The sequence below is a fragment of the Mus musculus genome, chromosome Y (genome assembly GCF_000001635.26).
Source record: "Mus musculus strain C57BL/6J chromosome Y, GRCm38.p6 C57BL/6J".
In the NCBI taxonomy this organism is placed as follows: domain Eukaryota; kingdom Metazoa; phylum Chordata; class Mammalia; order Rodentia; family Muridae; genus Mus; species Mus musculus.
The window spans coordinates 41,448,979-41,521,067 of NC_000087.7; positions in this window are offsets into that span (position 1 = coordinate 41,448,979).

Here is a 72,089-nt window from a genome sequence, read left to right on the forward strand (position 1 = left end):
GGATTGTAAACAATGCTCAGGGTGTGTGTGTGAATTAAAGGGCACCATGTCTTTAGTGTTTAGATTAATTTCACATATAATTATGTCTATCTGTCATCTATATATGTATGTATGTATGTATGTATGAAGTAATTATTGAATGTATTTATGTAGATATATATGCAACTATTTCTCTATCGTCTACCTATCACTCTCTCTCTTTCTATTTCTCTCACCCTCTTTCTCTGTTTATCACTTATGCATGAATATATGCATGCATGTAGCTAGGTAGGTGTGGTAGTTTTAATGTAATTGGTTCCCATTTGCCCATAGGCTGTATTAGGATGAGAAACCTTGATGGACTAGGTGTTTCCTTGTTGGAGGAAGGGTGTCACTGGAGGAGGTGGGTGGTCTCACACATATTCAAGTTATGCCCAGTAGGGTTCTGTGTGTTTGCTGTCTCTCTGTCTTTCCAAGAGTAGCTGTGATAGAGTGTTCAATGATTCAAGGAGAAGATATTGGTTAGATGGCATATAAAGCAGACAAGACACATTTACATACATGGTAGAAGAAGCAAGCTTTAAGAAGCACAAACAATCACACACACAAACACACACACACACACACACACACACACACACATTTGTTGGACAGTACAAAGCTTCAACCACTTTCCATATATACACACATTTGGTGGATGGAACAAAGCACCAACTTTATTTTTCTCACACTGCTTATATATCTCTGCACAATCTTTCAATTAGTATAAAATTTATACTGGTTACTTTCTATTTTCTTCTAGTGAATAATTATGAGTATATATGAGGAAAAGCATCTTCTCACTATACTTTTATGATGAGCTATTTATAAATTATGTTTATAAATATCCAATATTATTCCCAAGAACCAACACACATTTCTAACTAAAAAACTTGTTATAGATAAACAAGTTGTAAGCAAGTAAGGTAATTTTTTTTCAGCCAGTTTCTCTTACAGGTAGACTGAAATTTGCTCTTATACAGAAAGGACTAGTTTTTATCTATCTCAAAAATTAATTTTTCAAAAATCTTAAAAGAATCACAAAACTAAACTTTTATATAAAAACCTATCATCTCTTTCTATTTTGAATCCTCAGGGTACACATCTGTTCATTAACCATATTTTTCTTAAATCATATCAGGAATCAGAGGGAGGAAATAGGTACAAGGAAATAATAATCATCTGAACACCAGCCTGACTTTGAAACAAAAAAGGCATTTTTTTTTAGTAATTCTTTCCAAGATCGTGGTTGAAGTATTAATCTGCATCAGCTGCAATCCTTGAGAAAGTTAGATCTAAATAACACTGTGGGTGGCAATGATATTGCCCAGTGATGGGCTGGAATCCTCCTTAAATTTTCATACAATCCATAGATTATGAGGGAAGTGATGTGAGGGCAGTAAGTAGAGAGAAACTCTACAACAGCATGAGTGGTAACAGACTGGTACCAGCTTTTAAGTTAAGAGTGGTAAGAGCTTTTAAGTGGTTCACCTCACCAAGAATCCATCAAAGCCCAGTATTTTGGAGGTAAAATGTACATGCCTGGGAGCCCCTCTGCCATGCTTAATATTCTAGTAAAATTAAAAATAATATTAATTTCTCATTTAATAGACCCTGCTTACAGTCCCCCCAAATTTTACTCCCCACGGTTCTTTTACTACCTCACATCCTCTCATTTTCAGTTCCTCCCCCTTTCAGTCATCACTCATCTAATACTTCTATTTCAAATATCTCTTCCTGCATTTCCTTATTCAACCCCATCTCCCTCCACCATGCCACCTGATCTTCTCCTTCTTGTACATCTTTGTCCACTAATAAAATTTATTCTATTTCCCCATACGATGGGCATCCATGTATGCACCCAAGTCCCTTCCTCTATACCTAACTTCACTGGATCTACAGATTGTAGACAGGCCATCACATATGTAATGTTGAATTTCTTAATGTTTCTATTGCTGTCACCAAAAACTGTAACCCAAGCACAAGTTGAGGAGGGTAGCACTTATTTGGTTTACACTTCTTCATTGCTATTCATCATCTGAAGACAGACAGAACAGGAACTGAAATGGGCCAGGAACCTAGAGGCAGGAGCTGATACAGAGACCATGGATGGGTGCTGCTGCCACGCACACCAGTCGAGTCAGCTTGACAGGCCTAGAGGCCTGGAAGTGCTCATGAGGCAAAGAGTTTCATGGAAGCTCACCTTCTGGAGTTTTGGAGTTCTCATTAACCCATATACTCATACCCTATTCCAGCGTTAGTCTGCTGTATGGATCCACATGCTCTCTTTTAGTGTTATCTTATTATAAGTGCTTTTAAAGATTGAATTCTGATATAGCTAAGCTTTCGCCAGTGATCCAATGTCCTAGAAAGTCCTTGAGCTGACCATGGGCTTGGAATTCAGTAAGAATGGTGCCTATTCAGTGACATTCAGAATTGCCTCTGGTATTATACTACCACTTTGAATAAAAGTTAAGTCACTGCCCTACACAGGAATTTATCATCATCTAGGAAGAAGGAAGTTTGAGAACTAAGGAGGAAGCAGAGTACATACTTAGAACTATAGATTGCTGAGTTCCACACATATACGCATATTTACAATGGCCTAAGGGGAAGGTGGACTATACAATAGACTAAAATAGGAACTATAGCAAGGGCATGAAGCCATTGACCCTGGCTTCTAAGATTAAGTGGATCTTTGGTGGAGCTCTTTTTGATCCCAGTTGTTAACAATGAATTGTATCCCAGGTGTTTCCTGCCAGACCTTCTGTGTTTGTATTCCTCCGTTTTCTGTAAGAATCCAGTAACCTCTTTGTAGCTTGCTTGTGTGTCACCCAACTTTCCTATTCTCTTCTGTATAAAAAGTTTGATGCTCAATTTGACACTTTACATTCAGATTCTACACAACCTCTCCTGTGTGTATCTGTTTATCATTTCATCCAACGCTTTGCCCACCTGTGACTAGAGATCCGTTCCACGCAGACAAAGGGGCCCAGAGTGTCTGCAGCATTCTGCTTAGTGGCTAGTTCCCCATGGTTTCATGCTTTCTCATAGAGAACTCAGAACCACAAGCACATTGATGGCAGTATCAACAATGGGCAGAAATACTTCCCAACAATCATTAATTAAGAAATTGCCCTGCAGTCTTGCCTGCACAGACCAATCTTATGGAGACATTTTCTCAATTGGGGTTCCCTACTCTCAGGGGACTTTACTTTGTGGCAAGTTGACAAAAAACTATCCAGCCCAGTCAATATCAACATATAAATCAACACATAGCATATTTATCTTCCTGGGACTGGGATACGTTATTCAGGTTATGTTTTTGTTTTTTGTTTTTTGTTTTTTTTCTGTTTCCATCCATTTCATAACAGTTGAGTAATGTTCCATTGTATAAATATAACATATATGTTATACATTCTTTAGTTTATGGACATGTAGGTTGTTTCCATTTGCAGATAATTATGAATCCAGCAGCAATTAATATGGTTGAGCAAGTGTGCTTCTAGGAGGAAGAAGCACTTTGAAAAACTTTCTGACCTATCAGGTGTCTGTTGTTATGTCCTCACCCATTTAATATCTGATTTTGCTAATTTGGATATTATCTTTTTTATTTTAGTTAACTTGGATAATAGTTTGTTGATCTTAGTAATCTTGTCAAAGAACCAATATTTGTTCCAAAATTTTATTTGTATTTTTCTTTCTATTTTATTTTTTTCCACCCTGAGTTTTACTATTTCCTGCCACCACTTCTTTTGGGTGTCATTTCTTCTTTGTGTTTGCGATCTTTAGGATGTGCTTTTAACGTGCTCATATAAGGTTTTGCTAATATTTTTTAACTCATTTTTATTACATATTTTTCTTCATTTACATTTCAAATGCTTTCCTGAAAGTTTCCTATACCTTCCCCTACCCTGTTTGCCAACTCACCCACTCCTGCTTCCTGGCCCTGGCATTCCCCTGTACTTGGGTATATTATCTTCACAAGACCAAGTGACTCTCCTCTCTTTGATGGCTGACTAGGCCATCCTCTGCCACATATGAAACTAGATACATAGTTCAGGGGGTTACTGGTTAGTTCATATTGTTGATCCTCCTTTAAGTTTGCAGACCCCTTTAGCTCCTTGGGTACTTTCTCTAGATTCCACATTAAGGGCCTTGTGTACCATCCAATAGATGACTGTGAGTATCCAATTCTGTATTTGCCAGGAACTGGCGTAGCCTCACAAGAGATAGCTATTCCAGGGTCCTGTCAAAAAAAAATTGCTGGCATATGCAATAATATCTTGGTTTGTTGGTGGTTGTCTATGTGATGCATCACCAAGTGGTGCAGTCTCTGGATGGTCCTTTCTTTTTTCTCAGCTCCAAACTGTCTCTTTAACTCCTTCCATGGGTATTTTGATCCCCATTATAAGAACCAATGAAGTATCCAGACTTTGGTCTTCCTTCATCTCGAGTTTCATGCGTTTTGCAAATTGTATCTTGAGTAGTCTGTTTGGGGGCTCATATCTGCTTATAAGTCAGTACATTTCATATGTGTTCTTTTCTGATTGGATTACCACACTCAGGAAGATATCCTCCAGATACATGCTTTTGCCTAAGAAATTCATAAGTTCATTGTTTATAACTGCTCCATTGTTTAAATGTACCAAAATTTCTGTATCCATTCTGTATCCATGTATTCTTTTGTTGAGCAACATCTGAGTTCTTTCGAGCAAATGGCTGTTATAAATAATGGCTGGTTACTGTGTTCAATTCTATGAAGGGGCAAAGTGTCCACAATTTGGTCTTCATTCTTCAGTTTCATGTGTTTTGCAAATTGTATCTTATATCTCGGGTATACTAAGTTTCTGGGCTAATATCCACTTATCAGTGTGTAAATATCATTTGAGTTCCTTTGTGTTTGTATTACCTCACTCAGGATGATGCCCTCCAGGTCCATCCATTTGCCTAGGAATTTCATAAATTCATTTTTTAATAGCTGAGTATTACTCCATTGTGTAAATGTATCACATTTTTTTGTATCCATTCAAATGTTGAGGGGCATCTGAGTTCTTTCCAGCCTCTGGCTATTATAAATAAGACTGCTATGAACATAGTGGAGCATGTGTCCTTCTTACCGGTTGGGACATCTTCTGGATATATGCCCATGAGAGGTATTGTGGGATCCTCTTGTAGTACCATGTCCAATTTTCTGAGGAACTGCCAGACTGTTATAGAGACAAAGTTTGTAGCTGAGACAAAAGATGGACTAATTAGGGACTGCCATTTCCAGAGATCCATCCCATAATTAGACTCCATACGATGACACCATTGCATACACTAGCAAGATTTTGCTGAAAAGACCTGGATATAGCTGTCTCTTGTGAGACAAGGCTGGGGCCTAGCAAATGCATAAGTAGATGCTCACAGTCAGCTATTGGATGGAGCACATGGGCCCCAATGGAAGAGCTAGAGAAAGTATCCAAAGAGCTAAAGAGATCTGCAACCCTGTTGGTCCAATAACATTATGAACAAGCCAGTACCCTGGAGCTCTTGACTCTAGCTGCATATGTATCAAAAGATGGCCTAGTAGGCCATTACTGGAAAGAGAGGCCCATTGGACATGCAAACTTTATATGCCACAGTACAGGGGAATGCCAGGGACAAAAAAATGGGAATGCGTGGGTAGGGAAGTGGGGGGGGGAGGTTATGGGGGACTTTCTAAATGTACATTCTAAATGTAATTGAGGAAAATACGTAATAATAAAAATATTAACAAAATAAATAAATAAGGCTGGTATGAACATTATAGAGAATGAATCCTTATTAAACATCGGAACATCTTCTGAGTATTTGCCCAGGAGAGGTGTTGGTGGATCTTCTGGGAGTACTATGTCAATTTTCTGAAGAACCACCAGACTGGTCCAGGTCCCTGCCAAGTGTATTCTGCAAAGGCCCCAGACATCCAGCCAATTTCCCGGCCAGAGGAAAGGGGGTCCGCCCAGTGCAGATGTGCTTTGCCTGAGCATCGGCAATAGACATCTTGGCTCTGGGATCCCGCCTGGTGTATTCTGCACAGGTGAGAGTACGGACTACAGAAACCAAAAGCTTCTTGGGGAGGCGGGAGCCACAGAGCTTCTAATGCAGCCCCCTTTTCGGGCCCCAGACAGCTGGCCACTGTCCCAGCCAGAAAAAAAGGGGTCCACTCGGTGCGGGAGCTCTTTGACTGAGCATCAGCAGCAGATATCTTGGTTCCGGGACCCAGCCGAGATTATTCTGCACAGATCCCAGACATCTGGCCACTTTCCCAGCCAAAGGAAAGGGGTCTGCCCAGTGCAGGAGTGCTTTGCCTGAGCATCAGCTGCAGACATCTTGGTTCCAGGACTCCTTCGAGAGTATTCTGGACATGTGAGAGTATAGAATACAGAAGCTAACACGTTCTGGGAAAGGCCAAAGCAACTCAGCTTCAGGACAGTTCATGTTTTGGGCCTTCGTCTTCTGCCAGGAGGGAGGTCTTAAGGCCATATATCTGTGCACCTTTCCCATGAGTGGAGAGCTTGACTGCAGAGAGTGCTCTGACCACTGAAACTCAGAGGAGAGATCTAGTCTCCCATGTCTGCTGATAGAGGCTAACAGAATCACTTGAAGAAAAAGCTATAACCAGAGACAACTATCACAACTAGCTCCAGAGATTTCTAGATGGTGAAAGGCAAATGTAAGAATTGTACTAACAGAAATCAAGACCACTCACCATCATCAGAACACAGCACTCCCACCCCACCTAGTCCTGGGTACCCCAACACAACCGAAAAGCTAGAACCGGATTTAAAAGCATATCTCATGATGATGGTAGAGGACATCAAGAAGGACTTTAATAATTCACTTAAAGAAATACAGGAGAACAATGCTAAAGAGTTACAAGTCCTTAAATAAAAACAGGAAAACACAACCAAACAGGTAGAAGTCCTTAAAGAAAAAGAGGAAAACACATCCGAACAGGTGATAGAAATGAACAAAACCATACTAGACCTAAAAAGGGAAGTAGACACAAGAAAGAAAACCCAAAGTGAGGCAATGCTGGAGATGGGAACCATAGGAAAGATATATGGAACCATAGATGCAAGCATCAGCAACAGAATACAAGAGATGGAAGAGAGAATGTCAGGTGTAGAAGATTCCATAGAGAATATCAGCACAACAATCAAAGAAAATGCAAAATGCAAAAGGATCCTAACTCAAAACATCCAGGAAACACAGGACATAATGAGAAGACCAAACCTACAGATAATAGAAGTTGATGAGAGTGAAGATTTTCAACTTAAAGGGGCGGCAAATATCTTTAACATAATTATAGAAGAAAACTTCCCAAACCTAAAGAAAGAGATGCCCATGAACATACAAGAAGCCTACAGAACTCCAAATAGACTGGACCTGAAAAGAAATTCCTCCCAACACATAATAATCAGAACAACACATTCACTAAAAAAAGATAGAACATTAAATGCAGTAAGGGAGAAGGGTCAAGTAACATAAATGCAGGCCTATCAGAATTACACCAGGCTTTTCACCAGAGACTATGAAAGCCAGAAGAGCCTGAACAGATGTTATACAGACACTAAGAGAACTCAAATTCCAGCCCAGGCTACTATACCTGGCCAAAATCTCAATAACCATAGATGGAGAAACCGATGTATTCTATTTCTCCTTCCCTGTGTAACTTGTTGACAACTTTATGAAGTATTATAACTATCTATCCTAAAATTTAACATTTTTTTGTTTCATATTATTAATCAGTAGTTTGAAATACATACTTATTATGGCACTACCCAATGCAGATAGAAAATATTCATAATTATTATTTTTAAACAATATTGTGTATTTATGTTTAGGTAGGCATGAAATTATTAAGACAAAGTATTCTCTCCTCGTTCTAAAATCAGTTCTAGGTAACAGTAAAATAGTTCCTATGATCTAGAAGTAAACACAGAAAAATAGACAACAGGAATATATTACTTTAAACCTAGATGATATATATGTTCACAGTATATTTCAAATGAGTCACTAATCTTGTTGTCAGGGATCACAGATGTGTAATATGCTTGATTACTTTCTCTGCTAGTAGCATAAACAGAACTTTCTGCCACTATATAACAGCAAGCCCTAAGAATTAAATTTCAAGATTGGTTATAACTTTATTTATTCATGTTCTATTACTCGAGTATGTGGTTTCTTCAAAAAGTGTTGTAGTATCAAATTTTGGACTGTAACCAAGAGAAATGCCACTAAACTGTAATATTTTAAATAAACTTCCTAAATTGTGGCATTCCGTAAGGGGATAACAGACATAATCCTATCCTCATGCTTACCTACACTTGTAAGCTCTAATGTTTCCTCCTCCTATTATGTTGCATGTGTTCTGTCATTCCCTCCTTCCATAAAGGCTTCATCCTTTCTTCCATGCCATGTGCCACTTTGGGGTTCCTTATCTCCACAGATACTCCAAGTTAAACATAAAATCTAAAAGTTGAAGCTAGACCAAATGTGATTACAGACACGTAGCATTTCTCTTTATAGGCCTGAGTTAACACATTTACTATATAGTATTTTCAAGTTCCATATACTCTCTAGCAAATCTAGTTACAGCTGATTGCATCTCCTAGCTATTTTGAAAACAAAAGCAACAAAAATGACTGAGCAAGTATCTCTAGATAACCATGCTATCTTTTCTACACTCAAGTGTGATATAGGCGAGTCACCAGTTAGTTCTATTTTTAGATATTTTTAGTAAATTTTACACTGATTTTATCCTGGATGTACCAACTTAAACACCCACCAGCAGTAGAGCTTACTTTATTCCCACATCGCTAATGCTTCTTGTCTTTTGTTTTCCTGTTTGTACTCATTCTTCAAGGGATGAGCTAGAACTAAGTTTGGAGAAAAAAAGAGCACCAGAAAATTTTTGTGGGAGCCATAGCTAGTGTTGAAAGGAGTAATGTAATAAACAAAATTGTTTCCTCGAGGTGAGAATCCACCAAGCTAATCCTGCAACTTGTACAAAGAACTGTACTAAGGATTTGTCTGTTTATAGCAGAAAAACAACATATCAAATTTATGAAAAAGTATTCAAGGAAGCAGGCAGGTTCTATCTAAAGCAGGCAAAAGAACTTGGCAAAATCCACCTTGTAGTTCTTTCGTCAGATTAATGAAGGATACAGAAGTAAAAGAGCCATGGAGTCTTCCTGCGTGGTTATGAAAAGACACTGAGGGCATCCAGGTTGCAGCGAAGTCCCTGAATAGATGCCTAGAGAGGCTTTTTGTGAAGGTATGAAAGGGAAGCCTATATTGTGATGTAAGAAGGTCCACAGTTTTGGGATATCTCTCAAAGTAAGCCACACACAAAGAATGGAAGCAGCCCAAGACAGAGAAATATATTGTAGTCATGAAACTAGATAGGAAGTGCTATTTAAGCCACAATATACATAAATTTAGGATTTGGGGTTTGTGAAGCTAGATTTGATCTTGATTTTTCCAGTATTTCCTGTTTATGTTTCTTTTCCTCTTATTTTGAATGAGAATGTATAATCATGTCAGTGTATTTGAAAGTAAACAATGCTTTGAATTTGATTTTATATGGTGTTACAATTAAGAAATTGTAATCTATTCTAAAAGATAAAATATGATTGTAGTTGTATATGGAATTTTATCTCATGTTAAGCATGATTATGCCCTGGAAATTCATATACTTTATTTCCAGTTGTATATTGGATATTGGATACTATGCTAGGCATAACTATTGCTTTCCTTGGGAAATTAATATAAGGAGATATGATTGTATGTCTTATTGACAAGAGGTATACTTATGATGGCTAGTCTTGGTTGTAACCCTGATAATATTAGGAATTCCCTAAAACTCTGAGAATTTGGGGCACCTGTGATGAATTTTTTTTCCTGATTTGATTATGTGAAATAGGAAGACCAACCCCAAATGTAGATCGTTTGTTCTGTTGTAGAAACAACTTTAAAATATAAATTTCATTGATGTTAGTTTTTTAATAAAAGTGTGTAGCTAGGACTAAATTCTAGTAACAATCAAGATAGTTTTTATGATCCTACACTGTTTCTGTCTTTTATTACAGTGTTTCCTGAACACTGAGGTGGAGATTTGATGGTGACCTCCCTTGTAGGACTGAATGTTAGAAGGTCCCTAAGGCTTTGCATATTATCTGGCTGCAAGTCTCTGTGTTTGTTTCCATCTGCTGCATGAGGATACTTCTGTGATGATGAATGAGCAATATACAGACCTGTGAGTATAGCAAAATGTCAACAGGAGTCATTTAACTGCTATACTCCTTTAGTAGAATAGTAGTATTTGGTCTTTCTCTAGATCCCTGGCATTTCTAGTTTCAGGTTCTTGGCCATTCAAGCATTGTTGAGTATGGATTCCACTTAATGATATCTATGATTGTATAAGCTTGGCACAGGGAATGGCACTATTAGGAGTTGTGGTCTTGGAGTAGGTGTGTCACTATAGGTGTGGGCTTAATACCTTCATCTTAGCTGTGAGGAAGTCAGTCTTCCACTAGCAGCCTTACAGATGAAGATTTAGAACTCTCAGCTGTGTCAACTCTATGCCTGCTTGGATGCTGCCACGTCCCACCTTGATGATAATGGACTGAACATCTGAACCTGTAAGCTAGCTCCAATTAAATGTTGTCCTTTATAAGGCTTGCCTTGGTCTTAGTGCCTGTTCAGTGCAGTAAAACACTAAGACAGCATCTTTAGAGCCTCTTTGTCTAAGAAAGTTAACTTTGGGTATTTTGTTTGTTTGCTTTCCTATCATACAGGTTCTTTGTGTATATTATGTTTTCTGGTTTGGGGTTTTGATTAGATAGAGTATTTGAATTTGTGTTTCTGTATCTATATATGTTTGAGTGTGTGTGTATGTGTGTGTGTGTGTGTGTGTGTGTGTGTGTGTGTGTGCATTTGTTTATTTTCTTTGGTTGTTTTGTCCTATTCAGTTAGTTTGGTTTATTTCATTAGTATTCTTTAGATAACTATTTGTTTCCTAAAAAGTGACAGACAGTAGTAATCTGGATTAGAGGAAAAGTGGGAAAGAACTAGAAGGAGTAACTGTTAGGGGAAACTGTAAAAAGATAATACATCCTAAATATAGCTTCCCCTCCCTCCTCTTCTTGAAGTCCTTCCCAGGAGCTCACCTTCCCCACATCCATTCCTCCTCTCTTTCTCTTCAGAAAAGGAGAGACCTCCCATTGATATAAAACTGCCTTGTCATATCAAATTACAGACTAGGAACATCCTCTCCTATTAAAGCTAGAAGAGGCAGCTCAATCAGCTGAAAATGTCTCAAAGAGACAGGCAACAGAGACAGGGAGAGACTGTTCTCACATTGTTAAGATTTCCACATGAATCCCAAGCTACATAAATTTTACATATATGCCAAGGGTCAAGGTCATTCTCATGAATGCTACCTTGTTGGCTCAGTGTTTGTGTGGCCCCAAGAACTCAGGTAAGTTGATTCTGTGAATTTTCTTGTGGTTTCCTTGACCTCCTTGACTACAGTAAACCTTTTTCCTTTTTCACAGATCCCCTAGAGTCAAATGAAATTTTGGCTGTGGTTCTTGCATATGCCTCCATCAATTGCTAGTTGAAGTCTTTCTCATGAAAATTATGCTAGGCTCCTATTTGCCAGTATAGCAGAACATTGTTAACAATATCAAGGATGTGCTCTATTTCTTGGAATATGTCTCAAGCTTGTCCAGTCATTGGTTTGCCATTCCCTCAATATTTGTTCTAACTTTACCCCTGCACATCTTGTAGGCAGGAGAAATTGGAGGATGAAGTTTTTATAGTAGGACTGGTGTCCCATTCCCTCCATTGAAAATCTTATCTGGGTACAGGAGATGGACATTTCAGGCTTCATATTACCCATTGCAAATAGGGTTAGTTTTTGTTACCCTCAATTCACTGTCTTAGATTCTGAGGAATTTCTATTTCTGTAGGTTTCTAGCTCATTCCAGAGATGAATTCCCCCAATTCAGTTGTCTCTTCCAGTACACCCTACCTCAATTCTTTCCCCAATATGATCCTTCTGGTTTGCATCCAAACACCAACTCTTGTCCAGTGCTATTCCCATGTCCAATGAAAATGCCTAGTTTATATTCCCATCTCAGTGAGATATTATTTTTGGCACCTTTGGATTACAACATGGTTATCCTTTATAATCAGTACCAACTTATATGTGAATATGTACAATGTTTGCCTATGTGGGTCTAGGTTACCTCACTCAGGGTGATATTTTCTTGTGCCATCCATTTTTTGTACAAATTTCAAATTGTCTGTGTTTTTAATAGCTGTGAAGTATTCCACTGTGTAAGTATATCACATTTTCTTTATTCTTTTTTTGATCGAGGGATATCTAGGTTGTTTCCAGTTTCTGGCTATTATGAATAATGTCTCTATGAACATAATTGAGTATGTACTCTTATGGGGGTAGGATAGAGTTTCCTTTTGGTATATACCTAGGAGTGTTATAGCTATTTTTTGTTTTGTTTTTTTGGGTTTTGTTTTTTTTTTGTTTTGTTTTGTTTTTTTGTTTTTGTTTTTTTTTTGTTTTGTTTTGTTTTGTTTTGTTTTGTTTTGATTTTTGTTTTTGTTTTTTTTTTTTTGATACAACTACTCCCAATTTTCTGAGACGCCAAAAAATTTATTTCCAAAGTTGTTGTACAAGTTTAAATAGTACCAGCAATGAAGGAGTCTTCCATTTCTTCCACAATCTCAACATAATGTGCTGTCCTTCCTTGACTTTTTGGATAACTTTGATTTGGAAGTCGATTTTGTTTGATATTAGAATGGCTACTCCAGCTTTTTTCTTCAGACCATTTGCTTGGAAAATTATTTTCCAGCCTTTTACTCTGATGTGGTGTCTGTCTTTGTCCCTGAGGCAGAATGTGCTGTCATTTAAGTCTTAGATGTTAACGATTCTGATGTCTGTAAGATAAAATCTCAGAGTCATATCATTTTTCATTTACCTTATGACTAAGGATAATGAACATTTCTTTAAGTGCTTCTCAGCCATTAGATTCCTCTATCAAGAATTCTTTGCTTAGCACTGTTCCCAATTTCTAATGTATTATTTGCTTTTTTGATATTTAATTTGTTGAGTTCTTTATATATTTTGGATATCAACATTCTGTCAGATATAGAGTTGGTTAAACCATTCTATAAGCTGACATATTGTTCTATTGACAGTGCCCCATGCCTTACAAAATATTTTCAGTTTAATGAGGTTTCATTTATTAATTGTTGATCTCAGTGGCTGAACTACTAGAGTTTTGTTTTGGAAGTCATCTCCTGTGCCAAAGATTTCAAGGTTATTCTCCACTTCCTCTTTTATCAGATTTAGTATATCAGGGTTTCTTGATCAGATCTTTGATTCATTTAGACTTGACTTTTGTGAAGGGTAATAGATATGGATCTACTTGTAGTATTCTACAAGCAGATATCCAATACTACCAGCATCATTTGTTGAAAATGTTTCATCTATTCCATTGTATAGTTTTGGCGTCTTGTTAAAATCAAGTGTTCATAAGTATGGATTCACTTCTGTGTCTTCACATCAATTTATTGATCAACCTATCTGTATTTATGCCAATACCATGCAATCTTTATCGCTTCTTCTCTGTAGTACAGTTTGAAACCGGGGGTAGGGAACTGGGGGAAGCCAACAGAAAGTTCTATATTCCAGGAAACAAGAGGATCACAGGACCCTACGGGGATGACATTAGGTGAAATCCCCAACAAAGGGGAGAGAGTATCTGTAGAAACCATATCCAGAGGTTAGGAATTTGGTCTGGTTGAAAGATGGGTGCCCTACCATTTTCAAAAATTTTAACCCAGAATTGTTCATGTTGAAATGAAATACAGGGACAAAGAGTGGAGCAGAGTCTGAAGGAAAAGTCATACAGCGACTGCCCCACATGGTGATATATCCTATATGCAGCCACCAAGCCCAGGCACTATTGCAGATGCCAACAAATGCTTGCTGAGAGGAGCCTGATATAGATGTTTCCTGAGAGACTTTGCCAAATCCTTACCGACACAGATGTGGATGCTTGCAGTCAACCATCAGAATGAACTTTGGGACCCCAATGTAGAAGTTAGGGGAAGGACTGAAGGAGCTGAAGAGGTTTGCAATATCATAGGAAAAACAACAATATCAACCAACCAGACTCCTCAGAGCTCCCAGGAACAAAAGCTCCAACCAACATGGAGGGACCCATGGCTCCAGCTGCACATGTAGCCGAGGATGGCCTTATCTGGCATCAATAGGAAGAGAGACTGTTTTTAGGAAGTATTCTGTTTATTTTCAGTTAATTTTGCATCATGTCACTTATGTATACTACTGTATCTGAATAGCAATAGTTTGACTTTTTCATTTTCAATTTGTATACCTTGATCTTCTTCCTTTCCTTATTGTTGTTGCTAAAACCTCAGGTACTATACAGAATAGATACAGAGAATATATAATTTTACCATATTATTCCTTTTTAGGGAATATTTTTTTTCACTACATTTAATTTGATATTGGGTGTCAGCTTTCAATGTATTGGCTTTATTATGTTCAAACATGTTAAACATCTCTTTAAGAATTTATCATCAAGGAGTGTTGGATTTTGTTGGAGTCTTCTTCAACATTGACTATGATAATTTTGCGGTATGTTTTCCTTTTAGTTTGCTTACATGGTAGATTACAGTGAAAGAGTTTGGTATGTTGATCCATCCCTGGATATGTAAAATGAACTCTACTTCAGGATAGGGGTGATATTTTTCATATATCTTTGAATTCTGTTTACAAGTATTTTATTGAGTATTTTTAAATCGATGTTTATAAGGGCAATTGGTCCGAAATTCTCCTTCTGTTTTAATCTAGTGAAATATTTTGTGTATCAGTATTAGCACTTTTTTGAAAGTATGGTATAATCCTGCTCTAAAACCATCTGACATTGTCTGGTTTTGTTTGGGAGATATAAAATGACAGGTTATATTTCCTTTGTCTATAGAACAATTCAAGTTGATCTTGATTCAGCTTTACCAAATTGTATCTATTGAGAAAATTGTCCTTTTTATTTTTTCTATTTTGGTTTTCCATGTTTCTGGAGTACAGGTTTTTGATGTGAAACCGAATGATCTCGGTGTCTGTTGTTATGTCTTCCTCTTCATTTCAAATTTTGTTAATTTGTATGCTTTCGCTCTCTTTCTTTTAGTTGGTTTTGAAAAAAGTTTTGTCCATCCTGATGATTTCCTCAAAGAACCAAATATTTGTTGCCTGATTCTTTGTCTTGTTCTCTTTGATTTTTTAATTGTTTTGAGTTTGATTATTACCTGCTGTCTATTTATCTTTGGTGGCTGTGCTTCTATTTGAACCAGAGCTTTCTGACATGCTGTTAATTGGTGAGTATGCAATCTCTACAATTTCTTATTAAGACACTCATAACTATGAACATTCATCTGTTTTCATTGTACCCCATTTACTTGGAATATTGTGCAATTCATTGAATTCTAGAAAATCTTTAATTCCTCTTTTCTTTTTAAATTTCCTTCTATTTGCCCTGATGGTTGAAAGCTGATGGCTTCTGGAAGCTTAAAACTTTCTGGCTTATTTTGTGGTTAAATTTGCCCACCTTTGATGATTAATACCTGTGGTTTAATAGTGGAGTATTGAGTTAGGACAGAGTGCCTTCCCTGATCAGTGCTAAAAGTTCTTTAACCTTGTGTAGCCAGAGAAATTCACATTCACAAGAAAAAGTACTCACTTCAAAAGAAGGCTTTAGAGTTTATTTCTAGGAGAGAGAGAAAAGGGGGAACCTATTTCCTATTGTATTCAATTCTTTCACTTTCTCAGGATACATGATCATATGGTATTCCAAGCTTCTATTTTATAAAAGGTACTAGCAAGTTCACAACATTAATACAAGTCAATAAATCAAATAAGGAATGTCAGGAAGAATGTTACCTGCAAGTCCATTGTGATTGGTTATTAATTATATATTCATTAGCTGCTAGTAACTCCACACGTTCATACAAGTTTTAACTAAATTTTATGTCAAGGGGGTCAATCATCTGCCTAGTGTCTCATTCATTTTGAATTTTTACAGATAAATCTAGTCAATATTTTATCTTTTGTCTTTGAACGTCCTAGAAATTGTTCATATTAAGTTTGTGAAAATACTTTTCAGATAATGCATTCACATCTATCATAGAAGGAATAGTTTCTCTGATTATAAATTTGTTCTAAGCCTGCATTTTATCCTAATGCAATTAGTCTGTGACACAAGAAGTCTTACAGAACTTCAACTGCAGCTTTTCAATAAAGAGCTCAAAATTACTTATGTACATTTATTAATTCTATAAAATTATATAAAGTAGTAAGAAATCATTAATTTATTTACATAGCATTACTACAAGAGAGTACATGTTTGTTGATCTGCATCCAATAGGATGGGCTATATGCCAGGGAAAATTATACTCTAGAATACTTAGAGGAAAGATCGATGCCTCAAATGAAATGTATGAAGGCCTTGTAATTCAGAGATCCATCACATCTGCCCAAAATGTTGGACTATCTTCAGAAAGTCACTCATTACATTTTCTCTCTCCTAGCGACTTTTAAAATTCTTTATTGTGTCTATTTCTTAAACAGTTTATTCAATTACTTCACCTGTTTCATTGTGCATGCCTCTATTTCTTTAAGGGACTTCTGCAGTTCTTCTTTAAAGCCATCTACCATTTCCATAAAATTGGATTTAAGATCATTTTCTTGTGCTTCACCTATGATGGAACAGCCAGAGTGTTCTACAGTAAGGCATCTGTGGCTAAGTGCTGTCAGGTTTCCCAAATTGTTGTAGAGTGTGTTCTTAGATTGTACTCTAGCTACTTGAATTTTGAGATTATTATAGGTTTATATATTGATTTCTACATAAGTAATTGTCAGATGCATGGATTTTTGTTTTGTTTTGTTGATGTTTTTATTCCCTTGGTCTCTGTTTCCTCCAGGTTTTCTGGTCTTAATGCCTTGGGGTTCTAGTGACCAGGAAGTCTTCAGGTCCAGGAGGGTGTCTTTGCTGAGATTTTTGTGACTACTCTTTCTTCTGAGGTTTTGGGTGTCAACATTACCTCTGGGTTCCATAGGTAGGGCTTCCAAAAAAAAAAAAAAAAAAAAAAAAAAACCAGAGATCTTCAGCTCAATTTGTGAGAAGGAATATGGAGTCAGGTCATGGGTTGCACTTTATAGTTGTTCAAAATACTTGAAGGGGAGTTGGTGAGCCTAGAGCCTAGAGTGGAAAGTTACCAGGGGTGCCTGAAGTTGGTCTAGACTTTTTGTTTATAATTTCAGCAAACATCCATGTTAATCAAAGGGTGTGTAGAAATTATTGTGTGTAAAAAAATGCCACAGAACTTGAAAACTACACGATGAGAACTTATAAATTTGTCTTGTTACTTTATGAGTCTTCCAGTCTTATTTCTATTATTACAATAAAATGCTCTAAAGAAATCATCTTGGGGAGAAAGGCTTAATTTGGCTTTAAATTGGAATTTGCAATTTGTCACTTTTCATGTAATGAAAGTTACCTAGGCAGATGGTCACGTCTGCATTCAGAAGGATTGAGAAATGAGTACATCCTTGCATGTTCTTCTGATATAGCTACTTTTTTCATTCACAGAAGTGTCCACAGCCCAAATAAAAAATTGTGTCAACTATATTCAGGGTGGGAGTTCCTACATCAACTAATAATTAAGACAGTTCCTCACAAACGTATGTCAGTCTTTTTTGTTTGTTTGTTTGTTTTTGTTTTTTGGTTTTTGTTTTTGTTTTTGTTTTTGTTGATTTTGATTTTGTTTTTGTTTTTGTTTTCGTTTTCGTTTTCGTTTTCGTTTTCGTTTTCGTTTTCGTTTTCGTTTTCGTTTTCGTTTTCGTTTTCGTTTTCGTTTTCGTTTTCGTTTTCGTTTTCGTTTTCGTTTTCGTTTTCGTTTTCGTTTTCGTTTTCGTTTTCGTTTTCGTTTTCGTTTTCGTTTTCGTTTTCGTTTTCGTTTTCGTTTTCGTTTTCGTTTTCGTTTTCGTTTTCGTTTTCGTTTTCGTTTTCGTTTTCGTTTTCGTTTTCGTTTTTCAAGCCAGGGTTTCTCTGTATAGCCCTGGCTGTCCTGGACTTCCTTTTGTAGACCAGGCTGGCCTCGAACTCAGAAATCTGCCTGCCTCTGCCTTCCAAGTTATGGGATTAAATGTGTGCACCACCGTGTCTGGCCCATATGTCAGTCTTATACACACAATTTTGATTGCTTTATCAACTGATTCTAGTTTGTGTCAAGATGACAATTAAAAGTAAACACCACAACAGACAATAAAGAAACACATTAACAGATGATCTGAAAAACAAAATAAGTATGCTTTGGGGGTTTCTTTGGATGGGAATGATCTCATTTGGCTCAAATATTTGAGTACTTGATCCTATGTTAGTGTAAATTTTTAGGAATAATTAGTTGATATGACCTTGTTGAAGAAGTTGTGTAACTGTGGGTGGGATTTGAGATGTAAAAGCTTTTACCATTCCTGGTTAGATTACTCTGTCTGCCTTCAAATTGTTATCCCAATACCATGTGTGTCTACTTGCTGCTATGCTTTCCATTATGATGACCATGGATTCCAAGCCGCTGAAACCAAGAATAAACCCCTAATAAACTCTTTATTTGTAAGCTGTTTTTGCCACAGTGTCTTATTGTGACAACAGAAAAGTAATTAAAACACTCTAATTCACCTATTTTCTAGTTTATGAAATATGTCTTCTATAGTACAATGAGTTTCATAGATCAATACGGTAAATTGTACTACAACTTTATTAACTTTTCAATGGCAGTGATTCTTGTTTTTTTTTGTATTAATATTCATTTGAGAGCATCCAGAATACATAGGCAGAGTTCTGTAATATTTGTAAAATTTTATTACCTTTCTTTTATTAAGGTTTATGTCACAAATATGTCTTATACATGTTTTTAATATATAAATAATAATGAACTTATTAAAACTATTGAAATATCTATTACTTGATACAGTTATGGTATTTTATAATGACTTTAAAGAATATTGACAATTAACTCACTGTGTATGTATATGATAATATTAAGTATAACAAGTACAAAATTCATTACTTCTCCAGAACTTATTTTTTATTTTATTCAGTGTAACAATATTGTTATGTATAAATCATAATGGCATTTTTCTGTTTCCTGCTCCAATGATTTGCACTCCCTTATGAAAATAACTCACAGAATTTTTACATTTTGTTATGTTTTAAACAATGTAACAGTTGGGCCTCTTTCTAGCCTCTATGTGGTTAATCAACCTCCTTAAACTAACTTCTTTATGTTACTTTTGTTGCCCTGGAACCAGAGAACTGCCAAACTGGGTCACACTCTTCCAGCACCTTCTTCATTTATTTATTTATTTATTTATTTATTTATTTATTTATTTATTTATAATTATTTAATTAATTAATCTTGAATCTAGACACGTTGCTCCAGGTGTTTATCATCTGTGCTCGAGGTGTTTATCATCTGGTAGCATTGTTGGAATTGTTTATCTATACTATCTTATAAATAATGATATTTTGATTTCTTCCTTTCTAATTTGTATCTCCTTGATCCTCTTCAGTTGTCTTATTCCTCTAACTAGAATGTCAAGTACTCTATTAAATAGATTTGCAGAGACTGAACAGCCTTTCCTTGTTCCTGATTTTTGCTGAATTATTTTGAGTATTTCTCAATTTAATTTTTTTATAACGTATTTTCTTCAATTGCATTTCCAATGCTATGCCAAAAGCCTCCCCCCCCCACTCCCCTAACCACCCATTCCCATTTTTTGGCCCTGGCATTCCCCTGTGCTGGGGCATATAACGTTTGCCTGACCAATGGGCCTCTCTTTCCAGTGATGGCCGACTAGGTTATCTTTTGATACATATGCAGCTAGATTCAAGAGCTCTGGGGTACTGGTTAGTTCATAATGTTGTTCCTCCGATAGGGTTGCAGATCTCTTTAGCTCCTTGGATACTTTCTCTAGCTCCTCCATTGGGGGCCCTGTGATCCATCCAATAGTTGACTGTGAGCATCCACTTCTGTGTTTGCTAGGCCCCGGCCTAGTCTCACAAGGGACAGCTATATCACCATCCTTGCATCAAAGGCTTGCTAGTGTATGCAATGGTGTCATCGCTTGGAGGCTAATTATGGGATGGATACCTGGATATGGCAGTCTCTAGATGGACCATCCTTTTGTCTCAGCTCCAAACTTGGTCTATGTAACTCCTTACATGGGTGATTGTTTCCAATTATAAGAATGAGCAAAGTGTCCACACTTTGGTTTTTGTTCTTCTTCAGTTTCATATGTTTTACATATTGTACCTTATATCTCGCTATACTAAGTTTCTGGGTTAATATCCACTAATCAGTGAGTACATTTCATTTGAGTTCTTTTGTGATTGGGTTACCTCACTCAGATTGATGCCCTCCAGGTCCAACAATTTGCCTAGGACTTTTGTGAATTCATTCTTTTTAATAGCTGAGTAGTACTCCATTGTGTAAATGTATCAAATTTTTTGTATTCATTCCTCTTTTGAGGGACATCTGGGTTATTTCCAACTTCTGGCTATTATAAATAAGGCTGCTATGAACATAATGGAGCATGTGTCCTTCTTACCTGTTGGGACATCTTTGGATATATGCCCAGAAGAGGTATTGTAAGATCTTCCAGTAGTACTATGTCCAATTTTCGGAGGAACCGCCAGACTGATTTCAAGAGTGGTTGTACCAGCTTGCAATCCCACCAACAATGGAGGAGTGTTCCTCTTTCTCCACATCCTCGCCATCATCTGCTGTCACCTGAATTTTTCATCTTAGCCATTCTGACTGGTGTGTGATTGAATCTCAGGTTTGTTTTGATTTGCATTTCCCTGATGATTAAGGATGTTGAACATTTTTTCAGGTGTTTCTCAGCCTTTCGGTATTCCTCAGGTGATAATTCTTTTTTCAGCTCTGAGCCCCATCTTTTATGGGGCTATTTGACTTTCTGGAGTCCACCCTCTTGAGTTTTTATATATATTGGATATTAGTCCCCTATCTGATTTAAGATAGGTAAAGATTTTTTCCCAATCCGTTGGTGGTCTTTTTGTCTTATTGAAGGTGTCTTTTGCCTTGCAGAAGCTTTGCACATTCATGAGGTCCCATTTGTCAATCCTTGATCTTAAAGCACAAGCCATTGCTCTTCTATTCAGGAATTTTTCCCCTGTGCCCATATCTTCAAGGCTTTCCCCCACTTTCTTTTCTATAAGTTTCAGTGTCTCTGGTTTTATGTGAAGTTCCTTGATCCACTTAGATTTTACTATAGTACAAGGAGATAAGTATGGATCAATTCGCATTCTTCTACATGATAACAACCAGTTGTGCCAGCACCAATTGTTAAAAATGCTGTCTTTCTTCCACTGGATGGTTTAAGCTCAATTGTCGAAGATCAAGTGACCATAGGTGTGTGGGTTCATTTCTGGGTCTTCAATTCTATTCCATTGGTCTACTTGTCTGTCTCTATACCAGTACCATGCAGTTTTTATCAAAATTTCTCTGTAGTAAAACTTTAGGTCAGGCATGGTGATTCCACCAGAGGTTCATTTATCCTTGAGAAGAGTTTTTGCTATCCTAGGTTTTTTGTTATTCCAGATGAATTTGCAAATTGCTCCTTCTAATTCGTTGACGAATTGAGTTGGAATTTTGATGGGGATTGCATTGAATCTGTACATTGCTTTTGGCAAGATAGTCATTTTTACAATGTTGATCCTGCCAATCCATGAGCATGGGAGTTCTTTACATCTTCTGAGATCTTCTTTAATTTCTTTCTTCAGAGACATGAAGTTCTTGTCATACAGATTTTCATTTCGTTTTTAGAGTCACGCCTAGGTATTTTATATTACTTGTGGCTATTGAGAAGGGTGTTGTTTCCCTAATTTCTTTCTCAGCCTGTTTGTCCTTTGTATAGAGAAAGGCCATTGACTTTTTTAAGTTAATTTTATGTCCAGCTACTTCACTGAAGCTGTTTATCAGGCTTAGGAGTTCTCTGGTGGAATTTTTAGGGTCACTTATATATACTATCATATCATCTGCAAAAAGTGATATTTTGACTTCATCTTTTCCAATTTGTATCCCCTTGATCTGGTTTTGTTGTTGAATTGCTCTGGCTAGGACTTCAAGTACTATGTTGAAGAGGTAGGTAGAACCTGGGCAGTGTTGTCTAGTCCCTGATTTTAGTGGGATTGTTCCAGCTCCTCACCATTTACTTTGATGTTGACTACTGGTTTGCTGTAGATTGCTTTTATCATATTTAGGTATGGGCCTTGAATTCCTGATATTTCCAAGACTTTTATCATGAATGGGTTTTGGATCTTGTTGAATGCTTTTTTCGCATCTAATGAGATGATCATGTGGTTTTTGTCTTTGAATATGTTTACATGATGGATTACGTTGATGGATTTTCGTATATTAAACCATCCCTGCATCCCTGGGATGAAACCTACTTGGTCAGGATGGATGATTGCTTTAGTGTGTTCTTGGATTCTGTTAGCAAGAATTTTATTGAGGATTTTTGCATCGATATTCATAAGGGAAATTGGTCTGAAGTTCTCTAACTTGTTGGATCTTTCTGTGGTTTAGGTATCAGAGTAATTGTGGTTTGATAGAATGAGTTGGGTAGAGTTTCCTCTACTATTATTTTGTGGAATAGTTTGTGCAGAACTGGGATTAGATCTTCTTTGAACGTCTGGTAGAACTCTGCACTAAACCAATTTGGTCCTGGGCTTTTTTTTGTTTGGGAGACTATTAATGACTGCTTCTATTTCCTTAGGGGATATGGGACTGTTTAGATCATTAACTTGTTCCTGATTTAACTTTGGTACTTGGTGTCTGTCTAGAAATTTGTCCATTTCATCCAGTTTTTCCAGTTTCGTTGAGTATAGCCTTTTGTAGAAGGATCTGATGGTGTTTTGTATTTCTTCAGGATCTGTTGCTATGTCTCCCTTTTCATTTCTGATTATGTTAATTAAGATATTGTCCCTGTGCCCTCTAGTGAGTCTAGCTAAGTTTTTATCTATCCTGTTGATTTTCTCAAAGAACCAACTCCTCGTTTTTTAATTCTTTGAATAGTTCTTCTTGTTTCGACTTGGTTGATTTTACCCCTGAGTTTGATTATTTCCTGCCGTCTACTCCACTTGGGTGAATTTGCTTCCATTTTTCTAGAGCTTTTATATGTTTCATCAAGCTGCTACTATGTGCTCTCTCCCGTTTCTTCTTGGAGGCACTCAGAGCTATGAGTTTCCCTCTTAGAAATGGTTTCATTTTGTCCCATAGGTTTGGGTATGCTGTGGCTTCATTTTCATTAAACTCTCAAAAGTCTTTCATTTCTTTCTTTACTCATTCCTTGACCAAGGTATCATTGAGAAAAGTGTTGTTCAGTCTCCAAGTGAATGTTGGCTTTCCATTATGTTTCCATTTATGTTATTATTGAAGATCAGCCTTAGGCCATGGTGGTCTGATAGGTACATGGAACAACATCAATATTTTTGTATCTGTTGAGGCCTGTTTTGTGACAATTATATGGTCAATTTTGGAGAAGGTCCTGTGAGGTGCTGAGAAGAAGGTATATCCTTTTGTTTTAGGATAAAATGTTCTGTAGATATCTGTTAAGTCCATTTGTTTCATCACTTCTGTTAGTTTCACTGTGTCCCTGTTTAGTTTCTGTTTCCATGATCTGTCCAATGATGAAAGTGGTGTGTTGAAGTCTCCCACTATTATTGAGTGAGTTGCAATGTGTGGTTTGAGCTTTACTAAAGTGTCTTTAATGAATGTGGCTGCCCTTGCATTTGGAGCATAGATATTCTGAATTGAGAGTTCCTCTTGGAGGATTTTACCTTTGATGAGTATGAAGTGTCCCTCCTTGTCTTTTTTGATAACTTTGTGTTAGAATTCGATTTTATCCGATATTAGAATGGCTACTCCAGCTTGTTTATTCAGACCATTTGCTTGGAAAATTGTTTTCCAGATTTTCACTTTGAGTTAGTGTCTGTCTTTTGCCCTGAGATGGGTTTCCTGTAAGCAGCAGAATGTTGGGTCCTGTTTGTTTAGCCAGTCTGTTAGTCTATGTCTTGTTACTGGGGAGTTGAAACCATTGATATTAAGAGATATTAATGAAAAGTAATTGTTGGTTCCTTTTATTTTTGTTGTTAGAGTTGTCATTCTGTTCCTGTGGCTGTCTTCTTTTTGGTTTGTTGAGGGATTACTTTCTTGCTTGTTCTAGAGTGTGATTTCCGTCCTTGTATTGCTTCTTTTCTGTCATTATTCTTTGAAGGGCTGGATTTGTGGAAAGATAATTTGTGAATTTGGTTTTGTCCTGGAATACTTTGGTTTCTCCATCTATGGTAATGGAGAGTTTGGCCGGGTATAGTAGCCTGGACTGGAATTTGTTTTGTCTTAGTTTCTGTATAACATCTGTCCATGCTCTTCTGGCTTTCATAGTCTCTGGTGAAAAATCTGGTGTAATTCTGATAGGCTTGCCTTTGTATGTTACTTGACCTTTCTCCCTTACTGCTTTTAATATTCTCTCTTTATTTAGTGCATTTGTTGTTCTGATTATTATGTGTCAGGAGGAATTTCTTTTCTGGTCCAGTCTATTTGGAGTTCTGTAGGCTTCTTGTAAGTTCATGGGCATTTCTTTCTTTAGATTTGGGAAGTTTTCTTCAATAATTTTGTTGAAGATGTTGGCTGGTCCTTTGAGTTGAAAATCTTCATTCTCATCAACTCCTATTATCCGTAGGTTTGGTCTTCTCATTGTGTCCTGGATTTTCCTGGATGTTTTGTGTTAGGATCTTTTTGCATTTTGCATTTTCTTTGATTGTTGTGCTGATGTTCTCTATGGAATCTTCTACACCTTACATTCTCTCTTCCATCTCTTGTATTCTGTTGCTAATGCTTGCATCTATGGTTCCAGATATCTTTCCTAGGGTTTCTATCTCCAGCGTTGCCTCACTTTGGGTTTTCTTTCTTGTGTCTACTTCCATTTTTAGGTCTAGTATGGTTTTGTTCATTTCCATTACCTGTTTGGATGTGTTTTCCTGTTTTTCTATAAGGGCTTGTAACTCTTTAGCAGTGTTCTCCTGTATTTCTATAAGTGAGTTATTAAAGTTCTTCTTGATGTCCTCTACCATCATCATGAGATATGCTTTTAAATCTGGGTCTAGCTTCTTGGTTGTGTTGGGGTGCCCATGACTAGGTGGCATGGGAGTGCTGTGTTCTGATGATGGTGAGTGGTCTTGATTTCTGTTAGTAGGATTCTTACGTTTGCCTTTCGCCATCTGGTATTCTCTGGAGCTGTGCAGGATACACTTGGCAGGGTCCCAGAACTAAGATGTCTGTTGCCAATACTAGGCAAAGCGCTCCTGTGCTGCGCAGATCCCAATCCTCAGAATTCTTAAGATGGCGTGGCTGGTGTTGTGCGTATCTGGTGGTAGTCAGCCGACTGTGCGCCCTAGCTACCCTGGTGCTGCTCGGACCAAAAGGGGCTTGTGCCCCTACTCAGACCGGGTTTTTGCTTCCCTGACTAATGCAGTGTCAAGTCCCGTGAGGTTGGATTGGAGCAGATGCTTAGTTCCACTCACCAGAGGTCTTAAGATCGCTTGGCGGGTGTTGTGGGTAGCTGGCAGTAGTCAGACGACTGTGCGCCCTCTCCTGCACCTTCAAATGCTGGCTATGACTCCTGCCCTCCACTCTTCTCAGGTATGGCATTTCACCTCTTCTTTTCCCAGCCTGATGGATCTCCTTTGTACTACTTCCTCTCTGTTTTAAGCACTGAAACCTTAAAAGTCCTACCTCTGTCTGCCCTGGCCAGCCATTACCTGGTTGAATCTTTATTTACCAATCAAAACCAACTCAGAGCAGAATCCCTCAGTGTTTTACATGCAGAAAATTATAATAAAAGCAGCATTAGGTCAAACTCACTACAATTCAGTTCATAATTTTTATAAAGGCCACTGACTTTATTAATCTAAAATTTGTTATAAATAGTGACTGATTTATTTTTTTTTGCCAAAAAAGGAACCAAATTAGTTACTTAATATCAAGTGACCAGCTGTGAATTCACATGAAAGAACAAAGTAATTTGAAAGATGAATGGAAAATAAACAACTGAACCAAGAAGAAAAACTGAATCCAAATTTGATGGTGAGGAATGTCCAGAGCCAATCCAGCCAGTGTTGCAAAACTTTAAAGATTCAGAAATTGGCCACAGCAGATACTTCTGGAAAAGAAACAGCAAAATAAAAATGAATAAAAGAGATAGGTGGATTTTTTTTTCAGAAAGTAGAATATAAATTCAAATATTTCATCTCACCAATGAAATGACAATTAATACTTCGAGAATTTTAGAATTCATTCTAATTGGAGAATACAGGGATAGTTGGTAATTTTTATTTCCTTTCTACATACAATATAGAAATATTATATCTATATTAGGCTTAGAGTCAGGAAAACTTAGGAAACAATATAGATAATATTCATCTCTAGAAGTCAGACAGGTAAAAAACAAAGTCAAAATAACACAAATGGCAAATCTAAGAAAAGCAACACTGTAAATTCAGCATGTGCTTAGAAATGCAAATATGATATTTAAAAAATTCCACCCTTTATTATGAACAATGAATGTAAATACAAGAATTTCACCTTTAAGAAAAATCACATGGATAATACAAGTTAGAAGGAAACTGCACACCTCAAGCATAACAAAATTCATTATATATATTTATACACACACACACACACACACACACACACACACACACACATAAACATGTAGTCTGAGCCAGAAATGCAATCTCTTACTGTTTGAATCAGTTACAAAGATATTTTCATCACATAGATTCTCTCTTAAAGAAGAGAAAAATCCATTACATCATTTACATTTCTCTGGATGCTCAACCTGAGTCCATCTTAAGATGTGTTTTTCTTTTTCTTTTTTTTTTCTTTCTTACAGATTGAGCTAAAGTGCAGATTCAAAAATCATAGGAATTGTAATTCTGAGTCACTGGAGTAATCTTATGCAGAAAGTTTGAGTAAAATAATCTATAACTTAGAGGAGTGAACATGTCACAAATTTTGTAGAAAATTTAAATGTGGACTATGGACGACATGGAGGTTGGTAGTTCTATTCTCAGGGGTAGAAATGACACTACTAAATGGCAGTTTATTGCTAAGGACAGTACAGTACAGAAGTCAAGAAAACCATATATAGTCCAACATATACCAAAGAAATTCAATGAAACATAAGATAATATTCTGAAATAATAATACAAAAAGTATAAAATCTTGAAGAAACTAAAAAAAATTATAGGTATATATTACCTACATATTTAAATGAAGGGGATAAAAGAAAACCAATATAAGAACTCATGTTCTTGAAATGTGGTAATGGTATCATGGCAGGGAAAGTACCATAAAAGTCCAGGACTAGATGGATTTAACAATGAGTTCTACCAGACTACAGATTTTCTTTTATAAATGTAACTACATTGTGTTTCTCTGTATATACTTTCATTTCTGTGGTTGCATATGTCACATCATGAACGTGCAGGTCATGGGACAACTTTCAGAAGCTGATTCTCTCCTTTCAATAGTGGTTTCCAGGTTTGCAAACTTAGTAGAAAAAAGATTCATACTGCATTAGAAAAAATCACCATAATCAAATTGGATCTACATCAGAGATATGCCCTCATAATCATAATTTACCACACATGAAACAATATAATAGAATATCTATGCATATCTAAGGGCAAAAATTATATGAACGTTTCTATATATTCAAATAGAACCATTTTACTTTGTACTTGAAAGGGTCTCTTCAGGTTCTTTCACACTGCTGTTGTCATCCTCATTGGGTCCTGATAGCCTCCCACAACCATGCTGTCTGGGATTTAGTAGTGGTTCTTCCCATTCCCCACGTCACACTACTAGATATTTCTATTCATTCTCTTGGCCCTCAGGGCTTCTTTCCTGTCTCCCTCATACCAGATATTGCCTCCTTTTCTTCCCTCCACCTCCCCTGTTTCACACATGTCCCTCCATACCTCTGCCTCCAATGATTATGTTGTTCCATGTTCTAAGTGAGATTGGAGATTGAAGCATTCACATTTGGGCTTTCCCTCTTCTTAAGCTTCATATGGTCTGTGAATTCTTCATGGATATTCTGAACTTTTTGGGTAATATCCACTTATCAGTGAGTACATACCATATATTCATACATATCTCCTTTGGTGTCTGGGTTACTTCACTCAGGATGGTATTTTCTATTTCCATGCATTTTCCTGGAAAGAAAAACAAAAACAAAACAAAAAACTGATATCCTCATTTTGAATAGCTGAGTGGTCTTTTTTTGTTTGTTTTTGTTTGTTTGTTTTTGTTTGTTTGTTTGTTTTTTGTTTTTGTTTTTTTCGGGATAGGATCTCCCTGTATGGCCCTGGCTGTCCTGGAAATCACTCTGTAGACCAGGATGCCCTTGATCTCAGAAATCTGCCTGCCTCTTGAGTAGTCTTTCACTGGGTAAATGTACCACATTTTCTGTATTATTTTTCATTGAAGGGCATCTGGGTTGTTTCCAGCATTCAGCTATTATAATTTTTTTCTTTGTTTAATGGTACAACCACTTGTTTTTATTTCTTAAAATTACAACCTGCTCCTTTGGTGAAATTTGTGGTCAGTCCTTTTTTTTTTTTTTTTTCATTTTTTATTAGGTATTCAGCTCATTTACATTTCCAATGCTATACCAAAAGTCCCCCATACGAAGCCCCCCCCCCTCACTCCCTTACCCACCCACACCCCCTTTTTTGCCCTGGCGTTCCCCTGTACTGGGTCATATAAAGTTTGCAAGTTCAATGGGCCTGTATTTGCAGTGCTGGCCGACTAGGTCATCTTTTAATACATATGCAGCAAGAGACAAGAGCTCCGGGGTATAGCTTAGTTCATATTGTTGTTCCACCTATAGGGTTGCAGTTCCCTTTAGTTCCTTGAGTGTTTTCTCTATTTCCTCCATTGGGGGCCCTGTGGTCCATTCAATATCTGACTGTGAGCTAGAGTTTGCTAGTGTTTGCTAGTCCCTCGCATAGTCTCACAAGAGACAGCTATATCCCGGTTCTTTCAGCACAATCTTGCTAGTGTATGCAATGGTATTAGCATATGGAAGCTGATCATGGGATGGATCTCTGGATATGGCAATCACTAGATGGTCCATTCTTTTGTCACACTTCCAAATTTTGTCTCTGTAACTCCTTCCATGGGTGTTTTGTTTCCTATTCTAAGAAGGGACAAAGTGTCCACACTTTGGTCTTCGTTCTCTTGAGTTTAATGTGTTTAGCAAATTGTATCTTATATCTTGAGTATCCTAAGTTTCTGGGCTAATATCCACTTATCAGTTAGTACATATTGTGAGAGTTTATTTGTGATTGGGTTACCTCACTCAGGATGATGCCCTCCAGGTCCATGCATTTGTTAGAAATTTCATAAATTCATTCTATTTAATAGCTGTGTAGTACTCCATTGTGTAACTGTAACACATTTTCTGTATCCATTCCTCTGTTGAGGGTCATCTGGGTTCTTTCCAGCTTCTGGCTATTATAAATAAGGCTGCTATGAACATAGTGGAGCATGTGTCCTTCCTACCCGTTGAGGCATCTTCTGGATATATGCCCAGAAGAGGTATTGCTGGATCTTCTGGTAGTATTATGTCCAATTTTCTGAGGAACTGCCAGACTGATTTCCAGAGTGGTTGTACAAGCCTGCAATCCCACCAACAATGGAGGAGTGTTACCCTTTCTCCACATACTCGCCAGCATCTGCTGTCACCTGAATTTTTCATCTTAGCCATTCTGACTGGTGTGAAGGTGGAATCTCAGGATTGTTTTGATTTGCATTTCCCTGATGATTAAGGATGTTGAACATTTTTTCAGGTGCTTCTCTGCCATTCAGTATTCCTCAGGTGAGAAATCTTTTTTTTTTTTTTTTTTTTTAAGTTTTACCTATTTTTATTCAACATGAAACAGAACAACAGTTGTTCAGAAAACAAAAAAAAAAAAAAAACAGATACGAATTGACACATGGAAAGACTGGTGCATCAAACACAGACAATACAGAGCGGGTAGAGAACTTGATGTAACCAGAATTATGGATGTCTCCTGTACGGGCCAAAGAGAAAGCAGTACATCTCCAAATTTCCTTCTGTTCCTGGGAGAGCTCCAAAATCCTTTTTTCGTCTCTCTTGGTCTCTCTTTCTCATGTCATTTGTATATCTAGCATCTCCCACCCACCACCCCCTTTTGTATTTTACACTTTTTATTTGATTTTATTATTTTAAGCTTTTAAAAGAATGTACTTTTTGTTTGAGTTGCCTTATTCTGTGCTCTAGTTCGTATTCATGTCTGCCTTTGATTTTATTATTTCTTACTATAACTTTTGTTTTTATTTTTTTCAAGGACATAAAGAGCAACCTTAGATTATATATTTCAGAATTTTATGATACTTCTTTTTCTTTTTTTTTCTTTTCCATTTTTATTAGGTATTTAGCTCATTTACATTTCCAATGCTTTACCAAAAGTCCCCCATAGCCACCCACCCCCACTCCCCTACCCATCCACTCCCCATTTTTGGCCCTGGCGTTCCCCTGTACTGGGGCATATTCTTTTTACAGTTCTGAGCCCCATTTTTTAGTGGGGTTATTTGATTATATGGAGTCTAACTTCTTGAGTTCTTTATATATATTGGATATTAGTCCCCTTACCGATTTGGGATAGGTAAACATCCTTTCCCAATCTGTTTGTGGTCTTTTTGTCATATTGAAGGCATCTTTTGCCTTGCAGAAGCTTTGCAATTTTATGAGGTCCCATTTACCGATTCTCGATCTTACAGCACAAGCCATTGCTGTTCTATTCAGGAATTTTCCCCCTGTACCCATATCTTTGAGGCTTTTCCCAAATTTCTCCTCTATTAGTATCAGTGTCTCTGGTTTTATGTGGATTTCTTTAATCCAATTAGATTTGACCTTAGTACAAGGAGATAAGAATGGATCAATTTGCAATCTTCTACATGATAACAGCCAGTTGTGCCAGTACCATTTGTTGAAAATGCTGACTTTTTTCCACTGGATGGTTTTAGATTGCTTGTCAAAGATCAAGTGACCATGTGTGTGTGTGTTTTTCTTTGGGTCTTCAATTCTCTTCCATTGGTCTACTTGTCTGTCACTATACCAGTACCTTGCAGTTTTTATCACAATTGCTCTGTAGTACAGCTTTAGGTTGCACATGGTGATTCGACTAGATGTTCTTTTATCCTTGAGAACAGTTTTTGCTATCCTAGGTTTTTTTGTTATTCCACATGAATCTGCTGATTGCTCTTTCTAATTCGTTGAAGAATTGAGTTGGAATTTTGATGGGGATTGCATTGAATCTGTAGATTGTTTTGGCAAGATAGCCATTTTTACTATATTGATCCTGTCGATCCATGAGCATGGGAGACCTTTCCATCTTCTGAGATCATCTTTAATTTCTTTCTTTAGAGGCATGAAGTTCTTGTCAGACAGATCTTTCACTTCCTTAGAGTCATGCCTAGGTATTTTATATTATTTGTGGCTATTGAGAAGGGTGTTTTTTCCCTAATTTCTTTCTCAGCCTGTTTGTCCTTTGTGAAGAGAAAGGCCATTGACTTGTTTGAGTTAATTTTATATCCAGCTACTTCACTGAAGCTATTTATCAGGCTTAGGGGTTCTCTGGTGAAATTTTTAGGGTCCCATATACATATTATCATATCATCTGCAAAAAGTGATATTTTGACTTCTTCCTTTCCAATTTCTATCCCCTTGATCTCCTTTTGTTGTCTAATTGCTCTGGCTAGGATTTAAATACAATGTTGAATAGGTAGGCAGAGAGTGGACAGCCTTGTCTAGTCACTGTTTTTAGTGGGATTGCTTCAAACTTTTCAGCATTTACTTTGATGCTGGCTACTGGTTTGCTGCAGATTGCTTTTATCATGTTTAGGTATGGACCTTGAATTCCTGATCTTTCCAAGACTTTTATCATGAATGGGTGTTGGATTTTGGCAAATGCGTTCGCAGCTTCTAACAAGATGATCATGTGGTTTTTGTCTTTGAGTTTGTTATATACTGGATTACGTTGATGGATATATTGAACCATCCCTGCATCCCTGGGATGAAACCTACTTGGTCAGGATGGATGATTGTTTTGATGTGTCCTTGGATTTTGTTAGCAAGAACTTTATTTAGGATTTTTGCATCAATATTCATAAGTGATATTGGTCTGAAGTTCTCTATCTTTGTGGGGTCTTTTTGTTGTTTAGGTATCAGAGTAATTGTGGCTTCATAGAATGAGTTGGGTAGAGTACCTTCTGTTTCTATTTTGTGGAATAGTTTGTGCAGAAGTGGGAGTAGATCTTCTTTGAAGATCTGATAGAACTCTGCACTAAACCCATCTCGTCCTGGGCTTTTTTTGGTTGGGACACTATTAATAACTGCTTTTATTTCTTTGGGGGATATCGGGCTGTTTAGATCATTAACCTGATCTTGATTCAACTTTGGTACCTGGTATCTGTCTAGACACTTCTCCATTTCATACATTTCATCCAGGTTCTCCAGTTTTGTTGAGTATTGCCTTTTGTAGAAGGAACTAATGGTTTTTTTTTTAATTTCTTCAGGATCTGTTGTTATGTCTCCCTTTTCATTTCAGATTTTATTAATTAGAATGCTTTCCCTGTGCCCTCTAGTGAGTCTGGCTAAGGGTTTGTCTATCTTGTTGATTTTCTCAAAGAACCAGCTCCTCGATTGGTTGATGCTCTGAATAGTTCTCTTGTTTCCACTTGGTTGATTTTGCCCCTGAGTTTGATTATTTCCTGCCATCTACTCCTCTTGGGTGAATTTGCTTCCTTTTGTTCTAGAGCTTTTAGGTGTGTTGTCAAGCTGCTCATGTATGCTCGCTCTACTTTCCTTTTGGAGGCACTCAGAGCTATGAGTTTTCCTCTTAGAAATGCTTTCATTGTGTCCCATAAGTTTAGGTATGAGGTGGCTTCATTTTCATTGAACTCTAAGAAGTCCTTAATTTCTTCTTTATTCCTTCCTTGACCAAGATATCATTGAGAAGAGTGTTGTTCAGTTTCCACGTGAATGTTGGCTTTCTATTATTTATTCTGTTATTGAAGATCAGCCATAGTGCATGGTGATCTGATAGGATGCATGGGACAATTTCAATATGTTTGTATCTGTTGAGGCCTGTTTTGTGATCTATTATGTGGTCAATTTCAGTGAAGGTACCATGAGGTGCTGAGAAGAAGGTATATCCTTTTGTTTTAGGATAAAATGTTCTGTAGATATCTGTCAGATACATTTGTTTCATAACTTCTGTTACTTTCAATGTGTCCATGTTTACTTTCTGTTTCCTTGATCTATCCATTGGTGAAAGTAGTGTGTTGAAGTCTCCCACTATTATTGTGTGAGGTGCAATGTGTGCTTTGAGCTTTACTAAAGTTTCTTTAATGAATGTGGCTGCCCTTGTATTTGGAGCATAGATATTCAGAATTGATAGTTCCTCTTGGAGGATTTTAACTTTCATGAAGATGATGTGACCCTCCTTGTCTTTTTTGATGACTTTGGGTTGTAAGTCAATCTTATCAGATGTTAGGATGGCTACTCCAGGTTGTTTCTTCATACCATTTGCTTGGGAAATTGTTTTCCAGCCTTTCATTCTGAGGTAGTGTCTATCTTTTTCTCTGAGATGAGTTTCCTGTAAGCAGCAAAATGTTGGGTCTTGTTTGTGTAGCCAGTTTGTTAGTCTATATCTTTTTATTGGGGAGTTGAGACCATTGAAATTAAGAGATATTAAGGAAAAGTAATTGTTGGTTCCTCTTATTTTTGTTGTTAAAGTTGACATTCTGTTTTTGTGGCTGTCTTCTTTTAGGTTTGTTGAGGGATTACCTTCTTGTTTTTTCTAGGGCAAGGTTCCCTTCATTGTATATATTTTTTTCTGTTATTATCCTTTGAAGGGCTGGATTTGTGGAAAGGTAATATGTGAATTTGTTTTTGTCATGGAATACTTTTGTTTCTCCATCTATGGTAATGGAGAGTTTGGCTGGGTATGGTAGCCGTGGCTGTAATTTGTGTTCTCTTAGTGTCTGTATAACATCTGTCCAGGATCTTCTGGCTTTCATAGTCTCTGGTGAAAAATCTGGTGTAATTCTGATTGACTTGCCTTTATAATTTACTTGACCTTTTTCCCTTACTGCTTTTAGTATTCTATCTTTATTTAGTGCATTTGTTGTTCTGATTATTATGTGTAGGGAGGAATTTCTTTTCTGGTCCAGTCTATTTGGAGTTCTGTAGGCTTCTTGTATGTTCATGGGCATCTCTTTCTTTAGATTTGGGAAGTTTTCTTCAATAATTTTGATGAAGATATTTGCTGGTCCTTTGAGATGAAAATCTTCTTTCATATCCACCCCTATTATCTGTAGGTTTGGTCTTCTCATTGTGTCCTCGATTTCCTGGATATATTGAGTTAGGATCTTTTTGCATTTTGCATTTTCTTTGATTGTTGTGCTGATGTTCTCTATGGGATCTTCTGAACCTGAGATTCACTCTTCCATGTCTTGTATTCTGTTGCTGATGCTCAAATCTATGGTTCCAGATTACTTTCCTAGGTTTTCTATCTTCAGTGTTGCCTCACTTTGAGTTTTCTTTATTATATCTACTTCCTTTTTTAGGTCTAGTATGGTTTTGTTCATTTCCATCACCTGTTTGGATGTGTTTTCCTGTTTTTCTTTAAGGACTTTAACTCTTTAGTAGTGTTCTCCTGTATTTCTTTAAGTGAGTTATTAAAGTCCTTCTTGATGTCCTCTACCATCATCATGAGATATGCTTTTAAATCTGGGTCTAGGTTTTCGGGTGTGTTGGGGTGCCCTGGACTAGGCGAAGTGGGAGTGCTGGGTTCTGATGATGGTGAGTGGTCTTGGTTCCTGTTAGTAAGATTCCTACGTTTACCTTTCACCATTTGGTAATCTCTGGAGTTAGTTGTTATAGTTGACTCTGTTTAGAGATTGTTCTGGTGATTCTGTTACCGCCTATCAGCAGACCTGGGAGACAGACTCTCTCCTCTGAATTTCAGTGCTCAGAGCTCTCTCTGCTATGAAGCTCTCCTCTTACATGGAAGGTGCACAGATTATCTTGTGTTTGGACCTCCTCCTGGCTGAAGAAGTGGGCCCAAAACAGGACCTTTTCCAGAAGCTGTGTTGCTTGGCAGGTCCCAGAAGCTGTTAGCTTCTGTGGTGCACACTCTGAACTGTGCAGACTTAGTTCCTAAGTTCGGTGGCGTCCCAGAACCAAGGTTGCACCTGCTGCTCCTGAGTCTGAGGCCTTCCGAACCAGGCAGATACCTGTCCTTTGGTCGGGATGGTGGCTGGCTCTCTGTGGCCCGAAAAGGGTGCTGCCTCAGAGGTTCTGTGGCTCCGCCTGTCCCAGAAGCTGTCTGGTTCTGTGGGGCACCTTCTCATCTGTTCAGATTAATTTCCTAAGTTCTGCATAGTCCCTGAACCTCCGCTATTATAATTAAGGCTGCTGTGTAAACACTGCGGGTTTACTTATGATATGGTAGGGCATTTTGGGGTATATGCCCAGAAGTTGTATATATAAATATTCAGATAGACTTATTTCCAATTTTGTGAAGAAATGCCAGAATATTTTCCAGATTATGGAATCTGGAAAACTCTTTGCAATCCCACTAGCAAAGATAAAGTGTTCTTTTTATCTACATTTGCTCTAGCAGCTATTTTCACCTGACATTTTGGTCTCAACCATTCTGATTGGTTTAGGATGGAATCTCAGTTTGGTTTTGATTTGTATTTCACTATAAATAAGGATGTTGAACATTTCTTTAGGTGCTTATCAGGCTTTTGAGATTCCTAAATTGAGAATCTTGTTTAGCTCTAGAGCTCATTTTTTCATTAGGGTGTTTTTTATTTTATTTTTTTTTGAGTCTAGCTTCTTGAATTCTTTGTATATTTTGAGTATTAGCCCTCGATCAGATGTAGGGTTAGTAAAGATATTTTCTCCATTACTAGGTTGCCATTTTGTCCTATTGACAGTGTCCTTTGCCTTACAGAACCTTTTCAGTTTCAGGAGGTCCCATTTGTTAATTGACCAAGATATGCTTTCAGACAGGAACATGGCATGACTGTCCTAAAAGAGGCTATGCCATCAAATGACTGAGACAGATGCAGATATTTACAGCCAACCATTGGTCTAAACCCAGGAACCCCTATGGAAGAGTTTGAGCAAAGACTGAGGGAACTGAAGGGAATTGCAACCCTATAGGAAGAATAACACCATGAAAAAATACATTTCCCAGAATTCTCAGGTACTAAGCCACCAACCAAAAAGCATGCATGTACTAGTCCATAACCCCTACTACACATATGTAGCAGAGGATTGCATTGTCTGGCCTCAGTGCGATGAGGGTGTGTGCTTGTCCTGTGGAAGCATTATATCCCCAGAAAAGGGGAATTCTAGAGAGGTGGGTGGGAGAGTAAACTTTTAGAGAGATGAGGGAAGTGTGGTAGGGGCCTCATGGAGGGAGTATGCTGAAGGGGATCAATTTTGAAATATAAATAAATAAAATAATTAGTAAAATGAATAGTTTGACATAGTTTGAATATCTTCAAAACAGGAGCATGAAAGTAATTGGATATAGGAAGATAAATTTAATTTTAGAGATTTTAGGTATGGTAGTCAAAATTCTTTAAAGATTCTTTAAAACTGAAATAATTATGTGTGTGTGTGGTGTGTGTGTGTGTGTGTGTGTGTGTGTGTGTGTGTGTGTGTGTGTAGAGGGATTTATACACTGTGGTCTAGCCCAGGTATTTAAAAATAGATGTCTATAGAAAGAAAGTCAAGGAATCCAATAGATCTCCTGTCCACAAGACTGAATTTCCCAGATGTTCTTCAGTGTATGTTGGACTTTCAAAGAAATATACTCTAAAACCTTCAAAAGAACAAGCATACCTGTGAGAATGAAGACAAGCAGGCAAAAACCAAAGGGGTCTTCTATGTGCTTTACATAGGCTAGCACAAGAATATGTGTCCCAGAGTTAGGATAGGTTTTTAGACCTCAAATGAGGCAATGAACCAAAAATCACTTATATCCAGTGCTTTTCACTTTTAGTTAATTCAATATTCAGTAAAGTTAACAGTAGAAGTCATAGAAGTAATATGCCTGGCAACCTATCTCCTATATAACAACCAATTAGACAAGTAATAAAATTCATACAAATAAGCTTTATTCAATAATAAAATATTGTGAAGACAAACAAGAGAATAGGTGTTGCAAAGTCTGTCTTACAGTTTAAACACAGTGTACACGTTTAAACAGGAGGTGGTATATTTATGCCCACCACTGACATGTTAACTTAGTGCCTGTTCTATGGTTAAAGTTGTCCATTTAGTATGAAAATTTTACTCAGAAGCAATTTACGCCTCTAGCTGTCACCATAGCTTCAGTCTTATTATGATTTGAATATATAATATTTTGAGTAGGCTAATATATTTAAATAGTTGGTCTCCAGCTAGAGACAGTGTTTGGGAAGGTTATGGAACATTTAGGAATGTTTTTTACAAACATTTCACGTATTGTTCTATAATGAATATTAGCAAAAAATTCAATAGATCTAGAAAAGAAAGAAAAAGAAGCTCAAGTCTAAATGGATCAAGGAACTCCATATAAAACCAGAGACACTGAAACTTATAGAGAAGAAAGTGGATTAAAGCCATTAAGATATGGGCACAGGGGGAAAATTCTTGAACAGAAGAGCAATGGCTTGTGCTGTAAGATCAAGAATCCACAAACCGGACCTCAGAAAATTGCAAAGCTTCTGTAAGGCAAAAGACACTGTCAATAAGACAAATAGAACACCAATATATTGGGAAAGAATCTTTACCTATCCTAAATCATATATGAGACTAATATCCAATATATATAAAAAACTCAGGAAGATGAATTCCAAAAAATCAAATAACCCTATTAAAAATGGGGTATGGAGCTAAACAAAGAATTCTCAACAGAGGAATACAGAATGTATGAGAAGCAAAATGATGTTCAACATTCTTAATCATCAGAGAGATACAAATCAAAACACCCTTGAGATTCCATCCACCTCACACCAGTCAGAATGGCTAAGATCAAAAATTCAGGTGACAGTAGATGCTGGCGGGGATGTGGAGAAAGAGGAACACTCCTCCATTATTGGTGAGATTGCAAGCTGGTACAACCACTCTGGAAATCAGTGTGGTGGTTCCACAGAAAATTGGACATAGTAATACAGGACGATCCAGTAATACCTCTCCTGGGCATATACCCAGAAGATGTTCCAACTTGTAATAAAGACACATGCTCCACTATGTTCATAGCAGCCTAATTTATAATAGCCAGAAGCTGGAATCTCTCACATCCCAGGTCTCTGGTGCATTATAGGGCATCCTTGAAACATCCTATTTCCTGAGTTTGCCTATTTCCCTTATTTCTGCTGGCCCTCAAGGCTTCAGTCTTTTTCCCTTATCCAATACCAGATCAGAAACCATCCCCCACTCTACCCCTTTCCACTTTCCCTTCCATGTTCTTTCTTCCCTCCCAACTTGTGGTTGCTTTCTTCTCCCTCCCAATTAGGCCCGAGGCGACTTGACTTGGGTATGCCAGCTTGTTGAGCTCTTTGAGTTCTGTGGACTGTACGTATCCTGTGTATTCTGTATTTTATTGTTGTTTGTTTGGTTTGGTTTTGTTTGGTTTTGGGTTTTTGGCTAATATCCATTTTTAATGAATACATACCATGAATGTTCTTTTGTGTCTGAGTTACCTCACTAACCATGGTATTTTCTGGTTCCATCTGTATGCCTATTAATCTCACGATGTCCTCATTTTTTTTTGTTTTGTTTTTTGTTTTTGTTTTTCTTGTTGTTGTTGTTTTTGTTGTTGTTGTTGGTGGTGGTGGTTTTGAATTTTTTTTTATGTCCTCTTTCTTAACGGCTAAGTATGTTATGCTCTGGGTCCACAGGAAACCCAGATGAGCCCAAGAATTACAAACTCTACTGAAACTCACAAAAAAAGTCTTATTTTCAAGTTCAACCTTGGTTTGCCCAACAGCATTCACTGATTGAATGCTGGCAAGTGACCCTGAATCCAAAAAACATTGGGTTTATATACAGTATAGGAATTGTGTAAATATTTACAGAAAAGGTGACTAGAAGGTGTAATAGTACTGAAGTGGGAGGGCGGTAATGAGTGTCTGTTCAAGGACTAACTTTATGGCCAGTTTTATCTGTCTGTGACCTGACATCTGTTTACCTTTTACTTTTTTCATGGTGTCCCTTGAGCTTGCTTTTTCTCTAAGGTCTCAAGGATAGGTACTTGGAGTTCTTTCCAGCAGGAGTTTTGGTTTTTGCAGACACAGAGGCAGAGAGAATGTGTCCTCACTTTGGGCCCTTTCTTTGTAACTCTAGGGGAGGAAGAGGCAGCCCAGTCTGCTGCAGGAGGATGCAGGACAGAAACCACCTGTTTGCTATCTGCATAGCCGCAGGGGAAGGGGGAAGGGGGAAAGGAGGATGGGAGCCTCTGTCTGTACAACACTGAAGTCTCTCTAGTATTAGTAATCTGAGGGTTACAACATTCTCCCCTCTTTTTGGTGACGCTAGAGGCCAATCTTGGACTCTTTATAGGCCTAAATCATCTGTGCTAACTGGTTTATACTGGGACCTCATCACCATCAGTTGAATAGTCCATAATCTCTGCTTTATATACTGCAAAAGCTTTTTAATTATGCATGGCCCAAATTAGAGCAGCAACAAAAAAATTACAAGGGACCCTGTAATTGTGGAAATGAGAGTAGTTAACCATGGGGAATTATCAAATAGGGAATGATGCCAGATTTTGGAGTTTTCTTGTTCTCTTTGGCACCTCTCTATGCTTTCTCTGACCTTGGCTAGTAATTATTTGATGCCAGAGTGATTTACATAAAACCAACTATCTTTGAATACATCAACACACACGCCTGCCTCCCTGATGCAGGAACACAAAGTCTAACCCTTGTCTGTTCTGTTCAACTACCTCAGCCAGGGAATCTACATTTCACTCTAGGTGTGCAATCGATTTTTCTAAGCATTGGCTGTCTTGATCTGTATCTAATTTAAGGCTGTATAGTTATTCTCTTACAATGTTAGGGCTGCTATCCCAGTGCCTGAACCAGGTAGCCCTGCTCCCAAAATTATAGCCAACGTTAGGGAAATAGTTTCTCTCTTCTGTCTTTTGAGGTCTCCCCCAACATGCCCTATTAGGTTCTTCAGCACTATTTCCTCTGAATAATAGGTTATGCATGGCACCAATTGGACTAGAATAGAGAACTCCTTTGCAGTAGGGGAATTAAGAACCTCTCCATGCACACACAGAGTCCACCCTATTGAACAGGCCCACCAGGCCAGTTCGGGGGAAATAACCCATTTGGAATGCACCATGGGGGTATTTTGGTTACAAATATGTTGATGTGAAAAGGGAACTTTTCCCAGAAAGGTCCCCTGTCCTGATATGGTCTGTATGATTAAGTTTCTTCTCTTGGGACCATATGCATGCAGTGTCTCTCTCGGACTCTTTATATTTAGACATAAATCCAACATCTTCATAAAAAGGGTTTATGGCATAATAACACAGCCAGCAGAAGATGGTTAGCTCTGGTTGGGAACTGGTCAAAATCTGAAAGGTTTTTAGCATCATTGACCAGAGCAGATCTACAGGGGCGGGGAGCCTGCTTGGGAAGGAATGGGAGGTCAACAAACACTGGTTTGAGAACAGACTTTGGCATAGGTTTTTCAGGACAAGACATCTCGGTATAGGTTTAGTGTTTGCCAGAATTCGGTTTGGTCCTACAGTCACATTCAGGGGGTTTACTATTGGTTTTATCAGGAGCCTAATTGTGAAAATGAGTTTGATGTTTTTCCCCCCAATAATATAAAATCGGAGGCCCCAAGGTTTCCCAGTTTCCCAGCCCTTTTCCTTCTTTCATAGGCTAGTGAACTTAAGTTGAACTTCAGATTTCCTCCCCTGTCAGGTGACTGTGATAAAATCTTCCATTGATGCCTTCCATCCCGATGTTTCACAACCACAAAAAGCATAATAGAATTGTTCTGGTTCCCCATATGCCACAGTTCTCTTTTCCTCAGACATATAAAAACATCTCCCTAAGTCTACTTAGTGTATGAATGTTGTAAAATCTGTTGGTTGTCAGGCCATGAGTTATCAGCCAGCCGGCACAGATCAAAAGTTAAATATGGAAACCATGACATCCCAAGTGGCTTTTCTTTATTAGCCAGTTGGGCCCAGTAACCCATTTCAGGATTCTCAATTGTCCTAGTCAAGTCATAAGGGTGCTGCGGGTTTTTGATCTCTGAATGGAGACATGGACTGGGAACAGCAGCACATGCAGTCAGTAAAAACAGCAATCTTAGGACCTAGTTAATTTTAACATGAAGGGATGAATAGAACTCCAGCTCTTTTAATATTATGAAAAGTGATCATTGCAGAAAACAAGGATGAACCAGTTTTGTGATACCTCAGTTCTAGGATTGTCATAGACTTAATAAAAAATGAAAATTTAGAACCAAATATGTGGAAACTAATGAGGGCAGGGGAAGGAGGGGTAGGGAGGATAGCCCACATCTGCCCAGAGTTCCTCCTATGCTCTGGGCAGTCAGACTTGGGAGAGCTGCTAACCCTCACGGCTCCTCTCCTGCCTTCCCATACCTGAATGTGTTCATTTTTTTTTCTCCCCCTCCCATCTCCCACCCAGTTTTCTCTCTCTCTCTCTCTCTCTCTCTCTCTCTCTCTCTCTCTCTCTCTCTCTCTCTCTCTTTCTCTCTCTCACTCTCTCTGCCTCGTGTGAATTTTTTCTTCTCCCTTACAAGTGTGATTGAAGCATTCTCACTTGGACCCTTCTTGTTGTTAAGTTTCTTGAGTTCTGTGGATTGTATCCTAGGAAATCTGTACTTCTTTGGCTAATATCCTCTTATTACAGTTCATTTTACTTTGAGATTTTATTTGTATTCGAAACAAGAACAGTGTTACATTTATGATAAAAATGATAAAATGTTGAATAGATTCACAAAAAGAAATCTTAGTAATTTACTGTTTATTTACTATTTCCTGGACGTTTTAATAATTATCATAGAGTATAAAATAAAATGTGAATGTGAGAAAGAAATTTAGAGAACGAATTGGAGGGTAAAGATGCAAGGTGTCGAAATTTGGGTTTTGTTGTAATGAAGAGACACTATGTCCACAGTAATTCCTATAAAGCAAAGAACCTTGCTGGGGCTGACTTACAGTTTCAGAGGTTAATTTCATTATTGTCTTGCCGAGAAGCATGGTAGTTTTCAGGAAGATCTTTTGTTAGAGCCAGAGATGAAGCCAAGAGCTCCTAATCTTCCTCCACAGGCAGCAAAAAGAAGCTGTCTACACACTGGCCAGACATGAGCATATATGATCTCAAAACCTGCTTCTAGTGACAGCCTTCCTTGATTGAGCAGCAGAGTAGAGCTGGCCCTAGATTTGGGGCTTTCTGATCAGCTGCCTGGTGGGCATGGGCATGGGAAAACTGGTCCTGCCTCTTGTGTGCTGTGCAGTGGTTTGGACAAAGGAGAGTCCCCTTCCCTCTCTTTTGCCCTCACCACCGTTGGCAGGAGAGCTTTCCCTGATGGTTTCATGAGCCCAGGAATAATGTCCCAATCACCTCTTGCAGCACTTGGGAGATTAGGCCATGCACCTCATCTGAGCAGCAGGGAGGAGCTGGCCCTTGTTTGGGGGGTTACTGGTGAGCATGCTCAGAGGGAGTGAGAACTAGAGACCTGGCTCCATTCCTTATCTGCTGTAGCACTGTAGAGTATGACCCCTCTACCTTGTCTGGGCAGCACAGTAAATCTGGCTTTGATGGCAGGGGCGCAAATGAGACAGCACTGAGGGTATGGTAGCATGAAAGTTGTTTCTGCCCCTTGTTGGCTGCAACTTTGGAAAGGGAAGCTTGGGAAGGGCAGAAAAGCTATCCCAGATGGTGGTAGTGTGGCAGAGCTGGTGGTCTGATTAGCCAGATCCCTCTCAGGCCCATATCCTGGGGTTTGAATTGCCCCACCACAACATTGACCCCCATTGGTGAACTGCTGAAGTAGATTAAAATGACCACCCTACAGATCCCATACTACAGGATCTCCATGACAAAGGGCAACAACAGGATATCTGAGAGGAGTTACAGTTATGAATTAGTACTGATAGTATAGTAGAAGGCAGAGACCTCTTAAGACTCATTAAAATGAACAACTTGGAAACAAAGAAGTGTAAATAAAAGGGCACACTGTGGGATATACACTGTGACATTACAAATTCCACAGTGAGATTCTTATTCTGTTGGGGTGGTTGCAATGGTGGAAGCAGGATACAAGGTGATGAGGAGATAAGTGGGACTGGGTGCATGATTTAAAACTCAGGAAGATCAAACAAAAAGTTTGAAAAAGAGTACCAACTTTTCAAACCATTATTCATTTCTATGTTAAAGGGAAAAAGTCAAACATACTCAAGTGTATATAACTATCTTCATAATATAAAAAAAAAATACTAACTTTTCTGACATCTAGGTTTCTACCCTAAAAACTGAACTAATATCTTATAACATGACATTTTGTGTGTTAACTGATATTTTATTTTGAAGAGTTATATGTAAGCTATATGTTTAGAAATAAGTTAGATACGTGCACATGTGTGTGCATGTGCATGTGTGTGCCGACACACACACAAATACACACAAGCTTATACACATAATCCTGGATATATGATATATAAATCATGATTTTTTTTCTGTTCAGGAAATGAGCAACAAAACTGAATTTTTTAACATATTCTAATTTATTAATATTTTATTCTTCTTTCTCTTACAAAATCTACGGTGCAGATACCTATATCCCAGCTAATAGTTTTCTTGTAAATATCTAAAACAATTCTTGCTGGTGTGGTAGTTAATACTGATAGCTACAGCCATACTTGGAAGACTAAGACATGAGGCCTTTGAGTGAAAAAAACAGCCTAAGGTAATTGTTGAGATTCTGTTTCAAGACAGTAAAATATGCACAAATACTTCATTACTCAATATTTTAAATGTTAGCAAGATAAATATTTATGTTACTATTTTAATTTGTTTACATATATGTGGTTCATAATAAGAATGTCAGTGTTCAAATAAAATTTTCTTTACTGATTTTTATCTTGGGCGTTTCAGTTTGCATAAACATTTTCAGAGTAGCAGAAGCCTTATGAAACAAAGGCTTGAAACATCTGTTATTTCTCCTAAATTATACGTCCCTACTGAATATTCATAAAAGGAAGGAATATCTCAAGCTTAATTATTTAATCTTCAATTTTTGTTTTAGATTAATTTTATATATGCAGAAACATTGTCAGGATAGAGTTCTCATATACCATTTATCTATTTTTTCTTTAATAGTAATACTTTAAATAACCATAGTACATTTCTGAAAGTAACATCACTACTATACTACTTGCTAATATATAATATTATGGGGATTTCAGTAGTCCTTTTTCAGTAATATCATTGATTTGCCTCATGACTTCATTATTTTAACTTAATGTACAGCAGCTTATATTCCAAGGAAGTCTTCAATTTTAGTTTTTACCTTGTTGTGATAAAATACTATGACATAAAGTGATTTATGGAAGATAGGGATTTTATTTTATTTTATGATTTATTTCTTTGCTTAATATTGAGGGATAGTTCACAATGGTAGGAGAGGCAGTGGGCAGGGATAGCAGCAAGGTGAGAGATCACATCTCCAGCCACATACAGAAAACAGAGAGGGAACTGGATGTGGGGAGATGTAATAAACTCTCAAAGCCTGTCTCTATTGGCATACTTCCTCCAGCAAGGTTAAGACATACAAGTTCCATAATCTTCTCAATCAGCACCACCTCGGATACTAATGTGTCTGAGGCTTTGGGGAAGCCAAGAATTCTTATATCTCAGAGTATGGAGGAGCCAATAGTTCATATATCTGAACATATGTGGGACAATTATTTTTCAAATATCACATCCTTTAAAATACATACCACTTCTAAATTATAATTTTATTCTTCTTTCCTTCCTTCCTTCCTTCCGTCCTTCCTTCCTTCTTTCCTTCTTTCCTTCTTTCAATTACTCAAGAAATATGAAGAATGTCTTTATGCCAGGATACAGCAAGAAAGTAAATCCATAGTCAGCTAAACTATATATAGACTAAACAAAAATAGATATAGACCTTTATGTTATGGGCAGTAGAGATGGTTCAACTGGTGAAGTGTTTCCTGCCAACCCTGACAGCCTGAGTTTGACTATTATGTCCTATAGTGTAGAGAAATAAAAGTGACTTCTGATGTCATGTGACCTATACATGCACAAAATGGCATTTCTTCACAGGCATGAGTGTGTTCACATGCACACACACACACACACACACACACACACACACACACACACACACACACACACACACACATACACAAACACCATCTCCACCACCACCACCACCACCATACCACACCACACAACCGAGTGGGAGGGATGGAGGGAGAGATGAAGGAAAGGAGAGGGAGAGACAGAGACAGAGACAGACAGACATAAACAGAGAAAGAGGAAGGGAGAGAATACTTTATTATCTCTCTTTAAAAAATATATTTAGTCTGGACAGGTTTTCCCGTCCCCTTTGTGGGAGTATTTTTGCTAATGCCATTCTTCTGGAGTCCTGGGAATCTCTTGCTTTCTTAGCATCTTGGACTTTCTGTTTTTACCACCAGTTCCTCATCCCCCAGTTGCTATAAACCCCTGTTCAATGTCCTGACCCTCTGAACATCTCTGCTGTCTTCTCCCATACCTTATTCTTCCCCTCTTTCTCCCCTCTCCCTCTTCTCTTCTTCACAATTCCCTCCCATCATCTTTGTCCCTTGATTATTTTGTTCCCTGTTTTAATTAGGATGGAAACATCCATTCTTTGGTCTTACTTCCTCCTGAAGTTCATGTAGTTCGTGAGTTGTATTGTGGTTATTCCACACTCTTTGCCTAATGCTAGAGCAGTGAGGCAAAGTGGGTAGGTGGTTGGGGGAGCACCCTCATAGAATCAGGATAAGGGGAGATGGGATATAGGGGTTGTAGATGGAAAACACGGAATGGAGATAACATTTGAAATGCAAATAAGTAAGGTGTCCAATTTAAAAAAAAAGTATTTAGAAACTGTGAATAAGGATGGCCCCCATAAGGTTCATATATTTGAATAAATACTGAGTAACATTATTGAAAGAGTTAGCAGGTATGTCCTTGTTGGAATAAGTATGACCTTGTTGAAATGGGTATAACATTTTTGGAAGTATTGACACTGGATATTATTTTGATATTTCAAAATGTCCATTACAAGACCAGAGTTTCTCTCTTCTTTCTACCTGAAGATTCTCTCGCTACTGCTCAATTAACATGTCTGTCTACATGCTACTGCACTCCCACCACAGTAAGAATGAACTAAATCTCTGAAACTGTAAGCAAGTCATGATTAAATGGTTTCACTTTACAATATTTTCCTGGTGATTGTATCTTGTATTAATAGAACACTTATTAAGCCATAGGATCTCACTACATAGCTCAAATTTTCTTGGAAAGTATGATTTTTCTGCATTAGCCTACTGAATGCTGCAAATAAAAATTATGTCTTACCAATACCAGTTATTTTCTCCTATTGGAACAGACTAGCCTAAAGATCTAGTGTAGAAAATTATTTTCTCAACAAAAATTTCGTTTTTTTAAGAACTTCACTAACCATAACTATCTCTCATTTTAAATTCCATCTTAAAAATAATTTTGTAAATTAATTAGTAATGTCAAAACTATCTTCCATTCACTTTCCTATTCTGTTTATTTTCTTATTCTGTGTAATGCTTAAGACAAATATTCATGTATATTCTGATATGGTATAATTCAACATGTGAGGCATTAACCAAAGGGGAAAATGGTCCATGATCAAGCACTTACTTTTGTCAAACCTCTAATCATTAATAGGTCCTTATGATATGTTGTTGAAATTCATAGCTATCATAAAGCTCAAAAACTAGAAGAGTTTTATTATTTGTCTGTGTTCACAAAAGAGTATCTAAAGAGATGTCTTAGTAGTTAACTGAGATTGTTATTGAATCACAAGGACAGAGTTTGAATTTACAGCATCCATATTTTGTTCATACAGAAACAATTTGGGCAATGGGTATAGAGATATGATTCAAATTTAGAAGGGGATATTAGCAAGGCTATTGTTAGAGTTTGCTGGCTTCAAATATAGCCAAATCCTGGGATGTATAACTCCAGAGGAGACACCCCACCCCAACCTTCCTGGACTGCTTGGTTCATAACGCTTTCTCTTTGCACCTTCACAAAGTTCATATACACTCACAGAAAGACACACACATACAATGCATACATACATATATACATGCATGCATATAATACACCCTATTTCGGATAATAATGGACACAAGTTAAGGGCTTCTCAATGATCTCTCTGTTAAAATATAGTTCACTGCTAAAACATTTTATCACATAAGATATCTTATGTATATCTTCATTGTGGGAATAATCATATGTTATATTTTGCATTAATTTTAAACGCATCAATTCACACAATAAAATCAGACTTCTTTTTTAATTTTTTAATTTTTTTAAATTTATATTTTATTTGTTTGTTTACTTATTTATTTATTTATTTATTTATTTATTTATTTATTTATTTATTTATTTATTTATTTATTTATTTTGGTTTTGTTAGACAGAGTTTCTCTATATAGCCCTGGCTGTCCTGGAACTCACTTTGTAGACCAGGCTGGCCTCGAACTCAGAAATCCACCTGCCTCTGCCTCCCATGTGCTGGGATTAAAGGCGCGCACAACCATTCCCAGCATAACATCAGACTATTTATTTCGTCTTCAATAACCAGCATGAAAAATGGAATGAAAAATAGTTATTAATGTTGTTTAGTGACAGTTAACATTTTAAATTAATCTATTATTTAAGGTAAAGACGAAAACTTATTCTTAGACATTTAACATCATGTTACAAAAGAATTTTATCTATAATTTCCAATTTAAGAACTTCTAGAAAAGACATCTTGTCTTAAAGAAATACTATTCTTCAAATGGAGAGATTGCTCAGTGGTTAGGAGTGATAGCCAGTACTCTTCCAGAGAAAATATTTGTTTCTATATACATTCTTTGTAAGTTGAAATCATCCATGATTTCAGTTTCAGGGGATCTGATCCAGGTACCAGACGTGAAATCTGGTGGTGGGGAGCTCTTAGGAACTCTAGAAAGTCCCAGAGAGCTGGTATGTGACAGGCTCCCGGAACTCGGTGGTGATCTTAGCCGAAATGCCCAACAGTGGGGAGATGGAACCTGGAAAGACCACCTCCAGTTAATAGACAGGGCCCCTAGTGTCTCTAACAACTACTGACTGAGACAGATGCAGATAATTACAGACAATTATTGGATGCATACAGAAGAGTTAGAGAAAAGTTTGAAAGAACTGAAGTAGATGACAACCCAATAGGATTAGCAAGAGTATCAATTAACCCAAACTCCCAGGAAGATCTGAGAGACTAAGCCACCAGACAAAGAGCATACTTGGGCTAGTCCATGGCCCCTGACACATATGTAGCAGAGTATTGCTTTTTCCAGCCCAGTGTGAAATGATAGACTGAATCCTGGAGAGACTTGATGCATCAGGGATGCTGGTGTGGGATATGTTGAGGTGAGATGGGGTGGGTGGCTTTTGGAACACCCTCTCAGAGGAAATGGGGAAGAAGAATGGGTTGAAGAACTGTAGGAAGTGGGATCAGGAGGTGGAATATTTGGAATGTAAATAAATTAAAATAAAATACAAACTTACTGCAACATCAATAGCTAGTCAAGTCATTGCTTTCTTCATACTTGTCAGCAGTGTTGATGTTATGAAAATTTTAGAGAGAATATGATTTCATCAAAAGCATCCGTGTCTCAAAGGAAGACATGCCAATTTTGGCATACTATTAATAACTCCAAAGATAAGCTAACGTTTTAGTGTGGGCTTTAGAATGCTCATTGACCCATGCTTTCAAATAGTATTTTATTAATAAATATTTCACTAAGTTTTGAAATTACACTTTTATTTAGCACATGCTGTCTATTTTAATGTTTTGTGTGACTCTGAATCTTATGTTGACTTCTATCCCATTGTCACTATTTTTTCTATAGTCTCATGCAACACTAAACAAATGAGAAATTAAAATTTTCACATCCCTACTTTTAAAAAAGGTTTTTGTTTCATAGACCTTTTGACCTTAATGTTGAAACTTTGATGGTTTTCTCTATATTAGTTTCTGGTTTTGCCAATAAAGCATATTAATTAATTTTACTTACCAATAGTTAACTTAATTTTAATTTGTCTTTTCGTATTTATCTTCTAGCCATTCTAATCCAAAAGTTGTTAATCCAATATAGACATGTTAATGCTTGCATCTCATGCAAATAAATATTATTTTTAATTTCCAGGTGCAGTATTTATAGTCAAGTGTTGGGACTGACTCTGGGTTAAGTTAACTGCCTTGTCAGCCAGAAGTCCTTACTAACAAAGTTTTGGCCTTAGTGGAAAAGTCCTATCTTAGTTGAGATTTCTGTGGGAAAAGTTGAGGCCTCTGTAGGAAAGTACTAGTCCTAGGGAAGAACAAATAGCTATAGATCTTGTGGACAGGTACTTAGCAACCCACTCTGTTCTGTTCCTCCTGCTGAACTTTTTTTACCTAGTCAATATCCTGCTTTGGGGAACAGGTGCATTCCCCCACAAACAAAGTGATTTTGCATCATTTTCACTCCCCATTTCCTGTTTCTATGGGTATAAAACCTGCCTGGGGAAAACAAAATTTGTCAGCTTGATCAGGTTTTTTTTTGTTTGTTTTTTGTTTGTTTGTTTGTTTGTTTGTTTGTTTGTTTTTTGTCTTGCTGTCCATTCTTTGTGTTTCTTGTTCCCCATTCTCTCCTCAGGTGGTTTCTCAGACCCTATTCGATTTTTTCATGGGTCAGGACAGTCGAGATTCAAGAATGCTCATGGTAAAAAGAAATTCTAAATGTTACTGGAGGACTCACCCATCTCTAAGCTCAAAGAAAAAAATTACCCTAATTTTTTCGAGGGCTGTGTCTAATGAACATTAAGATATTTTTCTAACACATGCAGAATATAAAAATTTCTTCAACATATTAAAAACATTGTAGGTTTTTGGTAAGCATATTGATGATTTTAATTCTCACACATCATTGACATTCACAAAGAACAATTTAAAAAAGTAAGAATCTGTTGAATAATGCCTTGCTATGTAGTGTAAGAGATAGCATAAGATTTTAAAATTTGAAAAAAAAGTGATTCAAAAAGCTTTAGTGTAGTAACCAATGGATTTAAATATTAGTATTGTAAAAACACAATCAGTATAAAAATCAAATCCAGTTTACTTCCAGTCATCTATCATCTTAAATTATTATTTCAGGCACTGAAATTCAGCATGTCATCTAATCCCAGTTGCATAAAATAAAGACTATAATTTCTTAAAATAGTATTGATGTATATGAGATACAGAATCTATATTAAGTAAAATTGTTACTTCACTTATGTTAATTTTATTAAGGCAATATTTTCTGATAGCAATCATACTTATTTTTATACTTTAGTAATTTTAATAAACAGTTATTTAATTTTCAAATTGGTAATGTCAGTTTTGAATTGATTTACCAAATCAGTTTAATTGTAAATATTTACCAATATTGGAATAATGTTTACATTATTATATTAGTTATTTCATAGTTGGAATGAAAACATATCTGAATTGAGATGGTCTCTTAGAAAAGACAGATGTTATAACTCTAACAACAAATTTGTTCTTATTCTTAAGTGGAGAAAACTTATTTACTAAGTTTCATAAAAATATGGTTTCCTCTTCATTCTTTTCTAGACAAAATGGTGTTGAACATAAGAATTCACAAGACTGTGGTAGCACAAATGAAACCTGCACAAGTTCAAGATAGATGAGATCCCAACACTTAGATGGGGAAATGGACATAGACTCTGTTCTAAATTGAGAACCTTAGGCATATGAAAGCACACTTTTTTTTTCTGATGGAATATTGCTGTGCATGTCAACCACATTCCAGAGTTGACTAATACCTACACTACAGATAGTTGAGCAACACATGTTATTTTTGTGGACTTCTTTGATGTTGTTTGTTTTGGCTTTCCCTCTCTCTCTCTCTCTCTCTCTCTCTGTCTCTCTCTCTCTGTATATGTGTGTGTGGTGTGTGTGTGAGTGTGTGTGTGTGTGTGTGTGTGTGTGTGTGTGTGTGTGTTTGATTTTCTGAGGCTTTTTGATTTCATGATTTTTTGTTGTTGATTCAGGCTTTTTTGCTTTTTTCATTTAGAGAGAGAAAGAAAAAGAGTGAGAAAGAAAGAGAAAGAACATTAAATTGGGTGGGTATGATGGTTGGAAAAAATCTGGGAGGTATTCAAGGATGGGACACATGCTCAAAATATATTGTATGAAAAATTGTTAATAATAATAATAATACAAATTACTTTAACATAATCTCTCTCTCTCACAGTCCCTATTTGTTTCCTGAACTGACTCAAAATGACACATGGTCCATCCTTTTATCTCAGCTCCAAACTTTGTTTCTGTAACTCCTTCCAAGGGTGTTTTGTTCCCAATTCTAAGGAGGGGCATAGTGTCCACACATGAGTCTTCATTTTTCTTGAGTTTCATATGTTTAGAAAATTGTATCTTATATCTTGGGTATCCTAGGTTTTGGGCTAATATCCACTTATCAGTGAGTACATATTGTGTGAGTTCCTTTGTGAATGTGTTACCTCACTCAGGATGATGCCCTCCAGGTCCATCCATTTGGCTAGGAATTTCATAAATTCATTCTTTTTAATAGCTGAGTAGTACTCCATTGTGTAGATGTACTGTACTTTCTGTATCCATTTCTCTGTTGAGGGGCATCTGGGTTCTTTCCAGCCCTGGCTATATGAATAAGGCTGCTATGAACATAGTGGAGCATGTGTCCTTCTTACCAATTGGGGCATCTTCTGGATATATGCCCAGGAGATGTATTGCTGAATCCTCTGGTAGTACTATGTACAATTTTCTGATGAATCGCCAGACTGATTTCCAGAGTGGTTGTATAAGCCTGCCATCCCACCAACAATAGAGGAGTGTTCCTCTTTCTCCACATCCATGACAGCATCTGCTGTCACCTGAATTTTTGATCTTAGCCATTCTGACTGGTGTGAGGTGAAATCTCAGGGTTGTTTTGATTTGCATTTCCCTGATGATTAAGGATGTTGAATATTTTTTCAGGTGCTTCTCTGTCATTCAGTATTCCTCAGGTGAGAATTCTTTGTTCAGTTCTGAGCCCCATTTTTGTATGGGGGTTATTTGATTTTCTGAAGTCCACCTTCCTGAGTTCTTTATATATGTTGGATATTAGTCCCCTATCTGATTTAGGATAGGTTAAGGTCCTTTCCCAATCTGTTGGTGGTCTTTTTGTCTTATTGAAGGTGTCTTTTGCCTTGCAGACACTTTGGAATTTCATTAGGTCCCATTTGTCAATTCTCGATCTTACAGCACAAGCCATTGAAGTTCTGTTCAGGAATTTTTCCCCTGTTCCCATATCTTCAAGGCTTTTCCCGCTTTTCTCCTCTACAAATTTCAGTGTCTCTGGTTTTATGTGAAATTCCTTGATCCACTTAGATTTGACCTTATTACAAGGAGATAAGCATGGATCGATTGGCATTCTTCTACATGATAAAAACTAGTTGTGCTAGCACCAATTGTTGAAAATGCTGTGTTTCTTCCACTGGAAGGTTTTAGCTCCCTTGTCGAAGATCAAGTGACCATAGGTGTGTGGGTTCATTTCTGGGTCTTCAATTCTGTTCCTTTGGTCTAATTGTCTGTCTCTATACCAATACCATGCAGTTTTTATCACAATTGCTCTGTAGTAAAGCTTTAGGTCAGGCATGGTGATTCCACCAGAGGTTCTTTTATCCTTGAGAAGAGTTTTTACAATCCTAGGTTTTATGTTATTCCAGATGAATTTGCAAATTTCTCCTTTTAATCCGTTGAAGAATTGAGTTGGAATTTTGATGGGGACTGCATTGAATCTGTAGATTGCTTTTGGCAAGATAGCCATTTTTACAATTTTGATCCTGCCAATCCATGAGCATGGGAGATCTTTCCATCTTCTGAGATCTTCTTTAATTTCTTTCTTCAGAGACTTGAAGTTTTTATCATACAGATCTTTCACTTCCTTAGTTAGAGTCACGCCAAGATATTTTATATTATTTGTGACTATTGAGAAGGGTGTTGTTTCCCTAACTTCTCTCTCAGCCTATTTATTCTTTGGATAGAGAAAGGCCATTGACTTGTTTGAGTTTATTTTATATCCAGCTACTTCACCAAAGCTGTTTATCAGGTTTAGGAGTTCTCTGTTGAAATTTTTAGGGTCATTTATATATACTATAATATCATCTGCAAAAAGTGATATTTTGACTTCCTCTTTTCCAATTTGTATCCCCTTGATCTCCTTTTGTTGTCATATGCTCTGGCTAATACTTTAAGTACTATGTTGAAAAGGTAGGAAAGTGTGCAGCCTTGTCTAGTCCCTGATATTAGTGGGATTGCTTCCAGCTTCTCTCCATTTACTTTGATGTTGGCTACTGGTTTGTTGTAGATTGCTTTTATCATGTTTAGGTATGGGCCTTGAATTCCTGATCTTTCCAAGGCTTTTATTCTGAATGGGTGTTGGATCTTGTCAAATGCCTTTTCTGCATCTAAAGAGATGATCATGTGGTTTTATTCTTTGAGTTTGTTTATATAATGGATTACATTGATGGATTTTCATATATTAAACCATCTCTGCATCCCTGGAATAAAACCTACTTGGTCAGGATGGATGAGTGCTTTAATGTGTTATTGGATTTGGCTAGCAAGAATTTTATTGAGGATTTTTGCATCGATATTCATAAGAGTAATTGGTCTGAAGTTCTCTATGTTTGTTGGATCTTTCTGTGGTTTAGTTATCAGAGTAATAGTGGCTTCATTAAATGAGTTGAGTAGAGTACATTCTACTTCTATTTTGTGAAATAGTTTGTGCAGAACTGTAATTAGATCTTCTTTGAAGGTCTGATAGAACTCTGCACTAAACCCATCTGGTCCTGGGCTTTTTTTGGCTGGGAGACTATTAATAACTGCTTCTATTTCTTTAGGGGATATGGGACTGTTTAGATGGTCAACTTGATCCTGATTCAACTTTGTACCTGGTATCTGTCCAGAAATTTGTCCATTTCGTCCAGGTTTTCCAGTTTTTTTTTGAGTATAGCCTTTTGTAGAAGGATCTGTTGGTGTTTTGGATTTCTTCAGGATCTGTTGTTATGTCACCCTTTTCATTTCCGATTTTGTTAATTAGGATTTTGTCCCTGTGCCCTCTAGTGTGTCTAGCTAAGGGTTTATCTATCTTGTTGATTTTCTCAAAGAACCAACTCCTCGTTTGGTTAATTCTTTGAATAGTTCTTCTTGTTTCCACTTGGTTGATTTCACCCCTGAGTTTGATTATTTCCTGGCATCTACTCCTCTTGGGTGAATTTGCTTTCTTTTTTTCTAGAGCTTTTAGATGTGTTGTCAAGCTCCTAGTATGTGCTCTCTCCCGTTTCAACTTGGAGGCACTCAGAGCTATGAGTTTCCCTCTTAGAAATGCTTTCATTGTGTTCCATAGGTTTGGGTACGCTGTGGCTTCATTTTCATTAAACTCTAAAAAGTCTTTAATTTCTTTCTTTATTCCTTCCTTGACCAAGATATCATTGAGAAGAGTGTTGTTCAGTTTCCACGTGAATGTTGGCTTTCTATAATTTATTTTGTTATTGAAGATCAGCCTTAGTCCTTTGTGGTCTGAGAGGATGCATGGGACAATTTCAATATTTTTGTATGTGTGGAGGCTTTTTTTCTGACTAATTATGTGGTCAGATTTGGAGAAGATACCATGAGGTGCTGAGAAGAAGGTATATCCTTTTGTTTTAGGTTAAAATGTTCTGTGGATATCTGTCAGGTCTACTTGTTCCATAACATCTGTTAGTTTCACTGTGTCCCTGTTTAGTTTCTGTTTCCACGATCTGTCCATTGATGAAAGTGGTGTGTTGAAGTCTCCCACTATTATTGTGTGAGGTGCAATGTGTGCTTTGAGCTTTACTAAAGTGTCTTTAATGAATGTGGCTTCCCTTTAATTTGGAGCGTGGATATTCAGAATTGAGAGTTCCTCTTGGAGGATTTTACCTTTGACGAGTATGAAGTGTCCCTCCTTGTCTTCTTTGATAACTTTGGGTTGGAAGTCGATTTTATCTGATATTAGAATGGCTACTCCAGCTTGTTTCTTCAGACCATATGCTTGGAAAATTGTTTTCCAAGCAAATGTGATTTTATAGGGTGTAATTTATTTGACTAGTGGCTCTGAGTCAATAAGACAAAAAGACCACCAACAGATTGGGAAAGGATCTTTACCTATCCCAAATCGGACAGGGGACTAATATCCAATATATATAAAGAACTCAAGAAGGTAGACTCCATAAAATCAAATAAACCTATTAAAATATGGGCCTCAGAACTGAACAAAGATTTCTCACCAGAGGAATACCGACTGGCAGAGAAGCACCTGAAAAAATGTTCAACATCCTTAATCATCAGGGAAATGCAAATCAAAAGTCTTATTTTAATATTTTCATTATTTAAAGACCATTCTGTGTTATAAATAGGAATCTAAGGAGGAAATATGTTTAGAGTCACTGACACATACACTTAACTGAGGTTTCCTTTGCACATGAAGAAGATATACCCATCCTCTATATCTGGAGAGTTTCTGTAGGACCCTAATGATATAAAAGTCTTCAGGTCTCTAGCCTAAAACAACATTGCTTTTGCCTATAATTTATGCAAAGTAAACTCTTTTATACAGTAATCATATTGATTTGTGTATGCATACAGAAATATACTGGTAAGTGCAGAGGATTGGGAAGGGTATAATGTTTTCTGTTACTTCAGCCCCTAATTTTCCCCTCATGACAGGGTTTCTTGCTGAACTAGGAGTGAGGCTGACATTCAGTCATCCTTCTGTCTCTTCCACTCCCATTCCTAAGCACCAGTGTTGCAGGTGAAAGTTTGACCAAACACTTGGCTTTACCACTGGGCCATCTCCCCAGATTCTTCTTTATTTTAAATAACCTCTGGAGTACTTTTGCCCTCAATGTAATGAAACTGCTGTATAAGAAGTTGTTATTTAGAAGATGGCAATATAAGTGATCTGTATGTGTTCAGTTCAGACATGGTATATTAAGAATTACTTTCCTTAATACCTTGAGAATTGCATACAAATATTTTGATGGAATTTACTTTCCAATTCTTTTAGTAACTCCTCCCAAAACAAAACACCGCCCATTCCCACCTAACTCCTCCTGCCAACTTCATATCTCATCTTCTCTCTTTTGTTACAACCCATTTAAAATCATTTGTGTTTCCCATAAACTCTTGGATATCTGGCTTCCACTAGAGCATGGCCAATCTATCACCTTCAAAGGCAATACCTTTGATGAAAACTGATTGTTCATCCCTCATCAACTGTCTATACCTTATTAGATAATGATGAGGGATAGTGAGCCCTCCCCATTCAGTGATGGAAGACAGAATGGCCTGATTTTGTGCAGAAAGACACAGTTTTATAATTTTTAAGGTCTTTTTAGAGTTCTTGTATTTTCTTATTTATAGAATTTTAGGGTTTTAAAAATATTTATTAAGAATTTAAAAAATAGCTTTTTGGGTCATTTAGTGTTTGTTTAATTATTTTAGTGTTTTTTAGAGTTTTAGGTTTTTCTTTATTGTTTTAGTTTTTTATTAAGGTAAAGTGATTGTTTCTTTCTATTAGTTTTATTCTTAGAGGTGGAAGCATGTTTTTGTGGATTTGTTGTAAGATTACTTTCTTGTTTCTTCTATGGTGTAGTTTCACTCCTTGTGTTGTTGTTTTTCACCTATTATTCTTTGTAGGGCTGGATTTAAGGAAAGATTATGTGTAAAATTGGCTTTGTCATGGAATATATTGTTTTCTCCGTCTATGGTGATTGAGAGTTTTGTTAGGTATAGGAGCCTAGGCTAGCATTCATGTTCTCTAGAGGTGGAATAGATGCTGGGATTAATATCTTTTTATGAAAAAACATCCATGAGTTGAGAGAGGAGGATTTCCACTGGCCTTTGTACCCTAGTGCCATGTTCTAGGTGCTGGTATTGAATGGGGAACTAAGTGACACCCCAGTGACAGCAGAAACCACCTCTTTCAGAATCCAACCTAAGAATGTCAGGCAGAGTTTATTTTGGCTGACTCATGGTAACCAGATCTTATATAGAGAGGGTGGGACTCATGTATCACTTCAGAAATTGCTTTTAAGTTCAGTCATATATTTTACAGAGAAGGAAAAGAGAGAAATAATTTCATGAAGGATAACACCCAAGAAAGCAAATGATCAAGGCAGCTTTATAGCAGCACACAAATCTGCCCAACACTAGTGTTTACTAGTGGTTTGTTGGTGTTAAATAGCCATGGAGGCTACTGGACCATAGAGGGGGTGGAGAAAGTCAGATTGCTTTTTGTTATTGTTTTATTTTATTTTAACATTTCCCTTTTGGATTCAGGCAGTCTCATTTTAGATTTTTCCTGCTGCTAAGACCACTAGTGTTCTCTGGTACATTCAACCTTACTGATCTCCAGGCGACTAGACTTTTCAGGGTCAGAGTGGAAACAGGATATTTTACAACCAATTATCTGGTCCACTTGCCTACCGCTGGTCATCTCAGTTTCTCTACCTAAATTCGTTACTGATAATTTCTTCAGCATGCAGCCTGCCATGATTCACAGACAGGTACAACAACTGCTTCTGCCTCAGTATTAAATTCAAGTCCTTTCTCTTCTTCAGGAATGTTAATATTTGACGATATACAAATGCATTTATCTGAGGAAGAATGGGCTATGCTAACCCATCGAAGAAGACACTCTACAGTGTTGTAATGCTGGCCATCTACAAGCTAACCACCTGTCTAGGTTAACTGGTTAACTATAACTCATTTCCTTTGTGTATACATTGTGTAACCTGGACTGTAACGGTGAAAAATACACCCTTGGAGATATTACCTTTTGGGTTATAATTGATTTAGATTGATTCTTCACTGTTGAGTCAGGAACTGCTACAGAAAAAAAAATCTATGTTATTTTTTGTTTTGGGGTTGTTTGTTTTCTTTGTTTTTTAAAGATACAATTTCTCTGTGTAACCCTGGCTGTCCTCAAGATCAATCTGTATAGCAGGTTTACCACAAACGCACCTGCCTTTGCCTCCCAAATTCTGGGTTTAAAACATGCACCACCACCATCCAGCTCAGCGTGAAAGTTCTTAATTTTAGTGAGGATCAATTATTTCTCTTAGAATGAATATTTCTTCCATGAAATCTAGAACTCTTAACTCTCTTAATCATACATATACTCCAATTTTTCTAAGTCTTTTATTTTGTCCTTAAATTAAGTCCATGCCCTTGTGAATTATTTTACATACAGTATGAAGTTGAGATTGAGTGTGAGGCTTACTCTTTTACCTATTATTAGTCACTGCTCTCGGGTGAAACAAAACATACAGCACAAATTACATATATGCATAATGTTATAAAACTATGGTGTATATATTATATATAATTTTTTTTATTTTAATACATTTTATCATTTATAATATTTTGTTATATAATATACTTTAAATGTATTTTAAATATACTTTAAAGTGAATTTCAGGGTGTGAGCCAACAATAGCTGTCTACCAACTGATATTCTAAGAACCTCATAGTTATTCAGTCAATGAGGTGGATTGTCTCAGGTAGTCTCCAATGTATTATGGAATACTGAAAATGGCCTGTATTGACAGTGAAGGAATGGGCTTCCCAATGAGGGCAAACAGGCAAAGAAAATAAACTTTCTTCTTCCACGTCTTTCATATAGGTTGCAGAACATTTATATAAGTGTGTGCCAGGTTTAAGGTGACTTTTCCCACTTGAAAGATTCAGATTCAAAATGGATCTTGCCATTTCAAATTATTAATAAAAAAATCCTTTAACGTCTTGCCCAGTCAGTTGGATTTTAATTAATTCTTGATGCAGTAAAATTCAAAACCAAGAACACTCATCACATTGTCCAATTGGCTCCCCATAATTTATTGACATTTATAGCTTTCCTTCACTGAATTGCTTGTGTATTTTGTTGAAAGTTACTTGTCAATTTTGTATACATATGTTCAGACTGAGCTGTTTGACTTTTTGTTGTTATTATTTAACTCTTAAACAATTATAGGTAAGCCCTCATATCTATTACACAATATTTTTCTACTTTATTCTTTCTTGTTATTCTTTGCATTGTGAAGAAAGAGATGGCTCAATTCTTGAACAGTACATGTTAAACTTCCCGTTCTGTTTATAGCACCAAATATAGTTTAACAAAAAAACTGTCTAATGCCAGGCAGTGTGGGAACAGGTCTTCAATCTCAGCATTTTGGGGGTGGGGGCATAGATAGGCGACTTTCTGAGTTTGAGGCCACCATAGTCTACAGAGTGAGTTTTGGGAAAGCCAGGGGTAAACAAACAAACTTTGTCTAGAAAACAAACCAAAACAAAACAAAAGAACAAAAAAAAAAAAAAACAAGAATAAAAACCTACTTGTATCTCTAGGTCTTCTGGTCTCTTTGGACCCTGAATACATATCACACACAAACACACACATGCACTCTCTCAAACAGAAAAACACCGTTCAGATTTAAAATACATTATCTGACTCACTAAGAAATAAAACTACATCAGTGTTCCTGGTGCCAGAAAACCTTTAATCATAATACAAATTTAGTTGAACATCAATGATTTTATACAGGAGAGAATCCTGTTTAACTGTATTGAATGTGGGAGACCATTCCTTCAGAAATGTCACGTCATTAAGCACCAGCTGACCCACATTGCTGACCATCCCTATACATGTAACCTGTGTGAGAAAATGTTTAACAGACGATCAAGGCTTCTCAGACACCAGAATGTACTTAGTCAGAAAACTCAGACAGAATTGTCAATCTAAGGAAAATTAGCATATTGCAGGTACAGAATGTAAAGAATATTTAAAGTCTAGAAAATTTGGCAGAGTTATGTTTCATATCATAAAAAAATACAATACAATAATAAGTTGCTTCCCACTGTCTTTCATTATCTGTGTTATCCACACAATTTTTTGTGTATTAGGAATAAAAGAAATGAGTATTTGTTTGACATTTGTATCCATACCTATGTTTTTGTTTGACATCTGTGTCCATAGCAATGTTTTCTTAGACACTATCCTCTGGTTTCAGGTACCATGGACTATGATTTAATTCTTCACTTTTCTCAGAAGAGATGTAAAATGCTATTACGGCCCTTGAAGTCAGAAAGAATTAATATTCATGGCATAGTTTCAATGGCTATAATGTTGACTGCCATACAATAGCAAAACAAAGATTCAGGTAAATTTATGAACACGATGATAAGACTCTGTCTTCCTTCAGTGTTACCATGGTAGTTGTCACCTCAGTTTCTCCCTTGACATTGTCTATTTTCACGGGAGCTTGGGAAACACAAGAAGACCTGAAAGCCAACACAAACCTAAGAAACTTGTAAGCATTTGAAGTCCACTTACAGATCTCACTGTCCATAAAAGTTATCCATCTCTGTGGAAGTAAAAGAGAGCAGTAAAGTGACTTTGATTATTTTGGCTTTTATTACACACACTGGAATTTTTAAATGATTGCATACCACTCCTGTGCCTAAAGGGATGTACAATTTGTGATTTCATAATTTTAAATGAGTATAGCAGTTTTCTCTATAGAAAAGTTTGAGCATTTAATTTATTGATAAGGTCAGTGCATGAGAGCTTATGTACCCTCTCCAACATGGTATGCATCTGATACTCGAAGGTCTCATCCACTAGTAGTCTGGCAGAGAAACACATGTGACTTATACTTTTGGTCCCAATTAGAAGCAGGGTAGATTGAATCCTAGGTTCATGTTGAAATAATAACTGCTTGGCCAGGAGGATTCTTCTTAAGATGGCCATGGAGTCAGAGAAGTGAATCCTGGCTTGTGAGTTCATGATAGACAAATTATATTGTGCTAGCTACTTTAAGCAATATGGTAGGTTCACACACCAAGACACACAGACACAGACACACACACCAATACGAATTCACTGTAGGATCTCAGAGAATAAAATTCTCCTTAATAATAATTGTTGAGATGAGTTTTCTCTAACACCAGAAAATAAAATGTCCTGGAGCTTATTTTTTAAATTAGTTAATCAATCAACATCCCAAACCTAGTATTCCTTCTCTTCTCTGCTCCCTGACTTCTCCTCCACTCCTGCTACCCCAATCTACTCTTCCTCGATTTTTCTTCGGAAAAGAGATCTTCCATGATAACTCCTAGTTTTGTCTATTGTAGTTGCACATCCACTCATATTGATGACAGACAAGGCCTGGCAGAATTTCATCCCATTGGCTCTTGAAATAGAGCTAAGTGGAAGACAGGCTATGTGAACAAATCTTAACAAAAAATTACCCTCATTAACCATAAACTCTTTTTTATTTCTCTTTTTTTTAATTAGGTATTTTCCTCATTTACATTTCCAATGCTAGACCAAAAGACGCCCATACCCATCCCCCCACTCCCCTACCCACCCACTCCCCCTATTTGGCCCTGGCGTTCCCCTGTACTGGAGCATATAAAGTTTGCAAGTCCAAAGGGCCTCTCTTTCCAGTGATGGCTCACTAGTCCATCTTTTGATAAATATGCAACTAGAGTCAAGAGCTCTGGGGTACTTATTAGTTCATATTGTTATTCCATCTATAGGGTTGCAGATCCCTTTAGCTCCTTGGGTACTTTCTCTAGCTCCTGCATTGGGGGCCGTTTGACCCATTCCAATAGGTAACTGTGAGCATCCACTTCTGTGTTTGCTAGGCCTCGGCATAGTCTCACAAGAGTCAGCTATATCTGTGTCCTTTCAGCAAAATCGTGCTAGTGTATGCAATGGTGTCAGCGTTTGGAAGCTGATTATGAGATGTATCCCTGGATATGGCAATCACTAGATGCTCCATCTTTTCGTCACAGCTCCAAATTTTGTCTCTGTAACTCCTTCCATGGGTGTTTTGTTAACTATATTACAAGTACAGCTTTACATTTTTCTCTTTAATATTTTTAAATTTTCTACATCTTCCAGGCCTGGTGGACAAAGTGCTCTTTTAGTCAAATTGTACAAATTCATACCAATATTGTCCAGGGAAGTTTCTTGGTAAGCCCTTTAGAGCATCAGTTTCTTGCTTTCAGCTGTTCCTTCATCGTGAGGAATAAAGTATAAACAGAGTACATAGCCACAGTTTCTGTCATCGATGAGGACTTGGTCTGTGAAAGATACTATGCAGATTCTTAGCCTCTGAACTTGGCAATGGTTTACAGATGCTGATGTGAGCAAAATGAGGAACTAAAGGACAACTTTGTTAGGTCTCAGTTCTGCTTGTGCACACTGTTACCAGATAATAATATGGGTAATGAGATCTAGTTTTTTAGTGCAGAGTCATTTGTCCCTGGTGAATATGAAAAGTTTTATACATTTCTTGAATATCAACTACTGAAATTTAATAAATTTTAAATTTAAATTATTTAATTACAACAAAAAGAAAAACAACAGAAATTACATAATAATAATAATAATAATAATAATAATAATAATAATAATAATAATAATAATAATAATACAGTGAGACTGATGAGCCTGCAGTGACAGGCCTTTAGCGTCTATGATAGAATTTGAGTCAGGCATTGTGTACTCACACATTAACTATGAGGATCTTGCTTAATTTTGTGTTCATAGAACTGGAATATCTCATGGATCTTTTCCCCCTCTTAAATTCTGAGCATGTGAAGAAAAGTGATGTTTCTCTTTCTTATAAAATTAAGCAGATTCCATAAAAGCTTATCTTCTCCCACTTCTAAATAAGCATTTTCGTTTAATTTATTGCCATGTTGTATGCTTTAACTGTTTGGTAGTTGTCTGTTAATTTTTGGTTGATCTTACATATAAAGCAAGTTTGATAAAAATTTGGTATGGAATTTTATGCATTTTATAATTGTAAAAATATTATGTCCACTCACCTCAAAGTGCTCTGTGGTTATAAATTGGCCTCTCAGTTAGTAATACACAACACAAATTCAATTCCACTTAACCCTTCTGAAAATGAACTTGCATGGTATTGTCTGATTTGAAGCTAATAAATCTATTTAACTAAACCAGAGACATTTGTGTTAGGAAGGAAACTACTACTGTCTGTTTTTTAGAAAATGGAAAAGATACTTCTACAGTAAAAGAAAGAAAGGAGGGCCTGCCTTCAGCAATTGTGGGAAGTCTGTGTTGCATGTGCATTTTTCAGTTCAGCAGCATCTAGGGCACTCAGAATACACAGAGGTTTCTTCATATGTGGTGAGAAAAACCAACTCTACAGGAATCCCAGGCAAGTGCTTCAAGGGAAGTCTTACTCGTGGGAAAGTAGATGTAAAAACTCCCTTCTGCATGGGAGGTTTGTAGGAAACAAACAAGCTCCAAATCCTATTAATGTAGTCTCTCTGAAACTTCCAGTAGAAGGTCTGCTTGTTTTTATATGATTTATACATTTTAATGTACTTATATTATGGGTACATGTGTTTGATTAAGTACATATGTGTGTAACTGTGCACAAACCACTGCACATGTGTAGAGATTGCAGGACAGTGTGGAAGAGCCAATCCTCTTCTTCTACCATGTATATTATTTCAGAGATGAAGTTCAGGCACTCGGTCTTGAGTGGCTAGTAACCTTACTTGAGTGGCTAGTGGGCCACCTCATACATTCCTTGAGCTTTAATTCTTTACATCCTCTGAAGATTGCCTGTTCATTCATCATGTCAAAACTCACAGAGACTATGAAGGTGGTCATGCTGCAAACCAGCATGAGTATAGAAAATGAAGCAATCAAAGTTTAAATGAACCATTGATATTTCTTATCATCCTATCACTCCCATAGGTCGAAGTGGTTAAAACTCTCACCCAAGGCCTTCTAATATCAGTTGCATTGAACTAAAAGTGTCTGTAGCAGTATCTGTATGCACAGCGCCTGCAAGGTCTGAGATAGAAAGAGCCCAAGCAATGAAAGGGAAGGGCATGCATGCCACTATCTTTATCTCAGAAGTTATTTCTAGTTTGTAGCTTGGAAAGGAAAACATTCAAATTTCCACTAGGGTATCACTGGGTATGCAAACCATGCTTAAATCTAAGTCTCTAGTTCAGCATTGCCTGGCAAATGAAAATCGAACTAGATAACAGTCTTGGAGGTCCTTTATATAATAAGGTATTGGCAGGGTTCTTTAAAGAATACCTTAACGGTCCTTTGTTTATATATTATGTTTTGCAGTTTTTTGTTTTTGTTTTTATGGGATTTCTGAGTGTTTGTGAACATATATGTCTCTGTGTCTACATGTATATTTCTTGTGCTTTTTCTTTGCCTCTTTTTTTTTATGTTTGCTTTGTTCTGTTCTGGTTCATTTGTTTATTTTGTATCTTAATCTTCATTATTATTGTTATTAGTATCATTAATAGTATCATTATTATTTAGATGCCTATTTGTATTTTAATAAAGGGAGAAAGAAAAAGTGTGAATTTGGGTGGGTCGAGAAGTGGAGAGGTTGTAGAAGGATTTGGGGGGACAGTAATCTGAATCTATTGAATGAAAAGCTGTATTTTCAATGAAAAGTGTCTTCCCAGAAATTTTGATCTTACTATTAGTACAAAGGAATCAAAAACTTATTTTTTAAAGAATCATATTGTATACAGAGGACAAAAATGAAAGCTTTTCCAACTGAGAAAAGTTTAATTTTGCAAGTATGGTAAGGACCCTAGAGTTAATAATCAAGAACACAGAACACTACACAAAGCAGAAAAAAGTACAAAGCACACACAAATATACAGGCAGGAATCAAATTAGTCAATTTATTGACCTTTTTAATGGAGCACAAATCCTCATCCATTCTCCATGCGGACAAAACAGATTTGCTGTTGTCTCCAATGACTTTGAGTAGGAATTCATCCAGTAACCTTTCTCATCTATTTTATTAGAGCTGACTCATCCCTGCCAAGATTCCAGGACAGGAAAAATAGACTCCATCATCCACTTGGGTATGTGTGTTTCCAAGTCCCTTCATATATATTCTTCCTCATGCTTGGTGAACCCCTACATAAAATTATTTTTTTCCTACTTCATAACTGTAATTTCCTACTGTTATAAATCCAAACATACATACCTGAAATAGCAGGTCAATCAACATCCTCCAATCAGACTGCAGGGGGAGTATATCCCCGCAAACAAAGGCTTAAGGTGGCAACTGCTATTTTCATTCTAAAGACATTATACCATGCATTTTGGATTTAAGTCTGATTTGAAAAATAGGTTTATTAGAAGGGCTAGGAAGGCCGATATTTCAAATATTAGAAGAGATTGGTTTTTATTCTGATAGACGGTCTTAGTCCCTTTGCTGGTCTCTGGTTTTCCATCCTTGCTGTTATTGCAAGCTCCCCTAATTTCCTCAGGCTGTGGGAATAAAAAAGATGAGGAGGATGACCTCCAGCTCCTAATATAGCCTAAAAGCCACAAATTGTGGTGTTACCAGTGATATAATTCTTGTTGAGGCCTTGCTAAATCTGCTGTTGGCAATTCTCCTTTAGGAGATGCACAGAACTGAGAACTGTGCATACTGATTCGTGATGATATGAATACAGTATGGGTACTGCTTCGGTGCAGATATTTACTGTATAATATCATGGGTATTCCGTGTTCTTTGTCTAATATTCACATAACAGTGAGTGCATACCATGTGTGTTCTTGTTTTAGGGAGAGATGTTCCACATGTTTCTGTTAAATCCATTTGGTCCATGACTTCTATAAGTTTCACAGTGTCTCTGAGTTGAATGGTAGGGATATAAAGTAGGGAAAGAATTTGTTCAACCCATATTACATGAAAAAATTAAATTAATATATACTTTTTTTAATCCAAAAAGCATGTCTATAGACCCATCTAAAGTAGGGAGATCCTATTTGATGTTTCCTCTTCGTAGGTGACTCTAGATTTTCACAAGTTGGCATAAGATTACTAGCACACTCAGATTAACATAAAAGCATTTTCAGTCATGTCTAAAACCATCACACCAATCGACCGAGATATTCTCTGTACATTCCATGGGCTAAATGTCAGAAACATGTGTGTTTTACAGTGTGTCTCAGCTTTAAAGTGTAAATCCTGAAAGGAGGGCCATGGTCAACCTTCCTACTACCTCCTTCTAGGCCACTACTTGCTGCTCTGTGGCACTACAAAGGCTTCTTTGTTAATCAGGTACCACTGTGCCACAGATATCTTGAAGTGACAGAGTGTACAAGCATCCATGGGGACCTAGATGCTGATGAGAACAATCTTACACCATCTCCTGCCTTCACAACATACTTATTAAGATGGTGAAATATTGGGAAAGTCATGGTAGAACAAATTCTTTAAAGCCCAGTGCTGTTCTCAACAGTCATCTCCTGATTTTCTATATGGACCTCATATGTTACACTTTGAAGTCAACCCACAATCTCATGTTTCTTGTGCAAGTCATTAGAGTGTCAATTAAAGCTAGACTTTGGGAATATATTAATAAATCTGCCTTATCTTCATATTCCCCGCCCTTAATTATGGTAACCTTGCCAAGAATAGATGTCTCACCATTCTCACTGACAGTTTACCTGGAAAATCTCTAGTTTAGAAAAATACATTCTTCTAAGGCTCAAATAGCCTAGTTAATCAGTATATGAGAAGCAGGGCTGACATCACTCAGCACAAAAGCTAAAGAGAGTCTCTTGTTTTGTGGAGAACTGAGAGAACAGCAGGGACAGGGACCTTAATGATAGTGAGGCCAGACCTGGAGGCTGGGTCTAACAGCATCCAAAGGAATACAGGCCAATTTCCCCCAGCTTCCTGGAGGAGCACTGTTTCTCTTCAAAATGTGACAGGGATGGCACCCACAAGGGGGAAGAATGCAGTGTGTTCTAGACTTATTTTGAGCCATCAGGGTACTCATCCTCCCACCTTTTCCTTGCTATTACAAATGATCAACCTCAATAGGGGTCATGTAAGATCTGCTGACACCAGAATTTCTAATTGCAAAACCCTTACAGAAAAGACCAGTTTTCCTCCACTCTAAGGATAAAAAGCAAGAATTGGGCTCATACGGCTAAGCATTTTCTGACTAGCTTTGAGAGAACATCGTGGTCCAAGGCCCAGATTTCAGATTTGGTGATTACTGACAGTTTAAAAAGTAAGTACCTGTAACGTTTGCTCTGTGGTACTGAAAAATATTGTCCCCAAATGTATAAGGACAAAACGATGAGCATGTAGCCTAAGGAACAACATTTCCCTGATATAACACCAGGCACTTGGCATTCATTCTATACACAGAAATACCCCCCGAGTCTCCAGACCACCCTCCTCAACTGTACATTACAAGCATTACAAGTTTTTGTTATAGCCCATAAGATTCAAGTCTTCAAGAAAACACAATCAGACACAAGGCAGAAACAAGAACTCATGTATTGATCAAATTGCATTATCAATAAAAAAATGTCAGCAATGGGTTTACATTGCTTAGTGTCTGCATCAAATTGGTATAAATGGAACTAAAAGTTCTGTAACAGTTCATGAGTACAAGAAAAACAAGATTATGATTTCTTAGTAATAAAGAGAGAAATACTTTCTGTTAAAGTATTCAAAACCCTGTGTAAGGTAGATTTGTCACTCAATGGTAGTATTTGATTTGTAACTTCAAAAGCTGACCCATCAGGCAGGTCCAGTTATTCGAGGGTCTCGAGAGGACTTTCTCCTAAGAAATAAATGGGGTGTAGAGAGAGATGAGGGTATTGTGCGAACAAAGATATGGAAACGTTCTGAATTACATCAGGACCCCAATGTATTAGCCATGACCAAGGTTTAAATGCACAAGCAAAAGGGGAAGTGCCTTTCAGCAGGAGGAATGGGGCAGAAGCAATGCACCTCAGAAGGAGGGATGGGGCCGCAGTGTGGGGGGGGGGAAGTACTTCTCAGCAGGAAGGAAGGGGCAGCGGACATTTTTCTTTTGGCGACTACTGGTGGAAGCAGGAACTTGGCTTTATCAGGGTACATCTTGAGGTCAGGACATCCAGCACTGACTTAGGGTTGGAACAATCTGTAGTTGTTCTCAGAGCAGTGTGTCTGTGGCCTGCTTTTGACCCTCTTTTCTTATCGGGGGGGGGGACCCAATTCAGAGATCAGGACAGTAGTGTTGCAGTAATAGCTCCCAACAAAAAGCATAGATGCACTCCCCACCACCAGAAAAGAAACAAAACAAAACAAAACAAAAACAAACAAAGAAACAAACAAGCAAGCAAAAAAAAGCAATAGATACTCCAATGCGCTGTATATGCTTTGTTGTGAGTAAATCCACAAACATGAATGGATAGCAACACAGGAAGGAATTATGCACAGCAAGGCACACACACACACACACACACACACACACACACACACACACACACACACACAAAAGTAAAAAGAAACAGTCCAGTCAAGAAGCTATTGAAGAGAGTCCTTTAAAATTTATAATAAAGAAGATGAAGTGTATTTCTTCACAGTTGATGATTTCTGGTGGAGGGCAAGGAAGATTCATTTTTATAGCTTGTGTTTGATATTTTCTAGGTTCTTCTTTTTAGACTCCAAAACACTAGGTAGGACAGAAATAAGGGTAGAGAGAGGAATTAGAAAATCTCTGAATCTAATTTTTTTCCTAGTGCTTCTTCTTTAACTATGGATATGAAAAAACCACAACCAACTTGCGTAACCAACCACCAAACACCAGACAAAAAGTACTAGCTTTGACACTCAATCTTGTGCAAAGTTAATGCAGCAGGAGTTTTTCACTAATGTATGTTGTTTGTAAATATAGTATTCCACCAAACTTAGTAACTCTGTATTCCATACTTCCTGCATTCAGCTGTTCACTATTTTAATATTAGTCATACCTGTTCCATGCTGTGCCATGTGTTTTGATGCAATTAAGTTTCTTCTGGGGACCTCATATGAAATGCAAATATTGTGTGTAAATCTCCCTTAGTGTTACTTCATAAACATGTTTCATCTATGGAGTAACAGTATTAATGCTTTCTGTTTGAAGCACACTTTCAGTGTTCATAAGTAGATACTCCTCTTTAGTATTTTGTGATACACTAAATATAACATATAGTGTATACTTAGAAGATGAATCCAGTAATGGATTTTTAAAATGTTGTGTGAGGGCTTTGTGATTTAAAAAAAAAGTGTTCTCAATAGTGTTGGCTGAGATTCTGCAGTCTTGTGTGTGCTCTTTTCTAATGAATCATAATTAACGTTTATGCTGAGACTCCGGGAGGCAGGCTTATCAGTAGGAAGAAAGCCATTATATTGGAATCTCTCTTTTTATAAGTATTCCTTGTGTCTGCGTGGCCAATTAAACAGAAACCATGTCTTGGTATACCTGTTGCAATCTGATAGCTTTGTCATAACCAATCATCCCACCTCTGAGGACTTGAATTAATGTAACTTCCTAAAATGTCCAAGAATTACAAAGACACACACCACGTACATGCACACCACAAATTCTGACTCATTCTCTGATTCTGAATCTTCCTATGACTGTCCCTGTGACTCTGCCTCTCCTTCTTTTTCTGCCTCTACATTCTCTACCTCAGCCTGTATCTGAACCTCTGCCTCTGCACCTTCCTATGCCTTTGATTGTCCCACTGCTACTTATTAGTGCTGAGATAACATACAGGTTAGTTAAGTTTTAGAATTGATCTACTGTGGAATTGGTTTTCTATGAACATTAAGTTGTCTCTCTACCTTGTACTAAAACCATTTGATTGAATTTGAATCTTCAGTATAATGAGAGATGTAACCCAAATTCATAAAACAACAATTGCTAGGTAACTGTCTGGCATTCAACAGTCACTCCACTGTTCTGAACAAACTGTTTGTAACCAGTAGTTTAAGCACAGGCAGATAGCATAAGTGTAAGTATGCTAGCCTGTCATGATTTCAATGTGATAAAGATCGGGGCCCAAAACTACAAAAGGAGGTAATGGTTTCTTTCTGTTTACAAGTCTCAGCTTGTAAATTGCATGACCTAGGAAAGTCAGGTCAGAACTTGATTCAGAGCTTGTAAGTAGAGGCAGAAACTGAAGCAGAGACTATGGAAGAACTCTGGATTACTTTCCTCCAAGTCATAGGGATGCGAGGTCCTAGGGGATGCAAAACAGAAAAGAAAGAAAGAAAAAATAAAAAAAAAATAAGTACCAAACATATCACAATGGTTGACCTACATGCATACTTTAAAGTCTGCTCTTGATAATATGTGTGTTCATTTGGAAATCAAGTTCTACATGGCGATTGGTAAACAGTATACTTTTCATTAATTTTATTGGATGAACATTTTTACCTGAAGGAGTGTATTTGTTGGATGTCAACATTGCTGGACCACATGGAGGTTAGCTTGTATCAGATCCCCTGGAACAGGACTTACATGTGGCTGTGACACACAGGATGATCACTGGGAATTGAATCCCAGTAAAATGCATCCATCCCCTGACACATCTGGGGGCAAAGAAATTGTGTGATTTAATCAGTCCTCAAACTATTATGTGCTCAGGCTACTAGACGAACAAGTAACTAAATCCTGCAAGTGTTTGCCCTAATTTATGCTGCATGCCCCTTTAATGAACAAGAAAAATGACAATGGGGAGATAAACCTGGAGTTTACTGGGAAGTAGATTTCACTGAGATCAAACATGGAAAATATGGTAATAAAGAGTTACTAGTTTTCATAGACACTTTCTCAGGATGGGTAGAAGCCTTCCCCACCAAGTCTGCAACTGCTCAGGTGGTGGCCAAGAAGATCCTTGAAGAGATCCTACCCCGGTTTGGGATCCCCAGGGTAATTTGCTTAGATAATGGGCCTACATTTGTTGCCCAGGTAAGTCAGGACTTAGCCACACAATTGGGGAACAATTGGAAGTTATATTGTGCTTATAGACCCCAGAGCTCAGTATAGGTAGAAGGAATGAACAGGACTCTAAAAGAAACCCTAGCTAAATTAGCTATTGAGACCAGCGGTAAAGACTGGGTGACCCTCCTTCCCTTTGTGCTCCTTAGGGCCCGAAACACACCTGGGTGTTTCGGCCTTACTCCTTATGAAATTCTACATGGGGGACCACCCGCCTTGACCGAGTCTGATGGGATATTGGATTCCAGTGATGACTCTTCCTCACCCTCTTCTCTGTTTACCCATTATAGGCCTTAGAAGTTTTCAAAACACAGATCTGGGACCAGATCAAAGAAGCCTACACACCAGGGACCACTGCAGTACCCCACGGGTTCCAGGTAGGGGACTCAGTTCTGGTCTGAAAACATCGAGCTGGCATGCTTGAGCCCCGGTGGAAGGGACCTTATCTAGTGCTGCTGACCACCCCCAAGGTCGCAAAGGTAGACAGGATCGCTGCCTGGATCCACACATCCCACATAAAAAA